Source organism: Vitis riparia, chromosome 3 (genome assembly GCF_004353265.1).
Source record: "Vitis riparia cultivar Riparia Gloire de Montpellier isolate 1030 chromosome 3, EGFV_Vit.rip_1.0, whole genome shotgun sequence".
NCBI lineage: Eukaryota > Viridiplantae > Streptophyta > Magnoliopsida > Vitales > Vitaceae > Vitis > Vitis riparia.
This window is the reverse complement of record NC_048433.1, coordinates 7,331,155-7,403,243: the sequence shown is the minus strand read 5'-3', so window position 1 is coordinate 7,403,243 and position 72,089 is coordinate 7,331,155. Positions and strand designations below refer to the sequence as shown.

At 32.0% G+C, this 72,089-nt stretch overlaps 3 protein-coding genes and 1 non-coding gene across 4 annotated transcripts; all 4 read left to right on the top strand.

Moving 5' to 3' along the window:
• Positions 1–10,239: 10,239 nt before the first annotated feature.
• LOC117911878 lies at positions 10,240–12,066 on the top strand. The gene is made up of 6 exons (XM_034826303.1): positions 10,240–10,332; positions 10,589–10,718; positions 10,799–10,968; positions 11,055–11,340; positions 11,453–11,634; positions 11,778–12,066. Exons 1-6 carry the CDS (start codon positions 10,311–10,313, stop codon positions 11,930–11,932), a joined length of 945 nt encoding a protein of 314 aa, XP_034682194.1. The 5' UTR covers positions 10,240–10,310; the 3' UTR covers positions 11,933–12,066.
• Positions 12,067–22,418: 10,352 nt separating this feature from the next.
• Positions 22,419–58,798, top strand: LOC117911658. The gene is made up of 14 exons (XM_034826063.1): positions 22,419–22,502; positions 22,589–22,636; positions 22,797–22,926; positions 23,008–23,177; positions 23,264–23,549; positions 23,657–23,838; positions 23,978–24,132; positions 27,981–28,089; positions 28,176–28,226; positions 28,389–28,518; positions 28,596–28,765; positions 28,851–29,136; positions 29,252–29,433; positions 58,462–58,798. Exons 1-14 carry the CDS (start codon positions 22,481–22,483, stop codon positions 58,617–58,619), a joined length of 2,079 nt encoding a protein of 692 aa, XP_034681954.1. The 5' UTR covers positions 22,419–22,480; the 3' UTR covers positions 58,620–58,798.
• TRNAC-GCA lies at positions 49,109–49,180 on the top strand. The gene has a single exon. It is a non-coding gene; the product is annotated as a tRNA-Cys (tRNA).
• Positions 58,799–60,840: 2,042 nt separating the features above from the next.
• Positions 60,841–61,879, top strand: LOC117911657 (ubiquitin carboxyl-terminal hydrolase 12-like). The gene is made up of 4 exons (XM_034826062.1): positions 60,841–60,859; positions 61,087–61,216; positions 61,296–61,465; positions 61,551–61,879. Exons 1-4 carry the CDS (start codon positions 60,841–60,843, stop codon positions 61,877–61,879), a joined length of 648 nt encoding a protein of 215 aa, XP_034681953.1.
• Positions 61,880–72,089: the final 10,210 nt, after the last annotated feature.

Below are 72,089 nucleotides of genomic sequence, written 5' to 3'. Positions count from 1 at the left end.
TTTTTTTTTTTAAATAATGTGTAACCATGTTTTGATCGGTTCACATCTTTCAAATAAAATTACAGTTTTGAATAAAACACGAATCAAAGCTTGTGGTCCCAAACAAATGGGATAATTCTAAGCTAAATTCGTGTATATCGATTGGGGAATTGGTGAAACCCCTACATAAGAAAATCTTTTCAAAATTTATTTTTGTTGCCACATTTGACACTTGTTGAAATCATGTCTATCTATTTTTTTAGGAATTATATATAAGATGTATGTGATAATTGATGATTCTGTATACTTTGATCACTTTTGTTATGCTAATTAGATAACGAGCATGCTAGGATTTCTATATTTTATTATTTGTTATCTAACCCCTTACAACTTGAGGAAGCACGTTACAAATTATCTATGCTATCCAGGTTTGTCCTCTATCACCTACTTTCTGAATTATGTGAATATGCTTGTCATTGTGAAATAATGCTTATATCTAATAACGCTTGAGTGTTCTGATATACATGTCTCATTGTTTGATTATTTCTAATAAAATGCATGTTGGATGATATATTGTTTAAATTAACCATCGATGTTTTATGATAGCGCTTGAGAAACGGTCCGGGTACGCATCCTAACCTTCCTTTATTATGATTTGATCTTGTTTGGCATGCTTTTTTTTGGAACCACCTAGCCTACTTAGGTATCCATAATTAAACCGATTAATTGCCACATTCCCCTTAACTTAGTTAGTAGAGACCTTTAGAGGGCTTAGAGGGGTGCTACCTTTTAAAGGTACCTTCCCAATAGGTAACCTGATCCCCAGACTTAGACTCGGGTTTTTCAAAGACATGCTTTTTTCAAAAATTATGGAGTCACATTTTAGGGTTTTTTTTTCTTGTTTTATTTTCCCTTTAAAATAAAAATAAAATAAGTGGCGACTCCAACTTTTTCCAAAAATTAATTTTTCACAAATAAAAAGCGAGTCTCGCTGATCGAGTGGGGGCGCACGTGAAAAATGCGGGTCCACAATGGGATAAACCAAGTTTACGACCTGTTCACATCTCCATAGGAGTCAAAGGTATCGATTTAGATGAAACTAGGTTAAGAAGATATCCTGCAATTTTCAAGGCATATCCCTAAAAGGATACAGGGAGTATAAAACTCAATAAAGATCTCACCATGTCCATAAGAGTTTGATTTCTTCTTTCTGCTACTCTATTTTATTGTAGAGTTCTAGTGGCACTTAATTGGGATACAATCCCATGCTCCTTCAGGAAAAAAAATCAAACTCACTTGACATGTACTCTACACATAGATCATATTGAAGCACCTTGAGCTATTTACCTAACTAGTTTTCTAATTCCACCTTAAATTCCTTGAATTTATCTAAAACACTAGATTTCTTATGCATAAGGTAAAACATAATCATGTTTATAGTAATCATTAGTGAAGTTGATAAAATACTCATACCCTTACATCTATGGACATTAAAAGGCCCACATACAATAGTATAAACTAACTCTAAACATTCTTTGGCTTTAACCCCTTAGTAGTAAAAGGCCTCTTCATCATTTTATTACTATACAAAATTCACAAATTATAAGATTTTATAGAATTGATGAGTTCAATGTTGTAGACTCAACTAGTCTTTGGATTCTATTTAAATTTATATGACTTAGGCATATATGTCATAAGTATCTTTGATTAGTGCTATGCATTTTCCTCTTTAATGAGATATGATAATTTTCAACACAAAGCAGGATAGAAATAGGAGTGATATGAAGTAGATTGTCAACTAATAAACCTAATAAAATAAATGAATCATTCTTTCTAATAAAAACACTTTTGTTGAAATAAATTGAATAATTCTATTTATTTAAATTAGAAACCAAAATAAGATTCTTTCTAGACTCTGGAACATAAAGATGATTCTTGAGTTCTAGATGACTATTACTCTCTAATACTAAGGTAACATCTCCCATGACTTGCATAGCTATCCTCACAACAGGTGCTAGAGTCAAGTACATCTCTCATTCATTCAATCTTCTCCTTAGTTGAAACCTTGGAAAGAATTACAGTGGCCTCATAATATATCCACCGTGAGTTGGTGGCATCCACCACTAACCAAGACTCAACTTAAAGTGAATGAATTGTACATTTCTTTTTCTTCAAGTAGTTAGGGCATTCCTTCTTCTAGTGACTCTTCTTTCCATAAAAGAAACACTTGCCTTTCCTTTGCTCTTACATTTTCCAACTCTAGACTTTCTATGCTTGGTATTCTTCAAATTGCTCTTTTTCTTTTGGGAAGAACTTGAAGAACCTTTTACTCCTTTATGAATACCTCTAAGATCCTTCAGAATCCTTTCAATTGTCTTAGAGTTCCCTTATCAATTTAGGAAAGCTCATCATTAACTTATTCATAGTATAATTGAGCTTAAACTGCTTGGAGGAATCTAAAAAGATCTCTAGGATCATATCTACTTGTCCCCATCAATTTTAGTTCTAAGGATCTCTATCTTATTAAAGAGTGCAATTACATGAATTGTATGATCTCTAACGAGAGTTCTCTTTATCATCTTAGTGCTCATGATGGACTTAAGGGTAACTAACCTAATTGGCCTACCCTTATCACCAAACATTTTTTATAGACTTAAGAAAATCTCATAGAGTAGTAATAATCAAGAAATCTAAGTATAATACTTTAGGCCTTCTCATCTATCCTTTGCTACTACGAGTGATCATCCTTATTTTCCTATGTGAAATATTTATTTGGTATCAATGGAGTTAACTCCTGAGTTTTTAGCTATTCCATTATGAGTACTATATCTAGTTTTCTTTTCCATTCAACATAATTAGGTTTAGTCAACTTGTTATTAGTGAGAATAACATTGATTAGGTTATAGGACATGATTCCTATAATAAATAAAATTCTTCATAAATTTGTAAAAGAAAGTTGAGCATTAAAGGCAAGTTGGTAAAATTTAGCAAAAATGTAATGTTCTCAAACTACATGTATCTATGCAAGGTATCCTATTATCATAAGGTTTAAGTTGAAGTTAGGTAGGTCATGATTCTTGTTTCTGGGTAGAGACCCTTTTTAATTAATCAACATGCCTTAAACTTTTAAAAGTTTAAGGCAACGATTATCTTACCCTTATGTTTAGCCTTAGGTCATGCAAGTGGGACCACTTTTGGCTATTCCACCACTTCATATCTAAGTTAAATGTATAACCAAAATCCTTGACATCAATGTTACCAAGTGAAGAGTCCCATCTTTAGGATTTGCCACTCCCATTATAAACATATATAGTTTTGTCCAACTAGGATAGTCCATATCCCTTGATTTCTTGGGTCACCCATCTTTGGGATGTTGACCAACCTAAAATCAAGATAGGCTTGATCTTGGAGGTTATGAGCTTACCTATGACCCTCTTCCACTTAACCTTTTAGAATAAGAGAATTAACTTGTAATTTTTGTAATCTTTATTAAAGTAAATTTTATATCATGACATTTTACAAATTCTTTATTTATTTTCTAAAATTAGAATGCTTGTGCTGAAAAGGAATGAATGGTTTTCACCATCCTTGAGCTTACTTTCTCATTAATTTTGTTTTTTGAAGTTTCCTTATCCATCATCATTGTTTTTTCTCTTATGTAGAAGAGTTTGAAGAACCTTTGGAGTTATTCTCCTTTTCTTAGGTAGAAGAGCTTAGACAACCACCTATTTTTTCCATTAGGATTGTTCAAAGGAATGATTAGCTCATCCTAAATCAATAACTTCCAATTTCAATAATTATTTAAAAAATAACTTCTCACAAAATGTATTTTTCATAAAAAAAATTTTTTCCAACATTACATTTTTTAATTATTTGATCCAAATAACACATATTTCCAAAAACATGTCATATATCAAATATGCATTGAAAAAGGAAATATAAAATATGGAAAAGATAAAACCCATAGCCTTAAGGATCCTATTGTATATTTAGTAATAAAATTTGGATAAAATCTAAATTACCCATAATTACCAAAATGGCCTTGCAAAAATAAAAAATAAAAAATTAGGGTTAGATAAAAACCAAAAACCTGATCTATTACACAATTCCTAAATATCAAAATTTCCCTTATTGCCACCTTAGTGTCACTTGTATCACTTGAGCATTGGAAGTGACCACTCAAATGCTCGATGGTTGCTCGAGTACTAATTTGAGTGCTTAAGCGCTACCACCTGCACATCAGTGTTGTGGTTGTCTCCTCCATGGATTTTCATTTTTCCAACGAAAAACTTATCTTTGCTTGTTGGTTTATCTACCATGGATGTGATTGACGTCTTAATTACCTCAATGTCTCTTGGGTTACAAAGATTAGAAAAATAAAATTTTTACATAAGAAAAACAAACCTAGGCTCCTTTAAACTGAAGCTTACAACCCATCTAATCAAAACGAAAAGCTTTTTACATTCAAAGGGAAATTCCTATGCTCCTAACAATGGAACTTACAACCCAATCTAAAAAGCAATCAATAACTATCAATTACAATAATAAACATCATATTTGATTTTGATTACATGATATCAATATAAATCAATACATCCATTCCTAAGGCCATGGGATGAATACCCTATAAAATAGAAGTAAGCACATCCTAGAAAGGTTCTAACATGCTTAACCTAGCCTAGGGCTTTGATACCAACTGCAGGGGATCTTGGATTACTCTGTTCCCTGGCCTTGAACCTGATTAGGTGCATGCAACTTTCCTTATGGCTACTAAATCTTAGCAATGAAAGCAAACTAGATATCAAGCCTTTATAGGATCTAGCATTTACATATTAAATGTGTTTACCAATGATCTAGATGTTCTAAGATCAATTCTTATTGGTGAAGATTGTTGCAAATTTGTAGATAGTCTTGAAAACTCAACAATCTTCGACTTGATGACTTACCCTTGAATCTTGGTACTTAGATGGTAGAATTCTAGGAGAGTGGATGCTATGACCCTCTTTTAAGAAAAAAAATGAATGGAAAAAGTTAAGTTCTAACCTTTAAAAGGTATTTATAGGCTTCCCATGGGCTGAAGTGACTTGAGCCCACTTTAGGCTTAGGTCACTTAATCTAGCCCAAAGAGGGTACTAATTGATTAATTAATTAACCTAATTGAGTTCAAATTATTCAATTATCCTAATCTAGAGATACTGTTAGCTAACACTTATGGAATCTTCGGTATTTACCAAAACGCCTTTATACACATAAGTGAACTAAGAATTGATCTAGCTTTTGTAAATCATATCATCAAGGAATATGAGCTTAAGTGGAGACTAATAAGACCCATAGAACAATAATAGCTCCTTCATAATAGAATTATGAAGTTAACTCAACATGCCACTATAGAGAGTTAACTGCACTCCAATATCTTATGTACATAACAATGAGACACAAGATGCTTAGGTCCATGACCTGCTATCCACTATATACAATCCTCCCATGAATTGGTGTCTATAATCTAATAAGGTGAATGTTATCAACCTCTCAAGATTTTCTCTATGATCCCTGAATTAAAGGTCATTTTATTATGTGATCAATTGACATAATTAATTCACAAGAGTATATCTCAAATTCCACTTAAATAATTATCGTGGCCAAATTTCATCATCACATGTCCTTAAGATCACCCAAGAGGATACATTGTCTCAATGAACATGAGATATCATGGTGCCTTTGTTGATAATATTGTTGGAACCAACTTCTATTAATAGTGACTCAATCCATAGGGAATATATGATCACCTTATGATCTTACCTGTAGGTCAAAGCTACTATAAACTTCAACATAAGCTCAATATTATCTCAAAGTTGAGAGCTAATATAATATAATAACTTTGTGAAGTCATGACTACCCAATAGCCTCACTATGGGAACCCCATCCCAATTGTCAAGATTAGTCATTCCTCGAATTAGGAGATAGTACACTACAACCTTAAATGGATTGCCCAAGTCCATGAACCGACTATGAACTAATCATCAACTTGTAAGGAAACCATGACTTAGATCTTCCATGCAACTCTTAATGCACCCAAGTTATATACAATGCAAGAGATGCTGGGCAAAAATAAGGATATAATGCATGTACGAAGGATAGATAAAAGTGAAATTGGAATATCCTATTAAATAAATAATAAATTTCAAATTTGTTACATCAAGACATGCTTTTAAGGGCTCTATCCTAATAGATGGTTAGATCATCTTTTACTAAAGTCATATTGCAATCACTAATCATTTTATAAAAAAATAAATGCAAACATATGTAAGCCTATCTACCCATCATGTGGATTATTCCATCATTTATGATCTTAATAGATGTCTCAACTAGGTGGTCACACATTTGTCTCTTTTCTACACATAACATTGCCCTTGCACTAGCTTCTTGTACAAATAATAATATTACGAGTATAATTTCTAGATTATTGAGACAATACACCTTGATAATGCTAACAAATTTACTTCTCAAACATTCATTTACATGTTAGTTAAGATTGATAATAAGCATCATTTTGCTCATACTTATACTTAGAATGGTTTGGCAGAATCCCTTATTCAACGCCTCCAATTAATTTCTCAACCATTATTAATGAAAATCAAATTATCTACTTCTATTTAAGGACATGCAATTATGCGTGTTGTAGCTTTAGTCTATATTCGAACTACAATTTACCATGAATATTCCCATTTAGAACTTGTACTTGGAAAACAACCAAATGTCTCTCACAACTTGTACCAATTGCACCTACACAACTCACTAAAATATGCACCTAACAAAAACTTAGGATTTATGTAGGTTTTGATTCTTCATTAATCATGAGATATCTTGAACCATTGATAGGTGATGTTTTTAAGTTCTCTAATGGCTAGGTGATCACTTGAAGTGAAAAAAGACTCATTTCACCCTCACAAGATGGCGAAAAATTACTTGGTCCTGAGTTGTCATATCTTTATATTATTGGTGCATTTATGTATCTTACCAATTGTAAACACCAAATATTTTTTTTCTATTAATTTAATAGCAAGATATAATACTTTTGATCCAACCTAAAGACATTAGAATGATTTAGAATACCTTTCAAACTCACATAAAGTTAGGTCATAACAGGATATGTGTTTAATTGTGATAATACTATTATTTCATGGAGATTTATCAAACAAACAATGATGAGCACATTGTCAAATCATTTCGAAATACTTATTACTCATGAAGCAAGTCATGAATGTATATGACTAAGATCTATGTTCCAACATATTCGAGAATCATATAAACTATCCTTTGCCAAAGGCAACCTAACAATATTGTATGAAGATAATGTTGCATGCATTGCATAGATAAAATGTGAATTATATTAAAGGAGATAGAACCAAACACATTTTACCAAAGTTATTTTATGCACATGAACTCCAGAAAAGTGGTGAAATTGATGTTCACCAAGTATAGCCAAGTGCTAATCTAGCAAATTAATTCATAAAGTCATTGCTAACTTTCACATTCAAGAGGTTAATACACAAGATTGGAATACACCAACTCAAGGATCTTTTATGAAAAATTAGTATGGGGATATAAGCATGAGGGAGAGAATGTTTATGCAAGGATATTAGTGTGTTGTACTTTTTTTTCCCCTTTGTCCAGGTTTTGTCTCATTGAATTTTACTAATAAGGTATTCAATGAGGTAGTCCTAATAAACTAAGAGCAACTAAAGAATAATAAGAATATTATTCTCTTTTTTCTTTGTTAGGTTTTCCCATAGGGTATTTTGTTAACAAGGTTTTAACAGGCTACCATGACTTGCTTAACTCTTTAAGCTTTGCCCTTCTTACACACCTTTGAGTTTATAGAAAAAACCCTTTCTTCTTCTTATAATAATAAGGTAAGCTTTGAAACTATAGCTTGTTGTTTTTTCCATCATCCAATCCACATCGAATGGAACCTAGCGAAAAAGAAGTGAACACTTTGCTAAGGTTTTGATTTGTGTTTGTTTTCTTCAAAACCCTATTCAACTCTTGATCACTGCTACTTAGTGGTTAGTAGAGCTCTAGGAAACATATTAAGTTATATGCCCTTTAGAGGCCTAACATACTAATTACTTTTTGTCCTCTTTCTCATTATTAGTAAGATAGAGCAAGTAACATAATTCTTAGTTTCAAAGACTACTTTATGATCCTACTATTTTGCATAATGGGTTTGGTGAGCATCTTATGTCTTTCACAATCCGAAAAAAGTAGATAGGATTGTGTTGATTGAAGCTCAAATTCATTTTCTTGTTTATCTTCAGGATAAGATCATAGAAATCCTTCTACACTTTGTCTACATCATAAAGAATGCATTGTGGGAGTTTGAAGCAAAAAATTAGGTCTTTTTGAATGGCTGCTATAACATACTTGTTTAGAGTCATTTTGCCTGCTAGGTAAAGAAGTTTATCTTTCCATCCTTACAATTTGATTTTCATTCACTCCACTATTGAAGCAAAGGTCTCTTTGTTAACTCTAGTTTTGATTGGTGGAGCTTCTAGAGAGGTCTCATCAAATGAAGTATTAATTAATGTGATTTTGTAATTCTATAAAAACGCATCTTGAGATCCGAATAGTTATACTTGAAAAGAAATTTTTTCTTTAGTTCCTTCAACTCTCCTTTATACAAAATTTCTAGTTTTATAACATAAAATATATTTTAATCATTTTTCATTCAAAAATAAGAAATTTACACATATCTTGTAAAAATATTTTGATCTTGCTACACTTTATCACAATTCTTCCTAAAATAAATTATAATCTTGCTTTAATTTTAGATAAATAATTTAAAATAAATGAAAAGAGTAAAATTGAAAGAAAAAAATTAAATTAAAAATTAATCCAACATTAAATTATAATATTATAAGCATTTGACAAATAGAGGCAATAGAGAAACGTAAAAAATCTTAAAATGTTAAAAGTATTTCAAAACTTAAAAAAACAAAACAAAAACAAAATCAAAGGCAAAACAACACAAACTCTTTTGTAAATTGGAGAGAAAAATTTTAGGGATTGTGAATAAAGTTAATTTAAGTGAGATAAAATATATACTAAATTCATTTGCATGGATAGCAAGGAGTTATATTAAAGTCATATCAGAGATTATTCTCATCTCATGCCTATTAGCATATGAATCGAAGTAATTGGTACATAATAGGATGGCCAAATTTCTTAGTTTTTCTATTTTCTCTTTATTTTATAATATAAAAAGAAAGTAAAAAAAAAAAATTGAAAAAGAAACTTGCATAGCTAAAAAAAGTATTTTTTTAATTAGATAAATATCTTCAAAAAAATACATAACAAATATCTAAATCCAAAATAAAAAATTTAAAATTATATCAAAGTTATGCATTTAACGTTTTCCAATAAAATAAATACAGAAGTAATAAAAGTCAAAAAAAAAAAAAAAACCTTAGCGAAAAACAAAAAAAAAAAAAATCCCTAAAGAAATTAAAAATTAATTAATGCAAACCAAAGTCCACAAAATCAGGGATTTTTTTTTTTTTTTTTTGCTTTGTTTATAAATGTAATAATTCTTTGATTAAACTTTGGGAAAATTGGGATAAGGTGTAACAGAATAAAAATATTTAAAAAAATGATATTAAACTTTTTACTTTTTCAACTAAAAATATATTCAAATGTATATTTTTTAGGGACAATTAGGTAGGTGACCTTTGACGTTTAAAAAATAATAAAGATAATCAAACTCATTTTATTCATTTTTTTCTCTTTCCTATAAATATTAAATAATTAACAATATATAAATTTATAATTAATTTTAATTATATTTGATATTCTTTCTTTAATACTATTTGGAAACCAAACCTAACTGAATGTAGATAATGTTTTTTTTTTCAATTTCCCTATTATTGAGCAAAAGAATAGTTCCATAAATTGACCAAAAAGAAAGAAGGTATGGTAATTAAAGATAAAAAAACAGATTAACAACTAAACATATTCATTAATTTTTTTTCAAATAATAAAATGAATTAGCACGATTTAAATAATAGAGGGGATTATTCAGTATTAAAATTTTATGGACAAAATTAACCTTTTTGGCTTTGCCATGCATAAATTGATGCCGCAATTTGCTGCCTTTGTAACCAGCCAAAGTCAAACACAATTTAGCTTAACCCAACACCAAAACACCCACAACCCTGCAGCCAAACACATGAACCAAGCCTTAAGTCTCCTTTAATAACCCCCTCCCTAGTTTTCCTCTCTTCTCTACCAAGTCCTCATTTCATATATTTTTTGGGGATCAGAGGTTTGCAGGCATGGCGGACGAAAAACTACAAGGTCAGTGTTGTTCTCCTTCCTCCTCTCAAGTCTAAACATCTTCACCCACATATATGGACAAGTTCTCAAACTTAATCTCCACTGTTGAACTACTTGTGGCTGTATGCTCTTTCTTCCTTTGCACTTGTTAGCCTTCAAGCTTGATGATATTCAAGCCTTATTACACTTTAAGATCACTTCTCATCGGCCATCACTTTACTATCCACAAGTGCACACTAATACTATGTTTTCACGCTTTTGAACATTTAATTTGCAGCAATATCAAGAACATTAAGATCTATCCAACCAGCCCATTACTTATTCAGGGTAGAGTCTATGTCAGTGCTTCTGGACACGAGCATTGAAAAATATGAATCAGGGTCATTCGAAGTGGGTGGCTACAAATGGTGGGTTATTTTGAATTCTCTTTTAGACCTTTTTTTTTTTCTTGCTTTTGCTCATAATTAAAGTACTTCCACATTCGCAGGAGATTGTGTCTCTACCCAAATGGGAATAAAAGAAGTGATGGGGACGGTCACATCTCCCTCTATTTAGTAATATCAGATACTCAAAATCTTCCTCTCGGGTGGGAGGTTACTGTAAGCTTCAAATTGTTTGTCTTTAATCATATACATGAAGAGTACTTAACTGTCCAAGGTAGTCTTTTCTATTGGATAATACACCTCTTTTACAGTTCTGTGGTCAAGGTTGCATGTACTAATGGTATCCACTCATTTACTTAGATACTGATGGGAAGGTAAGGCACTTCAATGTGATGAAGACTCAATGTGGGTTTGCTCAGTTTCTTCCACTGGATGTTCTCACGGATCCTTGTAATGGATACTTGATGGATGACTCCTGCATTTTCGGAGCAGAAGTTTTTGTTATTAAGTATAGTGGCAAAGGGGAGTGTCTTTCCATGATAAAGGAACCTGACGATGGTACTTTCACTTGGATGATTGAGAATTTCTCCAGACTGAAACAGGAAGCCATTTACTCTGAAATATTCACTGTTAAAGATTTCAAATGGCACGTTTTAATGCATTTCCCTCTCATTTCTCTTCTTTCTTGATTGCAGTGAAGTGGATTAAATTCTAAATGTGAGCTGTTTGTTTATTTCTTGGTCATGTAAATGAAGCAGGAAGTTGGCTCTCTACCCCAAAGGAAATTATAAGGCAAAGAACAAAAGCCTGTCCCTCTTTCTAGAGCTGGCTAATCGTGGAACACTTCATCATCAAAGGAAATTGTATACTCAATTCGAGTTGTTGGTAAAGGAGCAATGCGATGGTGGACATGTTAAACCATCGCATGTTAAATTAAATGGTACATTGCATATTTTATTTTGTTAAACAAATACTGTTGTTTTCCATGTATAATGTTTTATATATATATCTTGGTCAAACAAGAAGGAAGATTGATTTAGTTAACTCGAAAGCATAACCTACTTTTTATTTGTCTTTTTGCAGGTCAGACTTGGTTCTCTGACTCGATCAAAGATTGGGGTTTTTCTAATATGATCTCTCTGAGTGATCTCAAGGACAAATCCAACCACTTCATATTAAATGATACTTTGATAGTCGAAGCAAAGATTATGCTCATGATGCATTCGAAGAATATCTAATGATGCATTCAAAGGAGATCTCTACTTACAAAAGCATGATGCCCTTATTCTAAAATAAATTATGTTCATACCACTGCTTTAACTCCTGGCATGGTTGCCTTGTTTGGTTTAAGTTGAAAATTATATTTCACTTCTATTTCTCGAATTTCAATATGTTAATCTTTGATTCTTAGCTTAGGACACAACATTTATGGTCCGATTCCTTTCATTAAGTTACTTTTTTTATATGGTAAAACTCTTCAATGAAAGTGATGTTGGTTGTTTAAATGAATAAAAAATGTTAAAATATTTTACTTTTTCTATTTAATTAAAAATAACTTGTTTTTTTTTATTAAAGTAAAAGTAACTTGTCAATATCAATCAATATAACTAAATTGAATCGATTGTGAATGAATTATCTTTAACCGAATAGAAAAAATTAAATGTTTTGACTTTTTCTACTGAACTAAAAGACAAATACTTAGTCACCAATTAAGAATTACAACCATGGAAATGGAAGGGAATGTATGTGCACTAGGTTGTTTGAAGTGGATAATTATTTTAGTAAAAATTAAATTAATTTAACTTTTTTTTTGTGGTTAGAGATTTTAGAGGGTTTTTAAATTTTAAACGAGAACTTAAATTAGTTTTTTTTTTTCAATTGGTTCCAGATTTTAGGGGTGCTTTAAAATTTTAATTAATTTTTTTTTTCAGCTGGTTAGAGATTTTAGGGAAGCTTTTAAATTTTCAAAGAAGTGCTTATTTCCGATAATTAAATCATTGATTTTTATTGATTAATTTGTTTTAGAATGCACCGAGATTGATTTTTAATAAATAATATAACTTAATTCATATAGTTAAGTGTGTTACTACACTATGCCAATTACAAAGCATGTTGTTGTGGTTGAATACACACCTGTAAATGCATGGTGCGTACTTTTACGTGGGTGATAAGTGAATTCTAAGTGCTACAAGAGGATCTTATCCACTTTTATATACTACAAGAGGAGTATTCATATACTATTGGAAACCTCTTTATACATTTAGGATTTAGCTGATTTTGAAACCATTTATCCCCCTAGAAAATTGTATGCACAATGCAAACTGGGAGTAATTTCCCAAACAGATAGCAAATATAATCTTCCGGTTTTGGTCACAGATCATATTTAGAAGCCATAATTTTTTTTCTAAAATTATCTGTTGAATGGTCAACAAGTATGATGGTTATGTGTGTAAATATTTAATTGAGAAAAGTTTTAGAAAAAAATGGTCCAAAGGTTATAGTTTGAGTTTTTGCCACAGTAACTTTTGAGTGTGGGAATTTCAGAATTTGAGTTTAAATTTGGAAAGAAATTTAGTTATCAAATTATTTGAAATTTGATTTGAAAAAGTTAAATGCAAAAATATTATGCATAAAGTGTACCAACACTTAAGAAATCCACTAATCAAATGAAAGAGAAGGGACACAATGGTGAAGGATCTTACTCCTCTCAAGTACGACCACACTCTAATTTTTTTCTCTTTAAAACAAAACCCTAAATTATAAGACAATAAAAATACAATAGAGGCAAATACATCATTGAATAAAAAAAAAATTCCAGAAGGCACAATCCCCTTAAACCCTTGTAGCTCTAACCAAGTAGCTTGATCCTCACAAGCTCAATAGGGAGCTCGACCCTCGCCATCCCCAACGAAGTGCAACAAGATTGAAGTACAAGTAAACATTCTCCTTCAATGATTAGTTAGTATGATGCACTCAAACAACCTCTCTTCACTCTTGACCCACTAAAGCAGCACACCGCTCCACTTTCTTTGTTATCGTTGCTTTAATCAACATGTATGTTGGATTCTTACTTACCTTATATCTTCATAAGTGTTAACACCTCGTTTTAAAGAAAAGACTTGCTGAAGTGATAATGAAGTGCTATATGTTTAGCCTTTGAATGAAATGTTGAATTCTTAGCTAGATGTATTGCACTTTGGCTATCACTATGCAATATATTCATCACCCCGTTTGACTCCCAATTTTGCCAATGAGCCCTATAATGAAGTAATCTCTTTACTAGTTTATATCATTGTCACATATTCCACTTTAGTTGTAGATAAAGAAACAATCTTCTACAATTAAGAAATCTAACCGATAGCAATAGTACCCAAAGTGAACACATATCCTATAGTGCTCCTCCCACAATCTATCTCACCAAAAAAATCAACAACCACATATCTATGCAATTTCAACTTGCCCCTTTTATATACACTTTTCTGTAGTACCCTACAAGTACCTAAGTATCCATTTCACTACTTCCCAATACTACATGCTTAGATTTGACATAAATCTACTCATAGTTCCCACTACATAGGCAATGTGTGGTTTTGTGCACAGCATAGCATACGTCAAACTTCCAATAGTTGAGGCGTATGAGACCTTAGCCATGAAGTCTTTTTCTTCATCTATTGGGCAATGTTCCTTAGACGATCTAAAGTTATTAATTGTTAGAGGTGTTCTAATTGTCTTAGCATCACTTATGTTGAACCTCTCCAATACCTTACAAATGTCCTTAGCCTGAGATAACTATAAGGCTCTTATTTGTTTATCTCTACTAATCCTCATCTCAAGTATATGCTTTACTATACCCAAGTCCTTCAACTCAAACTAAGTAAACAATTGTTTCTTCACTTTGTTGATTTCGTCTAAATATGTGTCAGCTACTTACATGTCATCAACATAAAGTAGAAAAATGATATGGTTAGAACCAACCTTCCCGAAGTAATAACAATGGTTTGCATTGCACCTAAGATCGATTCTTATTCTTTTGCATGAAACCCTTAAACCTTTTATATCACTATCTAGGGGCCTGTTTTAAACCATAAAAGCTCTTTGTCAATTTACATACTAGATTCTCTTTACCCTTCACTACAAAGCCCTCTAGCTCCTACATATATATTTTCTCGTCCTAATCACCTTGGAAGAAGGTTGTCTTCACATCTAACTACTTAAGATGTAGACTCTCGGTTGCTACAGTATTAAAAAACAAATTGAATAGTTGTCAATTTCACAATTAGAGAGAAGATGTTTGTGTAGTCAAATCCTTCTTTTTGTTGAAACCCTTTGACCACAAATCTAGCCTCATATCTCTTGGAGCCATCATTCTCTTGCTTAATTAACTCGATACCCCTCTTATTATGAAGAGTTTTCTTACCTATTGGTAACTTGACTAGCTTCCAAATGTGGCTAGAAATAAAAGACTTCATTTCGTCTTTCATTGCAAGCTTTCACTTCCTATTATCTTCCACCTAACATGCCTCATCATAACATTCAAGTTCATCACCATCTATCATCAACAAATAATTTAAATATTTATTATTTAGTACATGTGGCCTACTAGATCTTCTTATTGTAGGATTGAATCTAGATCTTATGGTATATCAACATCTTATGTAGCGCTTTCCTAAACTTGATGATTCTAATCTGTCTTATCTACCATACTACTTTGTGGACATCATTTGGCTCAAAGAAAAGAGGCCCAAGTTTTACCAAATTAGTAGACTATGTTGTATCTCTATCCTTATAAAAAACTTTAATTCCCATTAAATATGACATCCCTACTTCTAATCACTTTCTTGTTATGATCATCCCAAAACTTGTAACCAAAATCATTAATATTGTAACCAATAAAAGTACATTTTAGTGATTTAGTATCAAGTTTGTTTCTAACATGATCATTAATATGTATATTTGAGACATATCTAAGTACCTTCAAATGAGAAAGCTTTACCTCTTTTCTAATCCATACTTCTTCTTGTATTTTGTGCTCCAATGGTGCTAGTAGATCCCGATTGATAAAGTAAGTTGTTGTGTTGATTGTTTCTGCTCAAAATTGCTTTAAAAACCTTGCCTATATAAGCATGCTTTTGGCTTTCTTAGTCAATGTCTTGTTCTTTCATTTTGTTATACCATTTTATGGAGGTGTCCTTGACAACCTTTTTAATTTAATTCTATTTTCATAACATAACTTCTTAAACTCAGAATCTTCATACTCCTCACCTTTATCATATCATAGCTTTTCTATTCTTATACCTTTATCATTCTTCACCATTGCTTTTCATCTCTAGAATACATCAAACACTTAATTCTGATTTATGCCTCATAAAGTATACTCATTCTTTCCTCAAATGATCATCAATGAAGGTCACAAATAAGACTTTCCACCAATTAATGAAATTGAAGTGGGTCCCTAAACATCTATGTGAACTAACTCAAGTTTTGCTTCTTTTGAAGTTCTTTTATCTCCCTTGAAGCTAGCTTTTCTCTATTTCCCAATTATGTAGCTTCTATACATGTTAAAGTGAATTGACTTCAAACCTAATAGCTTCTCATTCGAGTGCACAATTTTCAACCTCTTACTACACATGTGGTCAAGTCTTTAGTGCCACATATTCACATCTTCTTTGCTCTCAGCAATTGCAAGAGATCCATAATTGCCTATTATCATGTAAAGAGTGCTACTTTTCTTACCACAGGCAATAGTCATTGCTCCCCTTGAGATTTTTCATGTGTCACTTGCAAAAGTTGTTAAATAGCCATTTTTCACTAATTACCCAATAAAAATATTTTTTTTTCTTCAAGTTTGGAACATGTTTCACATTATCTAGATTCCATACAAACCCATTCAATTGGATTTGCACTTAGCTTTTGTCAATAACATTGCACCCTAATCATTACCAATATATAGTTTCCCCAAATTACATAAGACATAATTCTTAAATAATTCTCTACTTGCGGTAGCATGGAATAATGCCTTAGAATCTAACACTCAAGATTCTATTTTGCTCTCCAAAGATGATATAAGAGCATCATCTAATGCTTATGACACAATATTTGCACTAATCTTGTTGTCACTATCCTTATCTTTCTTGGCTACCTTACACTCATTCTGATAGTGTCTCATCTTTCCTTATTTTGAATAAGATGGGAGATGAGTAAAAATAATTGATGAAAAGGAAAGAGGGGACATTTGATGAAATTTCAAACTGATGGAGACTAGAGGTATTGAATTAAAACCTTAGGGAAGGTGAATGAAATTTACCCTATTGTATAATTGATGAGACAAATATCTTGCAATAAACCTATTAAATACTTAACATATATCTATATCTATCTATCTGTCTATATATATATATATATCTGTGTGTGTGTGTGCGTGCAATGGATAAATATGGCATATTCATGTATTAGAAAAAAGTAATTCATTTTTTTTTCAATAATATGGAATGTACAATTTCAAAAATTTCAAACACCATAACTAGCAAAGAGAATACTGTGAATACAATCAAATTTGATTCAAGCAAAATTAAGAATTTTAATAATTTGATTCAAAACAAAAATTCCAAATAATTCCTTCATAACTTCCGATTATTAAAATATATAAAACTCATATTGCTTCAGCTATGAGTTACACAATAATTTTGGTAATAATATTTAAAATAATAGCTTCAAGTTATGAAAATTTATTATATTTTTATTGTTCTTCATAGACACATATCATAGACACATACTAATAGAATTTCTATTATTATATGATTCCATATATATAGTTTAATCTAAATTATATATAAAGACTAAGAATTAAAATTATACTAAAATTTTATAATATTAACTAATTAATAATAATTAAACAATAAAAATATTCAAATAATTATATAGTTTCTTATTATGATAAATAACATTACCATAACTTCAAACTAGAGTATTATTTTTTTTTTATAACTTCTGATTCTGAACAATTATAATACTTACATAGCTTCTCGGTATGTCCAAGATTAATTTTTTTTTTCACATATATGACTTTATATTATAATTTTTCTGTATAAAATATTTTCCAAATATTCTCAAGTCATGAGAGATGACAAAATGAACCTTTACTCTACATAGCTTTGGATTATAAGAAAATATATAATATTAACATTTTCTCATCGCTTTCAACCATGAGAAAAAAATATAGAATACTTTTGTATATAACTTCAAACTATAATGACATATAAAATAATAATTTCTTTATAATCTCTATTTAGAGGAAACATATATTTGTTTTCACAGAAATTAAGTGTATATATATATTACATATAAGAATATGTAAAAAAAAAAATTGAATAGCTTCAAACTATATGAATGTTTAAATTAAATTTTCATATAGTTGCACGTTACAAAAAATAATTATTATATTATTTCTAATCATAAGAGTACATGGGAACATTTTTTTTGTTTTTCCCTTTACATAGGTTCTGGCTATGTAATATAATAAAATACATTTTCTATACATAGGTTCTAGCTATGAAAAATAATATTTTATATTATCATAAAATAAAATAATTAAAAATTATAGTAGATTAAGAAAACTAATATAATAATTAGAAAATATTAATTATATAATAAAAATTAAAGAATTATTTTATAATAACTTTTGACTATGAAAATTTTTATTGAAAAATCTAAAAATCTTCATATCTTTAGGTTCTTAAATAATCTTTGTATAGCTTCAGACTGTAAGATTGTATAAAATTGTTAATCTAATTTTCATATAATTATATAAAGAATAATTATTAAAGAAATTTAACTCCAATTAAATTGTTATGGTGCTTAACTTATTTTACCTAATGATAAGATTGCACACATCTTGGATAGGATTTTCATCGTTATCATTTATAATAACGGAAAATTCATAGTATGATTGAAATATAATCAAATATAATAGAAATTATATATATATATATATATATATATATATTCAAATTCTTTATTATTAAGCATATAAGGAGTAGAGAAGTCTCTTCAAATAATATATCATTTTATAAAATCAATATATCATCAAATATTTATATTTTTAAGTAATTGTCAATTTTAATTATATTATGATTATTCTAAAACCAATGAGAGACTAATAAATACCAATAAAGGATTATTTTTTCCATGTTTTAGAAAAAGATAAAAAAATCAAAGAAAAATTCAAATAATTAATCATACAATAATAAATAGATTCACCATTCTCAACTAGGAAAAAAGACATTGACATAATCTCTATGTAAAAAAAATATTAATATTCTCATTTTCATAACTTTTGGGTATGAATAATAATAATTACATAGCTTCTAATTATAGTTAATAATCCGATATTTTGTATATAATTTTTAATTTTTCATAACTTTTGGTTATAAATAATAATAATTACATAGCTTTTCATTATGCATAATTTTGATTTATAGTAAAATATTTTTCATATAGATTTTGCCTATGAGTTTTAATTTTTGTTTTATTTACTAACTTTTTCTACATAAATTCATGCTATAAATAATTAAATTAAGTGATGTTTTAATTTAAAACACAAAAAAGTGATAAATTATAATACTTTTAGATAAATAAAAATTATATCGTGATACTATAGAAGTATTTAAAGAATTGATTTTAAGTTACTGAACAAAAGATAGTTTTTTAGTATTTTATAAAAATAAAGTTGTTTCACAAGTTATTTTAAAAATAAAAAACAAAAAAATTTGTTTAGATAAGTTGTTTTTAATAATAATTTTCTATTTTGATTTTGTAAAAACATTGTAAATTTAATTTATATAATATTAATTAAATTTACTTCAAGTCTTAATGAAAATAATTTTATAATTACACATAAATTAAAAAAAAATATAGTTTTTAGGAAAGCATGAACAATAATATTATAATAAAATCATAATATTATTTTTTATAAAAATATATTATTCTAGTATATATTAGAAAAATATGGATATAACATCTTCGTAAAAGCATAAATGTTTTTTTTTTTTGGTTGAAAATGAATTATAATAATAATTGTTGATACTATTTTATTTAAAATGAATAACAAATAAAGTTTAAGTTTTTTAATAGGTAAATGAGATAAGTTTTTCATTATATGGACACATTTAATACTCAATTATGAACACAATATTTTAGAATACTTTGATTTAATATCAATTAAATGGATTGATTATCTGAATTCCAAATTATTCTTAAAAAATTAAAATATTAATTAAATAATTTAAATTATTAACTATGCCACATTTAATTTAGAATCTATTTACCTAGTAATAAAATTCAAAAAAATATAGTTGTGTATATAAGAGAAACAATAAAGTTGTGACTCATAAATTTTTGGCCATAAATTTTTGGCATTAATGGATTCACTAGTTGGGTTTTAAATTATTTTTAAAAATTACTAGACTTGTTAATAAATCATATGCATTAAGCTTATTTGATTTTTGGAGTTTTCTTGCCTAATGGAAAAAAATATATAATTTTATTTGACGAGAAATTTTATACCAATTTTTGTCCATAAATTTCTAGTATTAATTAGATTATTATATAAGTTTTAAGTTAATTTTAAAAATTAGTAGGTTGGTTAATCTAACACATTAAGTTTTACTTGATTTGAAGTTTATTTGCCTAGTAAAAAATTTGTCGAAGTATGATATATGTAAAGAAGAAACTAATCAAGTCATTTAAAATAAATTTTAGTTTAGGACTTTCTAATATTATTACATTTCATAACTTTGTGGTACTAATTAAATATGTTTTTGAGTTTTAAATTATTTTAAAAAATTAGTAAATTTTATGTATCAAGTATAGTTTAATTTAGAATTTATTTTCTTAATAAAAAATTTAGAGAAGTTAAAGAAATTTTGAAAAATATGTATAATTTATAAGAAGATCATATTTGAAGATTTGCGATATTGATATTGAATGGTTAAGAGAAACGAAAATGACATTATGTTTAATTTTATTTATTTTTATGATGTTTTGAATTTTCTTTATGTTTTTTTTTTTTTTAAAATTAGTGAAAATAACTTATATTTGTTCTCTTAAAGATGTTCTTTATTTCACTTTGTTTTAAAAAACAAAAGTAAAGAATAAACATATGTTTTTTAATCATAAGGCCAAACAAATTAAATTATTCAAAATAGAGTTTATGAAATCAAATAAGATTTCTTTTACTTTATCTGTGAATATATTATTATCCTTTGATGATATGCTAAAAAAAATTAAAAAAAAAAAAAGTTAAAGTGTAATAAGCATAATCCTATAAAGTTTTAAAAAGAATAAAAATATTTTTTAAGGAAATAACAACCATAACTAATCATTTAAGTAAAAAAATCATTGTAAGTTCATGACTTGAAAATAATAATAATATATTAAGAGGGAAAAAGTACGAAAATAAGCATATGGAACTTAGTTTTAACGAGCATGTTTCAAAAAAAAAAAAGCAAAAACAAAAAAAAAAAAAAAAGAGGAAAATTTGGAAATGTGGACAAAGTAATAAAGAAATGAAATTTCATTAAAATCTTAAAAAAAGAAAAAAAAATATTTATGCGAATAAGAAAAGATATAATTGAGATTGAAAGAATAAAAAATAAAAATTTAAGAGAGAGAGAGACCAAAATGGGGAAAAAAAAAATTAAAAATGTTTATGTGTGCAAGCTCCATAACATTGATATATGGAGATATAATAATTAAAGACAAAAGTAAAAACCAAGTTTACAATATTCGGATATATGATCGATATATCTTTGATATATCTAATATTTATAGACCCCAATACAAAATTCAGAAAGATATATTCATCAATTGATATTTTTTTTATATTTGACCTATATTTCAATTTTTTTCGTGTTTTAGCCGATATTTTCGAATATTTTATTGATATTTCACCATTTTTTTGGATTATTAAATAAATTTATTTTATTCTTACATTTGATTTAAAATAATTTTCTTAATATGTGTTTTTTATATAATCTATATATTTATTAAATATAAAAATAAGAATATTAAAAAAATTATACATATATTATTATTTATTTGATATTATTGAATGCATTTAAATTAAAATGAATCATAATTTTAATATTAAATATATTTTAAAATTAAACATGTTGTCATAATATTATTGTAAAATAAATATAATGCCACTTAATAAGTGTGCATTTATAAAATTTATATTTTTTTATACACAGAGGATATTATTATGATAAATTATATATATATATATATATATATCAATTTTAAAAAAATAACTTTAAAATATCTATTTTTACTTCTTACATAATTTTTTTAGATTTTTTTAATATTTTTATAATTTTAATTAGTTTTTATATTACGAAAATTTTGACAAAAATATTCGTCATATATTTATAAAATCGAAGTACTAATATATCCCTAAGTACAAATATTTCATCATCATAAAAAAAAAATAAAAAAAAAAAGATTAACAATTAAAGGTGATGATTTGGGTGGTTAAAATACTCGGTGGGATTATTAATAAAATAAAATCAAATCAAATAAAAAATTAATTTTTTGTTTATTGAAATAATAAAATGAATTATCATGATTTAAGCAATAAAGGGGACACCCACAATCCTGCAGCCAAACACACAAGAACCAAACCTTTAGTCTCCTTTAGTAAACCCCTTTTGCAAGTTTGCTTCTCTTCTAAGTCTTCTTTACCAAATCCTCATTTCATACGATCTTTTGGGGATCGGAGGTTTCCAGCCATGGCGGATGAAAAACCACCAGGTCAGTGTAGCTCTCCTTCCTCCTCTCAACATCTTGATACATACATATGAACAAGTTCTCAAACTTAATCTCCACTGTTGAACTAGTTGTGGCAGAGAAGACCTTGCATCCTACCTCTCTCTGTAAGACCACTTGTATGCTCTCTCTTCCTTCTTTTGACTTGATAGCCTTCAAGCTTGATGATATTCAAGCCTTATTATTACACTTTAAGATCACTTTTCATCAGCCATTACTTTACTATCCATAAGTGCATACTAATACCATGTTCTCATGTTTTGAAATTAAATATTGAAGCAATATCAAGAACATTAAGATCTATCCAGCCAGCCCATTACTTATTCAAGGTCGAATCTCTGTCAGTGCTTCTGAACACAGATATTGAAAAATATGAATCAGGTTCATTTGAAGTGGGTGGCTACAAATGGTGGGTTTATTTTGAATCCTCTTTTTTACCCTTTTTTTTTTCCTGCTTTTGCTCGTAATTGGAGTACTTCTATATTTGCAGGAGCTTGTGTATCTACCCAAATGGGAATAAAAAAAGTGACGGGGAAGGTCACATCTCCCTCTATTTAGAAATATCAGACGCTCAAAATCTTCCTCTTGGGTGGGAGGTTACTGTCAACTTCAAATTGTTTGTGTTTAATCGTATACATGAAAAGTACTTAACTGTCCAAGGTAGTCTTTTTCTTAGCTAATACACCTCTTTTACAGTTTTATGATGAAGACAGCATGTACTAATATTATGAACTCAATCTACTTAGATGCTGATGGGAAGGTAAGGCGCTTCAATGCGATGAAGACTCGATGTGGGTTTGCTCAGTTTCTTTCACTGGATGTTCTCAAGGACCCTTGTAATGGATACTTGATGGATGATTCTTGCATTTTTGGAGCAGAGGTTTTTGTTATTAAATATAGTGGCAAAGGGGAGAGTCTTTCCATGATAAAGGATCCTGTCGATGGTACTTTCACTTGGAAGATTGAGAATTTCTCCGCACTGAATCAGGAAGTCCTATACTCTGAAATATTCACCGTAAAAGATTTCAAATGGCATGTGTTAATGCATTTCCTTTATTTCTCTTCTTTCTTGATTCCAGAGAAGTGGATTAAAGTCTAAATGTGAACTGTTTGTTTATTTCTTGCTCATGTAAATGAAGCAGGAAGTTGGTTCTCTACCCCAAAGGAAATAATAAGGCAAAGAACAAAAGCCTGTCCCTCTTTCTAGAGCTGACTAATCGTGAAACACTTCATCAAAGGAAATTGTATACTGCATTCGAGTTGTTGATAAAGGATCAATGCACTGATGAAAATATTAAGCCATCGCATGATAAATCAAATGGTACATTGCATATTTTACTTTTCCATGTATTATGTTTAGATTTCTTTTGTCAAACAAATATTAATCCTTTCTTCTTCTGAAGATTGATTTGTTAACTAAGAGCGCTTAACCGTCTTTTTATTTGTCTGTCTATTTGCAGCTAAGGTTTGGTTCTGTGACACAATCGAAAATTGGGGTTTTCCTAATATGGTATCTCTGAGTGATCTCAATGACAAATCCAAAGACTTCTTATTAAATGATAGTTTGATAGTCGAAGCCAAGATTTCGCTCATGATGCATTCGAAGAATATCTCATGATGCATTCAAAGATCTCAAATTGCAAAAGTATGATGTCCTTATTCTAAAATACATTACGTTTATACCAAGGTATCTATTGCATTATAGAGAAGTGGAGAGATATTACCCTGCTTTAACTCATGGCATGGTTTGCCTTGTTTGGTTTAAGTTGAAATTATATTTCACTTCTATTTTGCCAGTTTCAATCTGTTAAAGTAAATCTTTGATTCTGAGCAAGGGACAATTCAATTTGGCTCTAGGACACACTATGTATAAGGATGGCAATGGGGGAAGGGTTGGGGGGTTTCGAGTACCTGTCCCTAATGAATGAGATGAATTTGAAGTTTAAATAAACGGATTAGGGGTGGGTTTGAGATTTTTTTTAAAACTTAACACGGATTCAAGCATTATCTTGTCTCGTCTCACCCCGCCCCATCTTGATTATATATAAAATTAATTTAATTTAATTTATATTTTCCTATAATATTAATAATAATAAATATTTTCAATAAAATAAATTATAAAAATTATAATATTTAAATTATTTATAAAATATATTTATTTTAATGTAATTTAAATTTAATTTTTTTTTTTCAAAAAAACATTAAACATGGCATAGCGAGATGGGTACGGGAATTTCCTATACCCACCCCATCTATTTAAATTTTTAAATGGATAGGGATGAGAATTATTTTAAATAAACAGGGCAGAGTTGGGACGAGGGTGACCCGCCTAAACCCATCCTATTCTCATCCCTAAATATGTATCTGTCAATTTCACACTTAATTACTCTTAATTTTTATATGGAAAAAATCTTCAATGAATTAGATTTATTATGAAAGGAAAAATCCCAGTGACTAAGCGCTACTTCAATAATGATCATTCATTCACTTTGGAAAGAAAAACTTTGAATCATTTTAGCAATGACATGTATTAGAGTTTCTGAATAGTTTATAAATATCAACTAAAATCATTGTAAATGCTCACCATATCTGAAAAAGCTATGTTTTTATTGAGGATATAGAATCAAAAGCTCTATTAATTTACACATTAGAGCATAACTAGGTTTTATCAATCATGTGTACATTTATAAATAAGATAGTTTATTATACAATATTACAGGTGATGAAAACATGAGTCCTTATATCCATACCCCCCTGAATCCCCCATTCTACACATGGCTATTCACCATGCATACTTCTCAATGCAAAGAATTAAAATTTTGAATTAGGTGAATTTGAAGCTTGTGGCCACAAATGGTGGGTTTGCTAAGAATATGGTTTTCTTAACTCCTGCTTCAAAGCATTTGCTCATCCAGTATCATTACATTCGCAGGAGAATAACGGAATTAAGAAAATCAATGAGAATGATTACTTAACCATGTTTGTGTTTAATCACATCCCCGATAAGTACTTAACCACGTTTAATGTTACCCACTCAAGTCGAACTCTTTAACTTTTAAGTAATCTTGCATCAACAGTTGGTTGAATGCAAGCAAATGAAATAAACAAATCTAAAAAATATTACCAAACTTAACTGCTAGCTGAAGACATAACTCCCTTCGGCATGCATTAAGTAAGAAGTGAGTCACAACAGAGAATACAATATGAAAAATGGGCTGAGTAAGCTAAGACGAGAAAGAGGTGTTGTGTCAATGCATTTCCTTCATTTCTCGTCTTTCTTGATTGCAGTGAAGTGGATTAAAGTCTAAATGTGAACTGTTTGTTTATTTCTTGCTCTACCTAAATGATTCAGGAAGTTGACTCTCTACCCAGAAGGTAATGGTAAGGCAAAGAACAAAAGCCTGTCCCTCTTTCTAGAGCTGACTAATCGTGAAACACTTCATCAAAGGAAATTGTATACTGCATTCGAGTTGTTGATAAAGGATCAATGCACTGATGAAAATATTAAGCCATCGCATGTTAAATCAAATGGTACATTGCATATTTTACTTTTCCATGTATTATGTTTAGATTTCTTTTGTCAAACAAATATTAATCCTTTCTTCTTCTGAAGATTGATTTGTTAACTAAGAGCGCTTAACCGTCTTTTTATTTGTCTGTCTATTTGCAGCTAAGGTTTGGTTCTGTGACACAATCGAAAATTGGGGTTTTCATAATATGGTATCTCTGAGTGATCTCAATGACAAATCCAAATACTTCTTATTAAGCAATCCCCCTTCGAAACATGTCCTCACCTGCAGAGAATATCAGCTGCCCTCAACAAACCACCAGAATATCCTCTTTTTGCCACGTGTTCTCATCTGAACCCCGAAGAACATCTTCTCCATAGCTCTTAACAGCCCCAGCTGGCCTTAAATAAAAATATAATATATATATATATATATATAAAAGCCTTCTTACCCGACCCAAAATGAGGGTTCTTAATTTTTTGAAATATGAATAAATAATTAAACCACAAACAATATAAATTCTCCTAGAGTAGATATCCTTAATTTTTTTAAAAACTATACACGATATTAATGCTTACGAATTTTCAGGAATTACTAAGGGAAAACAAATGCTAAAGTTACGTAAATCATAAATTTATTTCAATAATTTTTTAACCCTTCTAGTGGCAGCCCATGTACTGGTTTCATGGCTTTTTGACTCCCCCTTTTAACTTTTTCTTTCTTTTATCCTTTGTTTTCTGTGTAGCGCAGTGGTATTGTCAACAATATCGGCAAGTAGGGCCTCCATCATTTCGGTTCAAAGTCATTGCATTTTCTCAAATACCTTAAAGAAGGGGCTGGGCTATCAAAGTTTTTCTTTTTTATTCTTTTAATTAAATTTCAAAATGAGAAATTATATACACAATCCTTGGAAAAATAATTGTTCATATGATAAAATAAATAAATAATTTAATATATTTAATTATAAAAATTTTAATTTTTATAAAAATGAAACTAATTTTATTGAGAAAATAAATATAAGTTTGTATAAATAATTTTTTTGAACCCTTCTGGTGGCAGGCCATGTGCATGTATGCCACTTTTTCTACTCCTTTTTCCTTCTTTTACTTTGTGGGTCTACCACCTTCTCCAATAATTCATTCTAGCATTGGAATCCAAAGTTGCTTTTGGCCAAACCAGAACTGAGCCAGCTTCGCTCCCAAGAAATTATTGCATTTTCTTAATACAAAGAACAACGATTCACCTTTTAATCATAAGGCCAAACAATCTCTAAATAACTTAAAATAGACTTTATGAAATCAAATAACATTTCTTTTGCTTTATCCATGGACATATTATTATCCATTCATGATAAGCTAATTTTTTCTATTTTTTTAAAAAAAGTTAAAATATAATAAGGATAATCCTTTGAAGTTTTGAAAAAGAATAAAGATATTCTTTAAGGAAATAACGACCATAAGTAATCATTTAAGTAAAAAACTACTGTAAGTTCGGGGAAAAAAATATATATTATATTAAAAGGTAAAAAGTACAAAAACAAACATATGGAACTTAATTTTAATGAGCATGTTTCAAAGAAAAATTAGAAATGTGGAAAAAGTAAGAGGGAAATAAAATTTCATTTAAATTTTAAAAAATAAAAATACTTATGCCAATAAGGAAATATGAGAAATTGAGATTGTAAGAATAAAAAATAAAAATTTAAGAGAGACAAAAAAAAATTGTTTATGTGGTCAAGCTCCATAACATTGGTAGATGATGTTTCCTATTTTTTTCACTTTCTCTAGCTATTAACAAAAGAAGTTAAAAGACTCAGTGGGACTACAAAATAAAAAATTATTACTTTTTTTTTTTATTGAAATAATAAAATGAATCATCACGATTTAAGTCATTGAGGGTCCACCCACAATCCTGCAGCCAAACACACAAGAATAAAACCTTTAGTCTCCTTTAGTCAACCCCTTCTGCAGTTTTCTTCCCATCTAAGTCTACTTTACCAACTCATTTCATACAATCTTTTGGGGATCAGAGGTTTCCAGCCATGGCGGATGAAAAACCACCAGGTCAGTGTAGCTCTCCTTCCTCCTCTCAACATCTTGATACGTTTATACGGACAAGTTCTCAAACTTAATCTCCACTGTTGAACTAGTCGTGGCAGAGAAGACCTTGCATCCTACCTCTATCTTTAACAGTACCACTTGTATGCTCTATCTTCCTTCTTTTTGACTTGTTTGCCTTCAAGCTTGATGATATTCAAGCCTTATTATTACACTTGAAGATCACTTTTGGTCAGCCATTACTTTACTATCCACAAGTACATACTAATACTATGCTTTCATGCTTTTAAATATTTAATTTGCAGCAATATCAAGAACATTAAGATCTATCAAACCAGCCCATTACTTATTCAGGGTAGAATCTGTGTCAGTGCTTCTGAACACAGATATTGAAAAATATGAATCAGGTTCATTTAAAGTGGGTGGCTACAGATGGTGGGTTTATTTTGAATCCTAATTTACCTTCTTTTTTTTCTGCTTTTGGTCGTAATTGAAGTACTTTATATTTGCAGGAGATTGTGCCTCTACCCAAATGGGAATAAAAAAAGTGGTGGGAAAGATCACATCTCCCTCTATTTAGAAATATCAGATGCTCAAAAGCTTCCTGTTGGGTGGGAGGTTACTGTCAACTTCAAATTGTTTGTGTTTAATCATATACATGAGAAGTACTTAACTGTCCAAGGTAGTCTTTTTCTTGTCTAATACACCTCTTTTACGGTTCTATGGTCAAGATAGCATACACTAATAGAATGCACTCATCTACTTAGATGCTGATGGGAAGGTAAGGGACTTCAATGTGATGAAGTCTCGATGTGGGTTTGCTCAGTTTCTTTCACTGGATGTTCTCAAGGATCCTTGTAATGGATACTTGATGGATGATTCTTGCATTTTCGGAGCAGAGGTTTTTGTTATTAAATACAGTGGCAAAGGGGAGTGTCTTTCAATGATAAAGGATCCCGATGATGGTACTTTCACTTGGGTGATTGAGAATTTCTCCACACTGAATGAGGAAGTCCTATACTCTGAAACATTCACTATTAAAGAAATCAAATGGCATGTGTTAATGCATTTCCCTCATTTATCTTCTCTCCTGATTGCAGTGAAGTGGATTAAATTCTAAATGTGAGTTGTTTGTTTGTTTATTTCTTGCTCTACCTAAATGATTCAGGAAGTTGAGTCTCTACCCAAAAGGTAATGGTAAAGCAAAGAACAAAAGCCTGTGCCTCTTTCTAGAGCTGGCTGATTGTGAAACACTTCATCATCAAAGGAAATTGTATACGGAATTCGAGTTGTTGATAAAGGATCAATGCAATGATGAAAATGTTGAACCATCGCATGTTAAATCAAATGGTACATTACATATTTTATTTTCTTAAACAAATGCTATTGTTTTCCATGTATTATGTTTAGATATTTCTTTTGTCAAACAAATATTAATCCTTTTCCTTCTTTTTATTTGTCTGTCTATTTGCAGCTAAGGTTTGGTTCTGTGACTCAAACAAAGAATGGGGTTTTGCTGATATGGTCTCTCTGAGTGATCTCAATGACAAATCCAAAGATTTCCTATTAAATGATAGTTTGATAGTCGAAGCCAAGATTTTGCTCATGATGCATTCGAAGAATATCTAATGATGGATTCAAAGATCTAAAATTGCAAAAGTATGATGTCCTTATTCTAAATTACATTGTGTTTATACCAAGGTATGTATTACAGTAAGTTATAGAGAAGCGAAGAGATATTCCCCTGCTTTAACTCATGTCATGGTTTGGCTTGTTTGGTTTAAGTTGAAATTATATTTCACTTCTAGTTTGCTAGTTTCAATCTGTTAAAGTAAATCTTTGATTCTGAGCAGGGACAATTCAGTTCAGCTCTAGGACACAGTATGTATCTTTCAATTCCCCACTCAGCAATGAGGTGTACTAGTGTTTCTGAAGAGCGTAATGTGGTTCTATCAACCATGTCTACAGTTACGAATAAGAGAGTTTATTATACTATATTACAAATGATAAAAACATGAGTCCTTATATCGATCTATACCCGATCCTGAACCCCCCATTCTACACATAGCTATTCACCATGCATACTTTTCAATACAAAGAATGAAAATTTTGAATCTGGTGAATTTGAAGCTTGTGGCCACAAATGGTTGGTTTGCTAAGAATATGGTTTTCTTAACTCCTGCTTCAAAGCATTTGCTCATCCAGTATTGTTACATTCGCAAGAGAATATCGGAATCAAGAAAATCAATGAGAATGATTACTTAACCATGTTTGCGTTTAATCACATCCCCGATAAGTACTAAACCAAATTTAACTGCTAGTTGAAGACATAACTCCCTTCAGCATGCATTAAGTAAGAAGTGAGTCGCAACAGAGAATACAATATGAAAGATGGGTTGAGTAAGCTAAGACGGGAAAGAGGTGTTGTGTTTGGCTTGCCGAAAATACTTGTGAAAAAAAATGCTAAAAGAAATTATTTTTGTATATTGAGAACATGAAAAAATGGTAAAAGAAAAAAAATATATACTACGAAAAAAAGGTGTGGAAGAATTATTGTGCATGCAAAATTTTTCCTGTCTTTGGTTTTTTTTCCCCTCAAATTTTCTGACACTAAACAATAACCTAAAAAATGACAACAAAAGTGAAAAGCTAATTTGTTGTGCATGCAACCCTAATTAATAATGGGGACTGTTCCATTTAACGAAGTGGACTGTTGGAATTTGTTAGAGCAACAATCAGATATAGTTTGTTTTATTTGTATCATCCTTTAATCATGTAAGTAGTTAGCTGATTTTATGCTATTTCAAACTCTATAATTCAGCTATATAAAGTTGCTCTTGTATTCACTATCAACATAGCAATATAATACAAACATTCATTCTCATATTATCTTTACGTGGTATCAGAGCCCTCATTCTAATTTTCTGATCAATCATGACTTCTTCTCAAATGATCCCTTCAAATTCAATCTCTTCTTCTGCTCATCATACCTTCTCTGTCAGCTTACTCCAAGAAATTATCTTGCTTGGAAAACTCAATTTAATCCTCTTCTTAATTACCAAAATCTGACTGGGTTTGTTGATGGTTCAACTGTTGCTCCATTGAAAACAATTAAAGATTTTTCTACTCCTCCTGCTGAGATTCCAAATCCAGAATATGAAACATGGTATAAAAAGGATCAGATGCTTCATTCCTGGATCCTTTCTTCTCTTTCAGAAGAGATATTTCCTTATGTTATTGGGTTATCTTCATCTTATGAAGTATGGCAGGCTCTCTCTCAAGCCTTTGGTTCAGTTTCTCAAAAACAACAGCTGCAATTGCACATTGAACTCCAAGAATTGAAGAAAAACGATCTCTCTGTCTCAGCATATTTGCAACGTGCTAAAGCTCTAGCTGATGAGCTAAATGCGGCAGGTCATCCTCTTGCCCCAGCAGAATTTAATGCAATAATTTATCACAATATTGGCAGTGACTATCATGCCATTATCACTACCTTAAATCTTCGTTCTGAACCATGGGAACCTAGGGGACAATAGCCCATGATGAAGGTACAAAACTTTGATTGGAATGTTGTATCAAATGAACCAACTGATATGATACAATGGATATGGTTACTTAGCCACAACCAAACAAAACTTTACCCAGCATTAAAACACCCACACACCTGCAACAAAACAACCACAACCGTTGGTCTCTTCACTGTACCCTTTAAACTACCTCTCCCTTTGATTACTACTCAAAAAGTGTTATTTGATAGCTTGTAATAAACTCTTTTAAACACTTTTGAGTAGTAGTTATCACATTTTAACCCAATTAACATATTAAGGACCCTTGCAATCAATTCTAATCAAATTGTGTTAAGTTTTGGTGTTTTGATAGCTTTTTTATCACCAAAGCAATACATGATTGAGGAGAGTTCTTTGGAATCCATGGCAAAGCAATGGAAAGCTCAGAAACATGAAGAATCGAAGCTTTGAAGTCCTTTGACATAAGCAAATCCGGAATGCAAGGAGCAAAAGATGTCCGGACAGGGCGTCCGGACAGGATGGCGGCGGAACATGGTCTGTGGCAGGCTGTTCGAATGACGTAGCAAGGCTTGCTCACTTTAGTCAATGATCCGGACAACATATCCGGATAAGATATGCTATCGTCCGGGTGTGATGTTCATGAGTGTCGTGTGCTTCTCCCTGAGGGAGTTCGGATAAGGGAGCGCACCACATGTCCTCTTGGGGAATCTGGATGAAGTTGATCCGGATAGCCTTGCGCGCTCCGTGTCATTCGGGAGAGGGGTCCCTACACCTTGCACGCAGACGGTCCCCCTTGCGACATAGCTCCTTCCACCCAGGGGAATCCGGATGGAGTTGATCCGGATAGCCTTGCGGCACGGGATATCTCACATCCGGATGGGAGAGGAGGACGTTTCAACTTCTCCGATCAGACATATCCGGATCCTCTGATAGCGCTTACCCGGAGAGTTTTTCTCTCAGTATACAGTGTCATGGTGTTCTCCTGAAGCTTCCTGATATTTCCGACCGACATCTTGAGATATTTTGCTCTAGATATTTGTTGTGTAAATCCCCAAAGTCTCCTTGTAACCCACCTATCATAGGATTCCTTAGTCTTTAAGTAAGAACAAAGGGTGAATAACCTCATATATATAGTTTGTAATTTTCTTTACAAGGATTATTATGTAATCGGCGGAAGAAAGAAATATATTTTACAGAGCACTTGCTCTGTTTTTCCTTCATATAATTGTTTTCTCGATAGTTTTCTTACTAGCAAAACAAGCTTCGAGGAAGTTTCCTCAGAGAATGAGTGGCTAGACTTTTAGTTCCTTGGAGTTAAGGTTGCCGGGAAAGGTCCCAAGTGCAAGATTAGTAGCTTTGTGGTTTCAATCATTAATGAAGAGAAAGTGTGATCCTTTAATGATTTGTATGTTTTTAGTTAACTTAAAACACTTTCAATTCACTTGAGCCAACACTTGGTAAAGCAAGTGATCTCCGTCCATGGAGATGCACTAGTTTACCTCTTGCGAGCTTTTGGGAAGTGACTTGAAGGTAGCATTTTCTAGAATTGCCAACACTTGGTAAGCTTTTGGACTCCAAGGAGACATCCATTAGTTATCTCTTGCGAGCTTGAGAAGGGAAATCCAAAGTTAAAGATCACCTTGAATGGCAAATGTTAGGTGAGAGGCACGAGTCATTGCAAGTTGCATCAATGAGAGGGAATTAGAGCTGGAATCCATTTAAAGGATACATCTGTACAACACCAGTTAGAGAATTGACTATATGTTAATTCTCTAATGCAAGAAAACGAACCAAATGACCGGAGCTCTGTTTTTGTATAAGGAACCTCCTCTGTGAACCTAAACCTCCAAGGAATGTTTTTCTTCATAAGTAATTTCCATTACTTTCTTTTTAGTTAGCTTTAAACAAAACCTCATTTAACCAAAGTTTGTGTTTTATTTCTTAAGCTAACCTTGAAATGAAAAAGCACCAATTTAACTCTGAATTGGTATCGGTTGTGAGTTGAAAACCCTTCTCAGTGAACGATCCTAGAGCCACTATGCTATATTAGCTAAAGCTATCCTAATGCATGATGATATAGGTTATAAATTTTGTTGATCACTTCCTTAATCAGAGAACACCAGCTGGACATGAATCAGCTGAGCGAATCAAATGGTGCCATTGCCGGGGAAGGTGCCAACTTCATAGTGATATTATTTCAGGGTACTTGTGGTTTTCATCACAAGTTTGGTGAATTTTCCTTCATTTTTCTAACTCTTTTAGTTGTTTCTTTTACTCGTTTATATTTTAGCATAGCTTTTAATTTAGTTTTAGTTAATCGAACTCTTTTTGGTAGTTTTGTTTTTGTTTTCCTCTGTTTTTGTTTTTTTTTTCTTTGTTACAGTTGATACTAGTTGTGTATGCCAAAGTGGATACAAGATTGTGGAGGAAGGCTTGTTAAACTTGAAACACCTCATAACAAGGAGTTGGAAGTAATCTTGAACATCATGGAAACTACACCCGTGGATCAGCATAGTCATCATGATCATCAGGACAATCCCAATGAATTCAGATCAATGAGGGACCGTATGCATCCACCTCGTATGAGTGCACCATCATGTATAGTGCCCCCTATAGAGCAGCTAGTGATCAGACCCAATATTGTGCCACTTCTGCCAACTTTCCATGGAATGGAAAGTGAGAATCCTTATGCCCATATCAAGGAATTTGAAGATGTTTGTAATACATTCCGAGAGGGAGGAGCTTCTATCGACCTGATGAGGCTTAAATTATTTCCTTTTACTTTAAAGGATAAGGCCAAGATTTGGCTTAATTCTTTAAGGCCAAGGAGTATCCACACTCAGACTAATTTACAAGCTGAATTCCTCAAGAAGTTTTTTCCTACTCACAGAACAAATAGTTTGAAAAGGCAAATTTCTAACTTCTCAGCTAAAGAGAATGAGAAATTCTATGAGTGTTGGGAAAGATATATGGAAGTCATTAATGCTTGCCCTCACCATGGCTTTGATACATGGTTGTTGGTGAGTTATTTCTATGATGGGATGTCTTCCTCAATGAAGCAACTCCTCGAAACAATGTGTGGAGGGGATTTCATGAGTAAGAATCCTGAGGAAGCTATGGATTTCTTGAGTTATGTAACTGAAGTCTCAAGGGGATGGGATGAACTGCACAGAGGAGAAGTGGGAAAGATGAAGTCTCAACCAAATGCTCTTCATGCTAAGGCTGAGATGTACACCTTGAATGAAGATGTTGATATGAAAGCAAAATTTGCAGCTATGACAAGAAGAGTGGAGGAGCTAGAACTGAAAAAGATGCATGAAGTGCAAGCTATTGCTGAAACACCAGTGCAAGTAAAGCCATGTTCGATTTGTCAATCTTATGAACACTTGGTGGAGGAGTGCCCTACAATTCCAGTAGCTAGAGAAATGTTTGGAGAACAAGCAAATGTCATTGGACAATTCAAGCCCAATAGCAATGCTTCGTATGGCAATACTTACAACTCAAGTTGGAGGAATCATCCAAATTTTTCATGGAAGCCAAGAGCACCTCAGTACCAACAGTCGGCTCAACCACCTCAACCACCTCAACCATCTCAACCATCCCAACAAGCTTCAAGTCTTGAACAAGCAATAGTGAATCTCAGCAAGGTTGTGGGAGATTTTGTTGGAGAACAAAAATCCATCAATTCTCAACTCAGTCAAAGAATTGACAGTGTAGAGAATACTTTGAATAAAAGGAAGAATGGGATACAAAATGACTTATCTCAGAAGATAGATAATCTCCAATACTCAATCTCAAGGCTCACTAATTTGAACACAGTGCAAGAGAAGGGTAGATTTCCTTCTCAACCTCACCAAAACCCCAAGGGTACCCACGAAGTGGAAACTCATGAGGGAGAAGCTTCACAGGTGAGAGATGTTAAAGCCTTGATCACTCTAAGGAGTGGTAAAAAGGTTGAGTCACCAACACCCAAACTATATGTTGAAGAGAAGGAAGAAGAAGAGACAAAGAAGAGGGAGAAAATGAAAGGAAAGAAGAAAGATATCAGTGAAGGGAAGAAGGACCGTGATTCAACAGTGAATGCAAATCCGGAGAAAGAGCTTATTAAGGAAGAATTGATGAAGAAACGCACATCTCCACCTTTTCCTCAAGCTTTGCATGGTAAAAAGGGGATAAAAAATGCATCAGAAATCCTTGAAGTATTGAGGCAAGTGAAGGTCAACATTCCATTGTTGGACATGATTAAGTAAGTTCCATCATATGCAAAGTTCCTAAAGGACCGTGTACTATCAAAAGAGGGTTGAATGTGAATAAGAAAGCCTTCTTGACTGAACAAGTGAGTGTCATCATACAATGCAAATCTCCTTTGAAGTACAAAGATCCGGGATGTCCTACCATTTCAGTCATGATTGGAGGAAAGGTAGTGGAAAAAGCTTTGTTAGATTTGGGAGCAAGTATTAATTTGCTACCATACTCTGTTTATAAGCAATTGGGACTTGGTGAATTAAAGCCAACATCAATCACCCTGTCTTTAGTTGATAGGTCAGTGAAAATTCCAAGGGGGATAATTGAAGATGTATTAGTTCAAGTTGATAATTTCTACTATCCAGTAGATTTTTTTGTTCTTGATACTGATCCTTTAGTTAAGGAAGCTAATTATGTTCCTATCATCCTTGGAAGGTCATTTCTTGCTACTTCAAATGCAATCATAAATTGTAGGAATGGACTTATGCAACTCACTTTTGGCAACATGACACTTGAGCTTAATATCTTTCATATGTCAAAGAAGCTAATTACTCCGGAAGAAGAAGAAGGTCCAGAAGAGGTATGCAGTATTGACACTCTAGTGGAGGAGCATTGTGATCAGAATATACAAGACGAGTTGAATGAAAGTCTTGAGGATCTTGAAGAAGGGTTATCTGAACCGCTGATGTCCTTGCTACTCTACCAAGGTTGGAGGAGGAAAGAAGAGATCCTACCTTTATTCAATAAAGAGGAGGGACAAGATAATGTAACAGAAGAATTCCTGAAGCTCAATTTGAAACCTCTGCCCATGGAGTTAAAATATACATACCTGGAAGAAAATAACCAATGTCCTGCTGTTATATCTTCATCTCTTACCGGTCATCAGGAGATTTCTCTACTTAAAGTTCTTAAGAGGTGCAAGAAAGCAACAGGATGGCAAATATCTGACTTGAAAGGAATCAGTCCTTTGGTTTGTACACATCATATATATATGGAGGAAGAAGTTAAACCAATTTGTCAACCTCAAAGAAGATTGAATCCTCATTTACAAGAAGTGGTGAGAACTGAGGTACTGAAGCTACTCCAAGCGGGTATTATTTATCCCATATCTGATAGTCCTTGGGTGAGTCCTACTCAAGTGGTACCAAAGAAGTCAGGGATTACTGTGGTTCAGAATGAAAAAGGAGAAGAAATTGCTACATGCCTCACTTCAGGTTGGAGGGTGTGTATTGATTATAGGAAATTGAATGTTGTTACAAGGAAATATCATTTTCCACTCCCGTTTATTGATCAGGTGCTGCAGAGAGTCTCTGGCCATCCTTTCTATTGTTTCTTGGACAGGTACTTAGGGTATTTCCAAATTGAAATTGATGTTGAAGATCAGGAGAATACCACTTTCACATGTCCGTTTGGAACATACGCCTACAGAAGAATGCCTTTTGGTTTATGCAATGCACCTGCAACATTCCAAAGATGTATGCTTAGTATCTTCAGTGATATGGTGGAGCGAATTATGGAGGTTTTCATGGATGATATCACCATATATGGAGGTACATTTGAAGAATGCTTAGTAAATTTAGAAGCGGTTCTTAAAAGATGCATTGAAAAAGACTTGGTGCTCAACTGGGAGAAATGTCATTTTATGGTACGTCAAGGAATTGTCATTGGCCATATCATCTCCGAGAAAGACATTGAAGTTGATAAAGCAAAGGTGGAACTTATTGCCAAATTGCCATCCCCAACCACTGTAAAAGGAGTAAGGCAATTTCTTGGCCATGCAGGGTTCTACAGGAGGTTTATACAAGATTTCTCTATGCAGTCAAGGCCTCTTTGTGAACTTTTAGCTAAGGATGCTAAGTTTGTCTGGGATGAGAGATGTCAAAAGAGTTTTGATCAATTGAAGCAATTTTTGACAACCGCTCCAATAGTAAGGGCTCCTAACTGGCAATTACCCTTTGAAGTAATGTGTGATGCCAGTGACTTTGCTATAGGAGCTGTACTTGGCCAAAGAGAATATGGGAAGCCCTATGTGATCTACTATGCAAACAAAACATTGAACGAGGCTCAAAGAAACTACACAACTACAGAGAAAGAATTGTTAGCTGTGGTGTTTGCTTTAAACAAGTTTCGTGCTTATTTGGTAGGGTCTTTCATCATTGTTTTCACTGACCATTCAGCCTTGAAGTATTTATTAACAAAGCAAGATGCAAAAGCAAGGTTGATTAAATGGATTCTTTTGTTACAAGAGTTTGATCTCCAAATCAGAGACAAGAAAGGGGTGGAGAATGTGGTAGCTGACCACCTTTCAAGGTTGGCTATAGCACATAATTCCCATGTATTACCTATTAATGATGACTTTCCTGAGGAATCACTTATGTTGCTAGAGAAAGCTCCTTGGTATGCTCATATTGCTAACTATTTGGTTACTGGTGAAGTTCCAAGTGAGTGGAAAACGCAAGACAGGAAGCACTTCTTTACAAAGATTCATGCTTATTATTGGGAAGAGCTCTTCCTTTTCAAGTATTGTGTAGATCAAATCATAAGGAAGTGTGTCCCTGAAGAAGAGCAACAAGGGATCCTCAGCCACTGCCATGAGAATGCCTGTGGAGGCCACTTTGCCTCTCAGAAAACAGCCATGAAGGTCTTGCAATCAGGGTTTACTTGGCCATTGCTTTTCAAAGATTCCCACATCATGTGTAGGAGTTGTGATAGATGCCAAAGACTCGGGAAGCTTACAAAAAGAAACCAAATGCCCATGAACCCCATCCTTATAGTTGATCTTTTTTATGTTTGGGGTATTGACTTCATGGGACCTTTCCTAATGTCTTTTGGTAACTCCTATATATTGGTGGGGTGGACTATGTTTCCAAATGGGTGGAGGCAATCCCCTGTAAACATAATGATCACATGGTGGTTCTCAAATTTCTTAAGGAGAACATCTTCTTAAGATTTGGGGTGCCCAAGGCCATAATCAGTGATGGAGGTACTCATTTTTGCAACAAACCTTTTGAAACCCTATTAGCCAAGTATGGAGTGAAGCATAAGGTAGCTACACCTTATCATCCTCAAACTTCCAGGCAAGTGGAGCTAGCAAACAAGGAAATAAAAAATATACTGATGAAAGTGGTGATTACAAGCAGAAAAGATTGGTCTATTAAGCTGCATGATTCATTATGGGCATATAGAACAACTTATAAGACTATTCTTGGCATGTCTCCCTATTGTCTCGTCTATGGCAAAGCATGCCACCTCCCCATGGAAGTAGAATATAAGGCTTGGTAGGCAATCAAGAGGTTGAACATGGACTTGATCAGAGCTGGGGCAAAGAGGTGCTTAGACCGTAATGAGATGGAGAAATTAAGAAATGATGCTTAAATCAATTCCAAAGTTGCAAAACAGAGGATGAAGAAGTGGCATGATCAACTAATCTCCAACAAAGAATTGCGGAAAGGACAAAGAGTCCTACTCTATGACTCAAGGCTCCATATCTTTCCAAGGAAGCTCAAGTCAAGGTGGATAGGTCCTTTCATTATTCACCAAGTACATCTCAATGGCGTGGTGGAATTACTAAATTCCAATGGCATAGACACCTTTAGAGTCAATGGTCATCGCCTCAAGCCATTCATTAAGTCATTCAAGCCAGAAAAGGAGGAAATCAACCTCCTTGAACCACAAAAAGCCTGATCAGAGAAGGGTTAGATGGACTTGGTTTCACCAAAGTCCATAATTTTGTTAAATATGTTAATTTTTAAGTTTTGTAAATTATTTGATTGTAATTTTGGCCTTAAATTATGTTAATTGTAACTAACTTTTTGAATGATTAAAATCAGGAGGACTTGCAAGAAAATCGAAAGAAGCTGCTCCCAGCTCCTCAAAGCCATCACAGGCCCCTCCTTTTGTTGATCAGCCTATGCCTCATCAGGAGCCTCTTACAGGAGAGGCAGCTGAGCCATCACTTCCATAGCATCACTCCACGTCACTCAGGAGGTACCACTTCCTCCCTATTTTTCAATCGCTTTTATTACATTGAGGACAATGTTCAGCTTGGTTGGGGGGAGAGTTGAGGAAGGAAGTTTTTGTTATTAATGCTAAGTTATTTTGGTAATTTAGTTGCTTTTTACTTAATTTTAAATTTTTTTTAAAAGTTTTTATTCTACTCTCCATGGTTATTAAGGAAAAATTCTCAAAAATGAAATGAGAGAAATTGAATTTTTGTCTTTTTACTTGACTTAGAGTTTGTATTATGCTTACTAAAGTTGATGAATTGTTGAAACTTCTATTGAATTCAACCTTAGTTCTTCCACTTTAAGCTATTCACACACTGTGCACAATAGGTTCCGATTATAAGATGAAAAACTATTTCCCTCTTAACTTAGGAAAATTTTAGGCTTGGTACCTTTGACCTCAATTAATAGTGTTGGGACACCTTATAAAAGGCCAATGAGCCTTTGAAAAAAAAAAGAATAAAGAAAAAAAGAAAAAATGTTTGCTTGCCTTGAAACTCGAGCAAGGTCTGAGGGGTATATGGTGAAAATCTTTAAAACCTGGTGCCCTAAGCCTTCATTGGTTGGGATTCACCGACCTCAATGCTCGTTACAAGGGTGAATAGGTGGAGTTTAACATACTGTAGGTGCTTGGGTATTAAAATTTATTCTCAAAAGTCCGGGGTAAAATCCGAGGAGTTAATGGTTGAAAGATCCTTAAAGCTTGATGCCCTAAACCTTAATTGGTTGGGAGTCATCGATGGACCCCCATTACATGGACAATTTAGAAAAGAATACCTTTAAGCCTTGTACTCCTACAATGAAAAAAAAAATTGTGAACAAAGAGGTGAGTTCTTAACCTATTGGAGGTTGATTAGTTTTTTAAGCTGTGAAAAAGAACTAGGTTGGGGGGAGAGGTTAGTTCAACATACTATATTCGGAAACTAATAAATAACACTTAGATTTTTATGGAAGAGTAAGGTTTGACCCTTTGGGAGTGGAAACTCTTTTAATACTTAAATTTGCATAATGCCTTCACTTTAAAAATTGTGATTAGACAAGTTATTTGATAACTCTTGTTAAAGTTTGAGTTTTATTTCTTTAATGTTCCATGTGAGAGTTAGATCATCATGCCACTTGAAAATTGTTTTTTGATCAGCATGATGTTGTAAATTATAGTACTATTTATTTTTATTTTTCTCTCCTTCATTGCTAAGGGACTAGCAATATGTCGGTTGGAGGGAGTGATTACTATTCAAAAAGTGTTATTTGATAGCTTGTAATAAACTCTTTTAAACACTTTTGAGTAGTAGTTATCACCTTTTAACCCAATTAACATATTAAGGACCCTTGCAATCAATTCTAATCAAATTGTGTTAAGTTTTGGTGTTTTGATAGCTTTTTGATCACCAAAGCAATACGTGATTGAGGAGAGTTCTTTGGAATCCATGGCAAAGCAATGGAAAGCTCAGAAACATGAAGAACCGAAGCTTTGAAGTCCTTTGTCATAAGCAAATCCAGAATGCAAGGAGCAAAAGATGTCCGGACAGGGCGTCCGGACAGGATGGCGGCGGAACATGGTTTGTGGCAGGCTGTTCGAATGACGTAGCAAGGCTTGCTCACTTTAGTTAATGATCCGGACAACATATCCAGATAAGATATGCTATTGTCCGAGTGTGATGTTCATGAGTGCCGTGTGCTTCTCCCTGAGGGAGTTCGGATAGGGGAGCGCGCCACATGTCCTCTTGGGGAATCCGGATGAAGTTGATCCGGATAGCCTTGCGCGCTCCGTGTCATCCGGGAGAGGGGTCCCTACACCTTGCACGCAGACGGTCCCCCTTGCGACATAGCTCCTTCCACCCGGGGGAATCCGGATGGAGTTGATCTGGATAGCCTTGCGGCGCGAGATATCTCACATCCGGATAGGAGAGGAGGACGCTTCAACTTCTCCTGTCAGACATATCCGGATCCTTTGATAGCGCTTACCCGGAGAGTTTTTCTCTCAGTATACAGTGCCGCGGTGTTCTCCTAAAGCTTCCTGATATTTCCGACCGACATCTTGAGATATTTTGCTTTAGATATTTGTTGTGTAAATCCCCAAAGTCTCCTTGTAACCCACCTATCATAGGATTCCTTAGTCTTTAAGTAAGAACAAATGGTGAATAACCTCATATATATAGTTTGTAATTTTCTTTACAAGGATTATTATGTAATCGGCGGAAGAAAGAAATATATTTTACAAAGCACTTGCTCTGTTTTTCCTTCATATAATTATTTTCTCGATAGTTTTCTTACTAGCAAAACAAGCTCCGAGGAAGTTTCCTCAGAGAATGAGTGGCTAGACTTTTAGTTCCTTTGAGTTAAGGTTGCCGAGAAAGGTTCCAAGTGCAAGAATTAGTAGCTTTGTGGTTTCAGTCATTAATGAAGAGAAAGTGTGATCCTTTAATGATTTGTATGTTTTTAGTTAACTTAAAACACTTTCAATTCACTTGAGCCAACACTTGGTAAAGCAAGTGATCTTCGTCCATGGAGATGCACTAGTTTACCTCTTGCGAGCTTTTGGGAAGTGACTTGAAGGTGGCATTTTCTAGAATTGCCAACACTTGGTAAGCTTTTGGACTCCAAGGAGACATCCATTAGTTATCTCTTGCGAGCTTGGGAAGGGAAGTCCAAAGTTGAAGATCACCTTGAATGGCAAATGCTAGGTGAGAGGCACGAGCCATTGCGAGTTGCATCAGTGAGAGGGAATTAGAGTTGGAATCCATTTAAAGGATACATCTGTACAACACAGGTTAGAGAATTGACTATATGTTAATTCTCTAATGCAAGAAAACGAACCAAATGACCGAAGCTCTGTTTTTGCATAAGGAACCTCCCCTGTGAACCTAAACCTCCAAGGAATGTTTTTCTTCATAAGTAATTTCCATTACTTTCTTTTTAGTTAGCTTTAAACAAAACCTCATTTAACCAAAGTTTGTGTTTTATTTCTTAAGCTAACCTTGAAATGAAAAAGCACCAATTTAACTCTGAATTGGTATCGGTTATGAGTTGAAAACCCTTCTCAGTGAACGATCCTAGAGCCACTATGCTATATTAGCTAAAGCTATCCTAATGCATGGTGATATAGGTTATAAATTTTGTTGATCACTTCCTTAATCAGAGAACACCAGCTAGACATGAATCAGCTGAGACACCAATTGGGAATGAATCACCCTTCATTAACAAATCTTTATCTTTTACAATCTTTCGGATCAGAGAGGTTTCTAGCCATGGAGGAGGAATTACCTGGTCAGTTTTGTTTCTTCATCCTCTCAACGTCTTCACACACGTACACATTTACATGTGTGTGTATATATATTCTCAAAGCTAATATACAGTACAATTACTAATGGCAGAGAAGATCTTGAAATCAATCCTTATTACATTTCAACATTAGTTTTTACAAGCCATTACTTTACCATGCAGTAGTACACACTAATACGATGTTTACATGCTTGGAATATTTTGCAGAAGTTTCAAGAACATTAAGATCGATCCAACCAGCCCATTACTTATTCAGGGTAGAGTCTGTTTCTGTGCTTCTAAACACAAGCATTAAAAAACATGATTCAGGGGATTTTGAAGCGGGTGGCTACAAATGGTGGGTTTCTTTTGAATCCTCTTTTCCACTTTTCTTATTACTGTTTTTGCTCAAAATTAAAATACTTCTACATTTGCAGGAGATTGTGTCTTTACCAAATGGGAATGAAAAAAGTGCCGGGGAAGGTCACATCTCCCTCTACTTAGAAATATCAGAAATCGAAAAACTTCCTGTTGGGTGGGAGGTTACTGTCAACTTCAAATTGTTTGTGTATAATCATATACATGAAAAGTACTTGACTGTCCAAGGTAGAGTTTTTCTTAGCTAATACACCTCTTTTACAGTTCTATGGTCAAGATAGCATGTACTAATAGAATGCACTCATCCACTTAGATGCTGATGGGAAGGTAAGGCACTTCAATGTGATGAAGACTCGATGTGGTTTCACTCAGTTTCTTTCACTGGATGTTCTCAAGGATCCTTGTAATGATACTTAATGGATGATTCTTGCATTTTCGGAGCAGAAGTTTTTGTTATCAAATATAGTGGCAAAGGGGAGTGTCTTTCCATGATAAAGGATCATGTTGATGGTACTTTCACTTGGGTGATTGAGAATTTCTCCACACTGAAAGAGGAAGTCCTTCACTCTGAAATATTCAATGTTAAAGAATATAAATGGCATGTGCTATGTACTTCCCTTATTTCTCCTTCTTGATTACAGTACAGCAAATTTGAGCTGTTTGTTTGTTTCTTGCTCTACCTAAATGATTCAGGAAGTTGAGTCTCTACCCAGAAGGTATTGGTAAGGCAAAGAACAAAAGCCTATCCCTCTTTCTAGGGCTGGCTGAAGCACTTCATCATCCAACAAAATTTTATGCTGAATTCGAGTTGTTGATAAAGAATCAATGCGGTGGTAGTATTATTGTTAAACTAGTATTATTGTTTTCATTGTCTTGATTTTGTTACACAAAATATTAATCCTTAATTTCCTTCTTCTGAAGTTTGATTTGTTTAACTAAAAAGCAAGACTGTCTTTTTATTTCTCTATTTGCAGCTAAGATTTGGTTCTGTGACTCGATAAAAATTTGTGGATTTCTAGATATGGTCTCTCTGAGTGATCTCAATCACAACAAACTGAACGGCTACATATTAAAGGATACTTTGATAGTTGAAGTGAAGATTACACTCATGACGCATTTGAAGAATATCTAATGAGACATTTAAAGAAATCTCTAATTAAAAAAGTATGATGTCCTTATTCTAAATTACATTATGTTTAGGCCAAAGTATGTATCGCATTATAGAGAAGCTGAGAGTAACTCATGGCATGTTTTGCCTTGTTTGGTTCACCTTCTATTTTGCCAGTTTCAATCTGTTAAAGTAATTTGATTCTTAACAAAGGCGAGCATTTACTATGTGTTTATTCGTACTCACCGCTGACCGCATTTTTAGTCTCAATTTATATTCTTGCTGAAGTTATCTGGAAAAGGTGAAAAGCCTTTTTAAGGATACATCACTACACTACTTGTTACGTTTTGAAATAGAAATATACCTTAACATGATGCATGAATGTTCTAACTCCTGTTATGTTGAGAATAATATGAACACAGATTGAATAATATGAATCTGGTGAATTGGAAGCTTGTTATGTTGAGAATCATGGTTTTCTAACTCCTGCTTCAAAACAAGTTTGTTCATCCAATATTGTTACATTTACAGGAGCTTCTGCCTCTACTACCCAAATGGAAACAAGAAATGCGATGGGAAGGGTCGCACATCTGTCTCTAGTTGTCAATAGTGAATAGGGATTCTTTCCCTGGGCTGGAGGGCGAATGCCAACTTGAAGTTGATCGTGTTTAATCATATCCATGATAATTACTTAATCATCCAAGGTGGCTTTTAACTTATAGAACTTTAATTCATCTTAGTCTATTACTACACTAATATTTATCAATAAATCTCAGCTTTTTAGATGCCAATGGCAAAGTAAGGCACTTACATGCCCCTACTAATCAATGGCATTTTTCAAAACTGCTCTTGCTGGGTACATCAACAATGGTACCTTGTTGATGACTCATGCATGTTTGGAGCGGAAGTTTTTGTTTCTGAATCCACCGAGTGTTTGAACATGGTAATGGAATCTGTTAATTTTATGTACCTTTCTGTGGGTAATGAGTGAATTCTCAACTATACAAGAGGAGCTTATCCAGTCTTGTTCATTTACTTTTGGAAACTTCAATTGGTATATTTTATATCTTCTTAATTTAGCTAATATTCTATCCAATTTATTAGACTTGATTCTAGATCTAATCAATTAACTTTTGCTTTCCATGTTAATTCAATCATGAAGTTAATGCTCTATCACAAAGGTTCTTTCAGCAAAGAACAAAAGCATATCCCTCTAAAACCATTTCTCCTCATAAAAATTGTATGCAGAATGCAAACTGTGAGTACTTTCCCAAACCAACAGTAACCATTGTGGATATGAAAGTGAACTGCACAACTGTGATCAGAAAGGAAAAAAATAAACCCCAACCCCCTCCCCACTGCACCCGTCCCCCAAATTGATTGGGGATCACCCAAATTGGAGGTAAGGTTTTCTAATGCCTTTAATCTAGATGCTGGAATGTTAAAACTGCTATTTTTCACTTCCATTGCATAGGATATAGAGGCCTAGGGTAGTTATCATGTAGCTATTTGATTCAGGGAATGGGAACAGAGAAATGCAAGTTCCGAGAACCCATTGCACCCATGAGCTATTGATTTTTTAGAGCTTCATGGGCCAAGATTTGGTCTACGTTTTTGGATAGAAATCAGGATACAATATGGGCTTTAAACGGTAAAAAGTTGGTCAAAATTTTTTATTTTTTCCAAGGGTCGAAAAATTCTAGATTTGAAGTCTTCCTGTAGACGATTTTAAGAGATTTTTTTCTTGAATTTATCCATTGCAAATTGGTGTAATAAGTGTCAACTACTAGTTGGGCTCCTATTTGGAAAGTTTTGATCTACAAATGATTGCTAATTTAAGGCAAATTGGAAACCTATGGCCATGGGATCACCAATTATCTTGCTTCCTTATATTTTGTATATGGGATCACCAATCATCTTGCTTCCTTTTATTTTGCATATGACATCACCAATTATCTTGATTTTGTATCTCTTGCTACTTGTGTGCATGCGCATGTGTGGTCCTGCACAAACACTTCGATGCATGATAATTGAAACAAGTATATCCTTGATTGAAATAGAGTTATCATGGGTAATTTCATACTCATATTCCAATTAAGAATATCTATTAAATTGGAATATTGTAAGATAAGGAAATTTTAAAAAGAGAGTTTCTTGAATTCTTTAAAAGCCAAGTTTCCTTATCAAGCATTCTTGAAGTGTTTTATGATTATTTTTTCTAAGAAATGCCTTCTGCTTTTAAGAATTCAATTTTCTTTTGGATTTTCAAATTTTTAAAAGGGATTTTCTTTATTACACTAGGTCTCTAATTTAGGTAAATAGATATTGCCTTAAAATTAATCAAATTTTTCCTAGTTGATAAATTTATTAACAAGGATGGCTACTTTCAAAAGCTCTTAAATTTTAAAAGATTAAATGAGAGAAGGCCTTGGCAAGCCCATAGCCTTCATTTTCAAGTCCATTTTTATTTTGTTTTTTCACAAGACTAAAAATAGATTGAAAATGGAAATAGACTTTTATTTTGATTGAACTATACATGTTAATAATTGAAGTGGCTGATTCTTAAGATGAAATTCTTTATTTAGTAACAATGATGTCAAGGGTAATAGTTAGACAATTAACTTAGATATGCAAGTGAATTGCTTAAAGTGGTTTCACTTTCATAGTTAGGGATAAAATAAGAAAGTACATTAATCTTGTCTTATAAACTTTCTAATCTAAAACAATGAGATTAATTTGAGAGAGTTTCTATCTAGTAATAAAAATCATGACCTTACCTAAGTAAGTCTAATTCTTATAATACTAGGACACCTCACAAACATATAATGCAATAAATTTGACTCATTATTTTATCCTATTTGATAAATATATTTTGCTGCATGTGTATTTACCATTGTATCATGTGATGTTTAATCACAAGAAATTAAAGTAATAAATGAATATGATGTCTGAGATTACATGTATTCTATGATAAAAGACAAAACTTATAATAAATAAATAAATAAATAAATAAATAAATTGTTTTCTTATTTTTTACCTAAACATCTATATATATATATATATATATATATTGAAATTTTAACTTTCCTTTTCTTTCAATTACATAAGTACCATATTTTTCAAAATATTTCTTTACTTAAAAAATTTTAACTTTCCTTATATTTCAATTCACATAACTCCTACATTTTATCTTCGAATTAAAAAAAGAAGAAGTTAATATTCACTTACTAAAGATACATTTTTCATAATTAATGAAAAATTTTGTCATAAAAAATATGTATTTGTGTAATGAAATTGTATTATTTTTGTCACAAAAAAGAACTCTTTTACTAACAAAATGGTAGTAGCTAGTGACAAATTTTATTGTTTTCTATGATGATTTTTTTTTTTTTTTTTTTTTTGCAACATTAAATGTGATTATTCAATAATAATTCCAATTTTCTCTTCAATGTTTAAATTTTCATGATGAAAGAGAAGAATCGTAAATCATGATTTTTAGTGATAGACTTTTGTCTATAGATCTTGTGATAAAACTTTTTCATCACAGAACACTCATAATGATGAACTATTATTTATTTACAACAAACGCTTTTGTGGTAAAAGTGGATAATTGTTATACTGAATGTTTGCATACACATAAGAATTAATCATTCTATGAAGTTTATTTTGAGATCTTTAATTTTTTTTTTCAACTTTTAACTATTTTATTAATATAACTATGAAAAATAATCTTAATTTGAGATAGGTGTAGAGATAAGGGTAATATTAAATTTAATTAAAAGTTTAGTATATCTCTTTGCATATCAAATGCTTCATATAAGATATGACAAAACAAAATGATTATAAAGTGAAGGGTCATGAGTTTGAATCACAGGAGTTACAAGTCAATACCTTAATTATTAAAAGGATAAAATGTCTTCCTTATATACTTAAGATGGGCATCATGACTTTAGAAATGGAATCAAGCTCAAAAATATTACAAAAGGATGAAAAATAAATCATGATTATAAAATAGTACTAAAGATATATTTTTGGTGATGATAATTTTCATCATAAAAAATAGGTATTTTCTATCAAAATTGAATTATTTTTGTTACAATAATATCTCTTTAGTGATGAAATGACAATATCTAAAGACAAAAGTTTGTTATTTTTTATGAAGATTTCTTGCATCATAAAATGTGATCATTCAGTGATACTTCAAATTTTGCATACAATTGCTTAACTTTCTATGATAAAACAAGAGATTTGTATATCATGACAATTAGTAATTAATTTTTGTCTATAAACCTTATGATGAAAATTTTTCATCATAATACAGTAATCATAACAAATTGTTATTTATTTATAATGAACACTTTCATGGTAAAAATTTAGGATCATTGGATCAACTTGATTTCTTCTGGTTGTAAAGTAAAAAATGTTGGTTGCATCCTTATTGAGACCACATAGTTTTGAAATAAGAGTTAAGGTTATAAATATCTATTTGTTCAAGCCATCAAGGGTCCATAGCTCAGTGGTAGAGCATTTGACTGCAGATCAAGAGGTCACCGGTTCGAACCCGATTGGGCCCTCTTTATTTTGTTTTTTGTTTTTGTTTTTTTTTTCTTTCTTTTTCTAGATTGTGGATTATATATGAATTTCAATGAATATTTTCCTACTTATGAAGAATTAAATACGTACAATGTTGCTGGCAATAAAGCAAACATCTTTTATTTGTTTTATGAGAAATCAAATACAATGTTAGTGGCAATCAAACAAACATATATTATTGGAGAATCAAACAAGGGTCAATCTTAGAGACATGGGTGACCATAAATCTCTGTTATAAATAAAATGTTAAAACCTAAATACATGATAACTTTGACCAAGAAAAACTAGAGATAAAGTTACCACGACTTTATAGTATTTCACGTTGTCGTCCTTTGAGATCAATTTTAATATGTTTATTTGTTCTTAGATTCAAAAGATTAATTATTTGCTAAAGGTGTGTGTGTGTATGTATATATATATATATAATTCAAAAAAATCGGAATAAGATATAGATGAAAATTTTCTAAATAAACCTATTTAAATTATAAAATAATTTTTAATTTTTAATTCAATTAATCAAGATTGGGGGTCCACAATCCAACTTCGAGTATAAACCTTTAGGCGAAACAAGGGTATGTAATTTAATAGTCTTAGGGTAATCAAAATGCATGGTCTAACGAGATTAACCTGAGTTCCACACCTCAGAGTTGATCTGTATTCTAATTTTTAATATTTTATTCCATTAAATTACCTAATAGATAAATAGACGTGGAATCTAGGTTTAGGTCTAAGGTTTTTAAGCTTTTACCACTCTGTGTAGATTTGTCATAAGGTAGATAACAATGATAAAACCTTTGATAACTAGAGATCAAGAATTACTAAGAATCCCTAGTATCAAGGAATCTACGATTGTATCATTTCCTAAGTCAAACTAACTTTAGAAGGCATTTTGATCTCAATTCTAGCGCCTTAACCTTTCATCCATTCCATTATTAATTCAATTTCACCCATTGTTTCCTTTTGGATCTAACCCTAGGTTTTCATGTTTCACCCCAAGATGACTTTTTAGCCTCTTATGGGTATGTCCTCATATAATAGGCCATAAAAGAATAAGAAAGAACCATTCTTGAATTCAAAGAAACTAAAAACAATAATTTATTCAATAATAAAAAGAAGAAAGAAAAAAAAAACAAGAAAACCTTCAAGGTTTTCTTCTCTCCCCCCAAGAATCGTTGAGCCATCTCTCATCCTCAAAAAATCAAGAACTCCCTAGAAAATCTAAATATCGAGTTTTTATAGTTTCCACCAAAAAACCTAACACGTGGCATGTTCCTATTGGCCACTTATTTTACAAATAATTACCTAAAATGACTAAAAAATAATAAAATCGTGATTTCTAGTCATATGCATGAGGCCCACTTAGGGTGGATGAATTGCCCAAGATGCAATTCCCGAAGTAGATGAGGCTAAATATCAATGTGGTGGTGTGTGAATTCGAAATTAGGGTCATTTCAAATTGGATTTCGAATTCCTAAGTTAAATTTCAAAATGATTTTGAATGTTCTTTCAACTCTGCATAGTTATCTTCAAGCAGTCATAACCTCTTTTTTCAACTCTGATTTGCATATCATTTGAAATGTTAATTTGTGACTTCCAGAGCTTCAAAATGATATATAGCTTGCCTAAAATGGACTTCGAAAAGTATTCCAAATTTTACTTCAAAGTCAAAGTACATGTTGCCACTAGATTTTGCATTCCAAATTTCTATTCAACTTGATGAATTTGCTTCATACCTCTTTATCCATGTTCTCTTACCTTTCCTCATAGACCATGAGTCTTGATTCGCCCATTTCCTTATTTAAACCCTTTCTTGATCTTTCAAAATCTAAAGTAATTCAACTTGCTCCTTTTTCTTTCCTTAAACCTTAGATAAATCTCCCAAAGGCAAGTTAAACTCATGGCTAAGGCCTTAGCAACAATTTTGATCAAGTCGGATGATTTGAGTGTCTTATGGTGTAAAAATCATATTGAATATGTGTCATTAGAGTACACATTTTGGCTTCAATCAATGGGCTAAAAAAATAGTAGATTTTTTCCATCAAAACCAAAGAAATTAAAAAAGAAGAGAAAAGTGGGGGCTATCTATGATTGAACCACAATAATCGCAAGCTACTACATTTTTTGTATCAAATTATCCTAAAATTTGAATTGAGTTCTAGATCTTCTCCCATGAGTTTCATAAGGCAAGCCATATATAGATTTGAAACTTAAGAAGTAAAGTATCCAAAGCCTTATTCAATTTATAAATCAAAGTTAAAATAAAGAAGAAATGACCAATTTGCACCAAGAATAATACTGCATTCGAGATGGACACTTGCAATTTGTAATAGATTAGTTCTAGCCAATTTGAAAACCCCATTACATCCATGAGTTGCTTGTCTTTTAGAGCTTCATGGGCCAAGATTTTGTCTATGTTTTTAGATGGAAATCAAACTAAAATATAGGTTTTAAATGGTAAAATGTTAGGTTGAAATTGTTGATTTTTTTCAAGGGTTGAAAAATTCATGATTTGAAGTCTTCCTTTAGACAATTTTAATAGAGTTTTTTTCTTGAATATCTCCATTGTGAATTGGTGTAATAAGTGGCAATTACTAGTTGGGCTTCGACAAATGACTGCTAATTTAGGGCAAATTAGAAACCTTTGCCATAGGATCACCAATTATCTTACTTCCTTATATTTTGTATGTGGGATCACCAATCATCTTGTTTCATTTTATTTTGTTTATGGGATCACCAATTATCTTGTTTCCTGTTATTTTTTATCTATTGCTATGTGTGTGTGTGTGTGTGTGCACGTGTGCGCGCATGCGCACTTACACAAGCACTTGGATACCTGATAATTAAAATAAGTATATCCTTGATTGAAATAGAGTTATCATAGATAATTTGATACTTATATTCCAATTAAGAATATCTACTAAACCATAATACAGTAAGATAAGGAAATTTTAAAAACAAGAGTTTCTTGAATTCTTTCAAAGCCAAGTTTCCTCATATAAAGTACTCTTAAAGTGTTTTATGAATTGTTTTTTTCCAAGAAATGCCTTTGTTTTTAAGAATTTAGTTTTCTTTTGGATTTTCAAATTTTTAAAAGGGACTTTCTTTATTACACTAGGTCTCTAATTTAGGTAAATAGATATTGTCTTAGAATTAATCAAATTTTCCCTAGTTGATAAATTTACTAACAAGGATGGCTACTTTCAAAAGCTCTTAAAATTTTAAAGATTAAGTAGGAGAAGGCCTTGGGAAGCCCATAACCTCCATTTTCAAGTGCATTTTTATTATTATTTTTTTCACTGGGCTAAAAAATGAATTTAAAGAAGGAATTAATGATAATAGACTATCATTTTGATTGAACTATACATGTTAATAATTGAAGTGGCTAAATCTTAAAATGAAACTTCTTTTAGTAACTATGATGTCAAGGGTAATGGTTAGGCATTTAACTTAGATATGGAAGTGAATTGCCTAAAGTGGTTGCACTTTCATAGTCTAAGTGATAAAATAAGAAAGTATGTTAATCATGTCTTATAAACTTTCTAGTTTAAGACAAGGAGATTAATTTGAAGAGAGTTTCTACCTAGTAATAAAAATCATGATCTACCTAAGTAAGCTCGATTCTTATAATACTAAGATACCTCACAAGCATGTAATGTAATAAATTTGATTCGTTATTTTACATCATACTGATTATTTTATCCTATTTGCATTATCTATGTTGATATTCACTTGTTTGAGAATTTAAGCTTATATCACTTGTATTGTACATGACTTAAGTGCATTAGGAGTTGCATAAAAGATTCATATCATAGTTTCCTTATAAAATGATAAGTTGTTCACGGATGGTTCTTGGACTTTAGCTATCCATTAAAAATCATACTGCACTACCTCCAAAGTACTAGGATTATTGGTCTTAGTCATTGAGATGAGTTTCCCATGGTATGCATACTAGTATATATGGTTGGTTATACATTGAACATGACCTATAGAGAGGCATGACTAAATGGTTATTAGGTTGACATGACTTCTTCAAGCTGCTATGTTGTATAGGTTCTTTAACTTAAGAGAATATTGCATTAGTGCTTGTTGACTTTGTCTTTATATGTGAGGTCCTAATGTAATGATATATTCCCTATGGATAAGGTGACTAGTGGTTTAAATAGGTAGTAATAGATATTCTCAATAGAATAACTATAACATATCACGGATTTAAGATACTACGCCACCTTAAGTAATCCTAAATATCTATGATCATTAAATCTACAATCATAGTAATTCCTTTCTTAGAATCTAACATCTATACTTGGTGGATAAGAGTATGTTGATTAATCATAATATAGGTGGATCTAAGACTAAAGAATGGGAGTGATATCTTAGAAGATTGATAGCTACTACCTTGACAAATCATGGACATCAATTTATAGAAAACTTGTGTGCAATAACTAGTAGGTCGGGACTTAAGTAATTAATTAATTAAATTTATCTCAATTTAATTAGTATACTAAAGTGCAATTAACTCTATTTAGTGGAATGATAAGTCAATTTTAGAATTACAATTTTGAGCAAGTCAACATTTTCCTACAAGTCCTAGTAATCCTCACTTAAGTTCATATTCTTGATGGAACTTATTATTAATGAAATTATATTTTAATTCAATCAATTATATTATGTGAATTAGGGAGCACTAAGTTGCATAAGGTTGCACTAGAGTGTAAAATAAATTGCATCATGGGTTTTATTTGGGTTATTTAATTCAATAGTGTCCACCTTATAGGTTAATTAATTAAATAGGACTCAATGGGCTAGATTAAATGACCTCAGTCAATGTCTTGGGCCCTAGTCAAAGCTCATCTCTAGTTTATATAAATCTTTTTAGGGTTTAGGGTTACACTAACTTTTACTCTTACACCTTTTGGAAAAAAAAAACTTAGTCTATGTCTTCCTTATGAGAGAAGACCACTCTTTTCTAAGTGCCAAGATTCAAGTTGGAGTGATAGGATGGAAGACACAAGGTCTTTGAGAGGATCACCAAATTGGAAAAATAAGATTTAGGAATATCCAAACCTAAGGGTATATGGTTTTTAAACCTTAAAGATTCAGTTTTTGAATTGTTATGACTCTCATTGTGTCAAACCTAAGATGTCCATATTGTTTGCATAAGAGAAGTAAGTATGATATCCCACGTTAGTTAGGCGAAGAAGTTCCTAGCATCATATATGTTGTAAGCTCCTATTAATCATATAGACTCATTTTAAAGCTATGAGGGCCATTGGGCCTATAGATATAATATCTACATAGAAGGGAACTATTACATGAAGTGATCTACTAAAGAGTATGAGGGTATGTTGCATTTAGACTTGAAGATTACGTATAGGTGTTAGTCAGTATAAGACTTGTAGAAAGAAGCTTCAAAGCTAAGTAAAACTACGTACAATTTTTTTCATATTTAGTTGTGGTCGATAGATTCATGGTTTTTTACATCTACAAAGATTAAGGAAATATTTGTAAATGGTTTTCCACCCATATTAGATATTTTGTATGCAATTGAATATATTTTAGATTATTAAGACATAAATTCACACAAAGCTAATCTAAACTATATAACTAAATCATAGTAATCACAAAGAATGATACTAAAATAATTTCATAAATTTGACATAAGCCTAAAAGTTCTTAAGTTAAGAGATTCCATTTGAATGTAAAAATTATAAATATTCACTTCCCTCTAGGTAGTTTCTTGATCAAGAATATGAATTTATATAATAAAATATTGTAATAAAGAATACAAATTCAAAGGCTATATACAACAACAAAGTATTGAATACACATAATTGTACATTTGAAGGTTCATTGAATTTCTCAGGTCAATGTTAGTTGATTCAATGTTAATGATTAAAAATATTAATTAAGTTTTTCATTACAGGAATATTTTTAAACTTCTATTACACAGTGCAAGATACTATCAGGTATCTCTATTATACAATGTTAGCATGATGACATGGTGTAACCTATCAATGAAATCATGACATATGTATGCCTTTTAGTCCAATGTTTAAAAGTAAAAAATTAATTGAAATTTATATTAAAGGATAACTTAAAAAAATAAATATTCCTAAATTCCAATCATTTCTCTTTAGCTTTTTTTTTTTTCTTTTGGTTTCTTATTTTTACAATTTTCTTATAAGGTAAATCCTTTTAAAAATATCCTTGTTGATAAACACTAATTAGACAAGTTTGTAGTGTTTTTGAAGTTGATTTCTTATAGCAGAAGTTTTTATCAAATTCATCTTCATTTTGCCTTCTATATATTCATATTTCTTGTTATATAATTTTGATTATTGATCACTTTCAACTATTGGATTGTATTTTATTTAAAAAAAAAAAACTTGGAGACATTATCTTTATTAGAGAAGAATTGTTGGAAGCTTAGTTTAGCTATTTTAAAATTATTTTTGTATTATTATAATTAAAAACTTTAAAGTGGTAGTGTATAGTAGGTATTGGCAGCCAATAATTAAGAATGATAGTTTCGTGGGTTAAACAAGTTATCTACCCGACTATGGCTATATTTGTTAATTGGGTCCATTTTTAATTGCTAAAATTTATTGGACTAATTTGAAACTTGAATAATTATTTTGGATTCTACATATTTTTGGATATTTACATTTGTGCAATTTTTGTTTTTGCATGGACCCATTCTGCAATCTTGTTAGCTTAGTACGAATTTATGACACGTGGAGCTTGTTATAAGTTTATTTGGGTATATATTTTATTTTCCACTTTTATTTGGTTGTATTCTTTTTAGTTCTTGTAAATATTCGTTTATATATATTATTGAGTGTGTACAAAATTGAACATCGAACAAATTAGAAATTTTGTTTAAATGAGAGGAAGAATTCAATAAATGTGTTTTGATAAAACAATAATTTTAAAATATTATTTTTAATAAAAGAAAGTTTTTTTATTTATAAAAATTCAGAAAAATGCATTTAGAAAAATCCAAAAGAATTGTTTTTAATAGAATTCGAAAAATTGTTTTTAACAACATTGTCCAAAAATTTCTTTGTTTGATTTCCAAAACTATTTTTTTTAAAATGGATTATTTTTCCTTAATTAAAATGGGATTAAAAGTGTTTTTTTAGAAATAGAGGATTTAAATCTTTGTTTTTCTTTTTAATTAAAATTTCTTTTGCAAATAAAGTTATGTCGTTTTAAATAATTTGTAAAAATCAATTTTTTTAACTGAAAATGAATCAAAATACTTTTGTAAATAAAATTGTAAAAATTCATTATTTTCTAAAAAAAGCAAGTAAAATATTTTTTGTTGCCAAATTAAAATTTTGTAATAATTTTTTTTTGATACAATAAGTACAAATAACTTTTTTTGAAAATTAAATACAAATGAAATTGAATCAAATCATTAATTGAAAATAAATTGAAACTTCTTTTTTGTAAATAAATAAATTAAAATCATTAATTCGAAATCATTCTTTATAAAATCATTTGAAATTTCTTGAAAACTATTTTTTTTTTTTTTTAGTTCAATAAATCATTTTGCATAATTCCTCATCATTTATTTTGTATACTCTTGTAATTAGATTTCATCATTATTTTGTATATATTAATTTTCACCATGACTTGTACATTGATTATTTTTCTTGGTATCTATAATTAGTTAATTAACTGTCACAATTCCCTCAATTCGTTTAATAGAGGTTGTACGTATACAGGCTTAGAGGGGTGCTACGACTCATCACCGTACCTTCCCAATAAGTAACCTGACCCCCGGACCCAGACTCGGTTTTTCACAGACCTATTTTTTTTTTTTTCTTCAGGAGTCACACTTAGGGTTTTTATTTTTTATTTTGTTTTTCCCTTAAAAAATAAAACAAAAATAAGTGACGACTTCAAGTCTTTTCAAAAAAATCTAATTTTCATCAAATAAAATAAAAAGTGAGTCACATCATCGAGTGGGAACGCACGTGAAATTGCAGGGTCCACAAACTGATATTTGTTCTCTTAAAGATGTTCTTTATTTCACTTTGTTTTTAAAAACTGAAAGTAAAGAATCACGATATGTTTTTTAATCATAAGGGCAAATAAACTAAATTATTCATAATAGAGTTTATGAAATCAAATAAGATTTCTTTTACTTTATCTGTGAATATATTATTATGCTTTGATGATATGCTAAAAATAAAATAAAAAAAGTTAAAGTGTAATAAGGATAATCCTATAAAGTTAAAAAAAAAAGAATAAAAATATTATTTAAGGAAATAACAACCATAACTAATCATTTAAGTAAAAAAATCATTGCTAGTTCATGACTTGAAAAAAATAATAATATTATATTAAGAGGTAAAAAGTAGAAAAATAAACATATGGAACTTAATTTTAACAAGCATGTTTCAAAAAAAAACAAAAAAACAAAATAGGAAAATTTGGATATGTGGACAAAGTAATAAAGAAATGAAATTTCAATAAAATCTTTTTTTAAAAAAGAAATACTTATGCGAATAAGAAAAGATGTAATTGAGATTGAAAGAATAAAAAATAAAAATTTAAGAGAGAGACCAAAATGGGGAAAAGAATTAAAATTAAAATTGTTTATGTGTGCAAGCTCCATAACATTGGTAGATGATATTTTCTTTTCTTTGTCAATTTTTCCACTTTCTCTAGCTTTTAGCTAAAGAACACCATAACTTCATTAGGAAGAAAGAGATATAATAATTAAATACAAAAGTAAAAACCAAGTTTGAAATATTCGGATATATGGCCGATATATCTTTGATATATCCAATATTTATAGACCTCGATACTAAATTTGAAAAGATATATTCATCAATCGATATTTCTTGATATTTTATCTATATTTCAATATTTTTTTTCGTGTTTCAACCGATATTTTTGGATATTTTATCTATATTTCACCATTTTTTATATTTTTGGATTATTAAATGATTTAATTTTAATTATTTTATTTTTACATTTGATTTAATTTATTATATAAAAATATCATTTTCTGTTTTTTTTATATAATCTATATATTTATTAAATGTAAAAAATAAGAATATTAAAAAAATTATACATGTATTATTATTTATTTGATATCATTGAATACATTTAAATTAAAATGGACCATAATTTTAATATTAAATATATTTCAAAATTAGACATGTTGTCATAATATTATTGTAAAATAAATATAATGCAACTTAATAAATGTACACTTATAATTTTATATTTGTCTGTCTATTTGCAGCTAAGGTTTGGTTCCGTGACACAATCGAAAATTGGGGTTTTCATAATATGGTATCTCTAAGTGATCTCAATGACAAATCCAAATACTTCTTATTAAATGATAGTTTGATAGTCGAAGCCAAGATTTCGCTCATGATGCATTCGAAGAATATCTCATGATGCATTCAAAGATCTCAAATTGCAAAAGTATGATGTCCTTATTCTAAAATACATTATGTTTATACCAAGGTATGTATCGCATTATAGAGAAGCGGAGAGATATTACCCTGCTTTAACTCATGGCATGGTTTGCCTTGTTTGGTTTAAGTTGAAATTATATTTCACTTCTATTTTGCCAATTTCAATCTGTTAAAGTAAATCTTTGATTCTAAGCAAGGGACAATTCAATTTGGCTCTAGGACACAGTATGTATAAGGATGGCAATGGGGGAAGGGTTGGGGGGTTTCGAGTACCTATCCCTAATGAGATGAATTTGAAGTTTAAATAAACGGGTTAGGGGTGGGTTTGAGATTTTTTTAAAACTTTACACAGATTCAAGCATTATCTTGTCTTGTCTCACCCCACCCCGTCCTGATTATATATAAAATTAATTTAATTTAATTTTTATTTTCTTATAATATTAATAATAATAAATATTTTCAATAAAATAAATTATAATATTTTAATTATTCATTTTAATGTAATTTAAAATTTTTAATTTTTTTTTTCAAAAAAACATTAAACATGGGAGCGAGATGGGTATGGGAATTTCCTATACTCACCCCCACCCCACCTATTTAAATTTTTAAATGGATAGGGATGATAATTATTTTAAATAATCAGGGTAGAGTTGGGATGGGGTGACCCGCCTAAACCCATCCTATTCTCATCCCTAAATATGTATCTTTCAATTTAACACTTAATTACTCTTAATTTTTATATGGAAAAAATCTTCAATGAATTAGATTTATTATGAAAGGAAAAATCTTTAGTGACTAAGCGCTACTTCAATAATGATCATTCATTCATTTTGGAAAGAAAAACTTTGAATCATTTTAGCAATGACATGTATTAGAGTTTCTGAAGAGTTTATAAATATCAACTAAAATCATTGTAAATGCTCACCTACTTCCAAAGATATCGGAAAAAACTATGTTTTTATTGAGAAGCATGGAAGGAAATCAAATTTGAATTCCCAACAATGGATACTTTGTAATCCAGTAGAATCAAAAGCTCTATTAATTTACACATTTATAAATAGGTTTTATACAGCATAATTAGGTTTTATCAATCATGTGTACATTTATAAATAAGATAGTTTATTATACTATATTACAAGTGATGAAAACATGAGTCCTTATATCCATACCCCCCTGAATCCCCCATTCTACACATGGCTATTCACCGTGCATACTTCTCAATGCAAAGAATGAAAATTTTGAATCAGGTGAATTTGAAGCTTGTGGCCACAAATGGTGGGTTTGCTAAGAATATGGTTTTCTTAACTCCTGCTTCAAAGCATTTGCTCATCCGGTATCATTACATTCGCAGGAGAATAACGGAATTAAGAAAATCAATGAGAATGATTACTTAACCATGTTTGTGTTTAATCACATCCCCGATAAGTACTTAACCATGGTTAATGTTACCCACTCAAGTCGAACTCTTTAACTTTTAAGTAATCTTGCATCAACAGTTGGTTGAATGCAAGCAAATGAAATAAACAAATCTAAAAAATATTACCAAACTTAACTGCTAGCTGAAGACATAACTCCCTTCAGCATGCATTAAGAAGTGAGTCGCAACAGAGAATACAATATGAAAGATGGGCGGAGTAAGCTAAGACGGGAAAGAGGTGTTGTGTTTGGCTTGCTGAAAATACTTGTGAAAAGAAATGCTAAAAGAAATTATTTTTGTATATTGAGAACATGAAAAAATGGTAAAAGAAAAAAAATATATACTATGGAAAAAAGGTGTGGAAGAATTATTGAGCATGCAAAATTTTTCCTGTCTTTGGTTTTTTTCCCCTCAAATTAATTTTCTGAAACTAAAAAGTGAAAAGCTAATTTATTGTGCATGCAACCCTAATTAATAATGGGGACTGTTCCATTTAACGAAGTGGACTGATGGAATTCCATGGGAACCTAAGGCACAATAGCCCATGATGAAGGTACAAAACTTTGATTGGAATGTTGTATCAAATGAACCAACTGACATGATACAATGGATATGGTTACTTAGCCACAACCAAACCAAACTTTACCCAGCAGTAAAACACCCACACACCTGCAGCCAAACAACCACAACCGTTGGTCTCTTCACTGTACCCTTTAAACTACCTCTCCCTTCATTAACAAATCTTTATCTTTTACAACCTTTCGGATCAGAGAGGTTTCTAGCCATGGAGGAGGAATCACCTGGTCAGTTTTGTTTCTTCATCCTCTCAACGTCTTCACACACGTACACATTTACATGTGTGTGTGTGTGTATTCTCAAAGCTAATATACAGTGTTCAATTACTAATGGCAGAGAAGATCTTGAAATCAATCCGTATCACATTTCAACATTAGTTTTTACAAGCCATTACTTTACCATGCAGAAGATCTTGAAACTAATACGATGTTTACATGCTTGGAATATTTTGCAGAAGTTTCAAGAACATTAAGATCGATCCAACCCGCCCATTACTTATTCAGGGTAGACTCTGTTTCTGTGCTTCTAAACACATGCATTAAAAAATATAATTCAGGGGATTTTGAAGCGGGTGGCTACAAATGGTGAGTTTCTTTTGAATCCTCTTTTCCACTTTTCTTATTACTGTTTTTGCTCAAAATTAAAATACTTCTACATTTTCAGGAGATTGTGTCTGTACCCAAATGGGAATGAAAAAAGTGTCGGGGAAGGTCACATCTCCCTCTACTTAGAAATATCAGAAATCGAAAAACTTCCTGTTGGGTGGGAGGTTACTGTCAACTTCAAATTGTTTGTGTTTAATCATATACATGAAAAGTACTTGACCGTCCAAGGTAGAGTTTTTCTTAGCTAATACACCTCTTTTACAGTTCTATGGTCAAGATAGCATGTACTAATAGAATGCACTGATCCACTTAGATGCTGATGGGAAGGTAAGGCACTTCAATGTGATGAAGACTCGATGTGGTTTCACTCAGTTTCTTTCACTGGATGTTCTCAAGGATCCTTGTAATGGATACTTGATGGATGATTCTTGCATTTTCGGAGCAGAAGTTTTTGTTATCAAATATAGTGGCAAAGGGGAGTGTCTTTCCATGATAAAGGATCCTGTTGATGGTACTTTCACTTGGACGATTGAGAATTTCTCCACACTGAATGAGGAAGTCCTATACTCTGAAATATTCACTGTTAAAGAATTCCAATGGCATGTGTTAATGCATTTCCCTCTCATTTCTCTTCTTTCTTGATTGCAGTGAAGTGGATTAAATTCTAAATGTGAGCTGTTTGTTTATTTCTTGCTCATGTAAATGAATCAGGAAGTTGATGCTCTACCCCAAAGGACATTATAAGGAAAAGAACAAAAGCCTGTCCCTCTTTCTAGAAACACTTCATCATCAAGGGAAATTGTTTACTGAATTCGAGTTGGTGATAAAGGATCAATGCGATGGTGGACATTTAAAACCATCCCATGTTAAATCAAATGGTACATTGCATAGTTTATTTTGTTAAACCAATACTATTGTTTTCCATGTATGATGTTTAGATTTTTTTTTAGTCAAACAAGAAGGAATATTGATTTATTTAACTAAAAAGCATAACCTACTTTTTATTTGTCTATTTGCAGGTCGAATATAATTTTGTTTTTCTGATATGATCTCTCTGAGTTATCTCAACCACAAATCCAACCACTTCATATTAAATGATACTTTGATAGTCGAAGCAAAGATTACGCTCATTATGCATTCGAAGAATTTCTAATGATGCATTCAAAGGAGATCTCTACGTGCAAAAAGCAAGATGCCCTTATTCTAAAATAAATTATGCTTATACCAAATTGTATTCCACTGCTTAAACTCCTGGCATGGTTGCCTTGTTTGGCTTAAGTTGAAAATTATATTTCACTTCTATTTCTCTGAGTTTCAATCTGTTAATCTTTGATTCTTAGCTTTAGGACACAGCATTTATCGTCCAATTCCTTTCATTAAGTTAGCTAATTAATATTTAAAATTAACTGATGTTCTAAAACATACATAAAACAATTGACAAATTATAATACTTGTAGAAGAATAAAAATTATATTGTGATATACCTTCTTGTGAAATTTGATGTAAAAGTATTTAAAGAACTTATTTTAAGTTAATGAACAAAAGAATAGTTTTTTAATATTTTATAAAAATAAAGGTGTTTGGTAAGTTAGTTGTAAAAATAAAAAACAAAAAAAAAAATTGTTTGGATAAGTTGCTAAGTTGCTTTGAATAATAATTTTTCTATTTTGATTTTGTAGAAACATTGTAAATTTAATTTATATAATATTAATTAAATTTAATTCAAGTCTTATTAAAAATGAAAATTGCTTTTTAATTACATATAAATTAAAAAAATAGTTTTTATAAAAACATGAATAGTAATGTTATAATAAAATCATAATATTATCTTTTTTATACCAAAAAAAAATACTATTCTAGTATATGCTAGAAAAATATGAATATGACATCTTTAAATGGTTTTTTTAATAATAATAATAATAATAATAATTGTTAATAACATTTTTATTTAAAATGAATACTGAAATAAAGTTTAATGTTTTTAGTAGGAAAATGAGATAAGTTTTTTTATTACATCACACAAACATTTAGTATTCAATTATGAACACAATATTTTGGAATGCTTTGATTTAATATGCAATTAAATGAATTGATTTTCAAATTTTCAAATTATTCTTAAAAAATGAAAATATTTATTAAAGAATTTAAATTATTAATTATGTCACACTTAATTTAGAATATATTTACCTAGTGATAAAAATAAAATAAAAAATAGTTGTATACATAAGAGAAATTGTAAACTCGGTCATGACTTAATTTTTTTTAGTGTTTATCTATTATTTTTTGTAGTAATTATATCTATTTTTTGAATTCCATTTTTTTTAAATATTTTAAACACATTAGTAAAGTCAATACAAATTTTTGTTCAAATTAAAGTTTATTTCTCCAGTGAGAAAATTTATAAAAATACAATTATGTGTAGAAAAAAAATAATAGAGTCATTGTGAACCCCTTTTTAGCTATAAATGTATGGTATTAATGTTTACTATTTGGGTTTCAAATTATTTTTAAAAATTACTAAATTTGTTAATGAATCTAATACATTCAGTCTTATTTGATTTAAAGTTTTCTTGCCTAATGAATATATATATATATATATATTATATATATATATATATGCATGCATGAAAAATAATAATAGTTCGAGACCAAATTTTCTCTATAAATTTCTAGTATTAATTGGATGACTATTTGAGTTTTAAGTTATTTTTAAAAATTATTAGACTCGTTAATGAATTCAATGTATTAAGTTTTACTTGATTTAAAGCTTATTTTCCTAGTGAAAAATTTGTAAAAAAAAATGATATATATGTAAAGAACACACTAACCAAGTCATTTAAAATAAATTTTGGTCTAAGACTTTCTAATATTATTGAATTTCATGACTTTGTAGTACTAATTAAATTAGTTTTTGAGTTTTATATTATTTTTGAAAATTAAATTTTACGTATCAAGTATAGTTTGATTTGGAATTTATTTGTTTAATAAAAAAATTTAAAGAAGTTAAAAGAAATATGTGTAATTTACAAAAGATCGTATTTAACGATTTTCGATATCAATATTGAATAGTTGAGAGAAAAGAAGAGTGATATAATGTTTAATTTAATTTAATTTTTATGATGTTTTTAATTTTCTTTATGTTTTTCTTTTGTTTTTAAAAATTAGTAAAAACAACTTTTATTTATTCTCTAAAAACTACTGTGAACCCTGCATTTCTTCACATGTGTTTCCACTCGAATGGCAAGACTTGCTTTTTTATTTCGAAAAATGATTTTTGAAAAGTTTTTTGGAGTTGCCACTTATTTTTGTTTTATTTTTAAAGGGAAAAACAAAATAAGAAAGAAAAAAATCCAAATGTGACTCCTAAAGGAAAAACAAGTTTGCGAAAAACTAAATATGAGTCCGGGGCCAGGTTACCTATTGGAAAGGTACGATGATAAGCTATAGCACCCCTCTAAGCCCCTAAAAATGGGTCTCTACTAATTAAGGTAAATATGACAATTAATCAATTAAACATGGATAACAAGTAGTAATCAAAGTATACTATGACTAAAGTATGCAATAGAAAGTGATCAAACAAATGAGGGGAAGATAGGATGCATACCTAAGTAGCAAATCAATAATGCGCTATCATGAAACAGGGTTAGCTTAAGTATAAAATAATTGCATGCATGTTATAGAGCATGGAATAAATCAATCAAGCATAGCAATCAATCAACAAACCCGAAAATCCCATGTGTTGGGCCTCACCAAAGCCCAATTGATTTTGCATGAATTAATCTTATAAATTCCATGATTTTGGAATTACAAAATTGTATTCATGCTTATTAAAAATGTGAAAAATAAAAAAATAATATTGAAAATCAAAGAAAATTTGTGAAATGAGTTTGCTGGGAAGAAAAAGGCAACAACTTTATTAAAATTGGGATTTTTTTTTTTTTTTTTTTTTGTGATTTAAAACCCTAAGGAAGAATGAAAAGTTATGGAATTAAAATTATTTGAAATCTAGAGTTTTGAAGATTAATGTTTGGAAGCACGGATGAGGAGTTAAGAAAATGAGAACATGGATTTTAAAAAAACTGACCCACAAAAAGGTGGCCATGCATGCCATGCAAGAGTGGGTCCCCTGGTTTATGAGGTGGCAATAACACGACCATAAGAGCAATTTCAAGGTTCTGACTAATTGAAAGTCATGTTTTGGAGAAGTTGAAGAATCTACAAGTTTGATTCGTTCCCAATTGGTGTCTCAGGTGATTCATGTCCAGCTGGTGCTCTTTGATTGAGAGAGTAATCAATAAAATTTATAACCTATATCACCATGCATTAGGATAGCTTAGCTAATATAGCATAGTGGCTCTAGGATCGTTCACTGGGAAGGGTTTTCAACTCACAACTGATACCAATTCAAAGTAAATTGGTGCTTTTTCATTTCAAGGTTAGCTTAAGAAATAAAACACAAACTTTGTTTAAATGAGGTTTTGTTTAAAGCTAACTAAAAAGAAAGTAATGGAAATTTCTTATGAATAAAAACATTCCTTGGAGGTTTGGGTTCACAGGGGAGGTTCCTAATGCAAAAATAGAGCTCTGGTCATTTGGTTCATTTCCTCGCATTAGAGAATTAACATATAGTCAATTCTCTAACCGGTGCTGTACAGATGTATCCTTTAAATGGATTTCAGCTCTAATTCTCTCTCACTGATGCAACTTGCAATGGCTCGTGCCTCTCACCTAGCATTTTCCATTCAAGGTGATCTTTAACTTTGGACTTCCCTTCTCAAGCTCACAAAAGATAACTAATGGATGTCTCCTTGGAGTCCAAAAGCTTACCAAGTGTTGGCAATTCCAGAAAATCCTACCTCCACGTCACTTCCCAAAAGCTCGCAAGAGATAAACAAGTGCATCTCCATGGACGGAGATCACGTGCCTTACCAAGTGTTGGCTCAAGTGAATTGAAGGTGTTTTAAGTTAACTAAAAACATAGAAATCATTAAAGGATCACACTTTCTTTTCATTAATGGTTGAAACCACAAAGCTATTAATTCTTGCACTTGGAACCTTTCCCGGCAACCTTAACTCCAAGGAACTAAAAGTCTAGCCACTCATTCTCTGAGGAAACTTCCTCAGAGCTTGTTTGGCTAGTAAGAAAACTAACTAGAAAACAATTATATGAAGGAAAAACAGAGCAAGCTCTCTAAAATATATTTCTTTCTTCCACTGATTACATAATATATATCTTTGTAAAGAAAATTACAAACTATATATATGAGGTTATTCACCCTTTTTACTTACTTAAAGACTAAGGAATCCTATGATAGGTGGGTTACAAGGAGACTTTGGGGATTTAGACAACAAATATCTAAAGCAAAATATCTCAGGATGCCGGTCGGAAATATCAGGAAGCTTCAAGAAAACACTGTGGCACTGTATACTGAGAGAAAAACTCTCCTAGTAAGCGCTATCAGAGGATCCGGATAAGTCTGACCAGAGAAGTTGAAACGTCCTCCTCTCCCATCCTGCTGTGAGATATCCGGATGTAAAATGTCGGCGCACGGAATTCCGGATGTGAAATGTCCGGAGAAGGTGGAAAGTCGGCCGGATAGAATTCCTCCCCGGGTGGAATAAGCTATGCTGCGCAAGGGGGACCGTCTGCGTGTGCAAGGTGTAAGGACCCCTCTCCCGGATGACACGGAGCACACAAGGCTATCCGAATCAACTCCATCCGGATTCCCCAAGAGGACATGTGGCGTGCTCCCCCTATCCGGACTCCCTCAGGGAGAGGCACACGGCACTCGTGAACATCACACCTGGACGATAGCATATCCTATCCGGATATGTTGTCCGGATCATTGTTCCGCCGCCATCCGATGGTGTGTCCGGAATCCCTGTCCGAACATCTTTTGCTCTTTGCATTCCGGATTTGCTTATGGCAAAGGACTTCAAAGCTTCGGTTCTACACGTTTCTGAGCTTTCCATTGCTTTTCCAAGGATTCCAAAGAACTCTCCTCAATCTCTGATTGCTTTGGTGATAAAAAAGCTATCAAAACACCAAAACTTAACACAATTTGATTAGAATTGATTGCAAGGGTCCTTAATATGTTAATTGGGTTAAAAGGTGATAACTACTACTCAAAAGTATTTATAAGAGTTAATTACAAGCTATCAAATAGCACTTTTTAAGTAGTAATCAAAGTTGTCCCTCAAGTTAAGAAATGTGAAATGGCATATTAGGTGTAATTCCAGCAAAGTGACATGCAGATAATGATCCATGGTAATCCCTCGAGCTAGATAAAATATATAGAATAGAATTACTTCTCTTCTTTGCGGCATTACTCATGAAATATCCATAAAGCAAGCGATTATTGAGCTACTCTTGATTCCCCTGCTTTGAACTCTTCAATTTTCCCATTAAGACCAATTACATTTATGGCTCTTTCAATATTCTTACAATCTCCTCGTTCACCTTGGAACATTTTCTACCAAATCTGGAGATGGAAAGGGGAAGGTAAGGAGATGGGCCCAGAAATGTTTCAATTTCCTCTAATTGCAAGCCATCTCCCTCATGAAGCATCTCTTCCCCACTTTCGAATTGTAACTCTACTCCAAAATGACCCCATCAATACTGTTGATTATTCAGATGCCATTAAGAGAACTAGAAATTAGGAGTTCTTATCAATAGATACAACCAGATGCTGAATGAACTCAAAATATTCATTGAAAGTTCTCATATAGTCTCCGGAAAGGCTACCCCGATTCAGATTTCCTTATCTACACGCCTAACAACTACACACTTAAAATCACCTAGCCATGACAAGTATTATCACCTTCATATCCAGATATTCGCCAAATGCTCTCATAGCCTTCTCAGTATGCTATAACAATCTAGTGACATTCTTTCACCTCCTCTTCCATTAATATCTTCGCCCTCTTTGCAACTTCTTTACGGAGTTCAATACCTGAATCTTGATTAAACTTATTTCCAAATATTACCTGATTGAGACCAGTTGAACCTCCCAACCCAGGCCAAGCTGGACATATGAACCTCATGAAGAAGTTTGGCTACCCAAGAAATAAGACAGCATTAATAAAGATTGCACGACTAAGATCAAATTGTTGTTGAAACTGCATTCCATTCGGTACAGACATTTGAAAAGGATGCGGGTGATGGGTGATAAGATAGTGATGGTGGGATTAGACCAGAATTGTCATCTGGGTTTTCTTTGAGGTGAACTGGATGGAGAAGAGGGTAGTCATGTGGCCATGCATGATAAATTCTCATGCACATGGGAGGAAAAGTGGCATGGTGCTAATGGGTAGGTTAGGTCGTAGAGTGATCGGGAATTGGGTGGAAGATAATGGTAGTGTTGGGAGACTGAAGCTGGGTGGTGTTCGAGGGCCCATATTGGGTGGAAAAGATGGAGTTATGTTGGGTAGGAATGAGGAGTGTTTGATGGGCATGATGACATGGGTTAGGTTGATGGTGGTGAGTATGGAATAGGGAATGAGCTGAAGGTGGGGGGTATGGTGATGAGCTTAGTGGATATGAAGGTTGGAGAGGTTGGAGGTAATGGGTTTTCAAACTCAAGTGGGATTTCTGGAGGTAAATGTTGGGATTTATTTTTCTATTAAGGTTTGGCTTTGTCAAAGTTCTGTTAATAAGTTCCTATTAGTTAGGAACCAGTAGATAGGTTTTGACTCTTCCAATAACTAATACCATGTCTTTAGGTATAAGACGTGGGCTGCAATGTTTTTCTAATTCCTTATCTTGTAAGGCTATATAAGCCACCAGTAAGTGTTCAATAAAACTGGGGATGTTATTCCAGATTTGTATGAGTTCATAGCTTTATAGTTCTTGCTTTCAACAATCTGGTATCAGAGCTCCGCTAAGGGGCCTGATTAATGAAAGTAAGAAACTGCAGATTTATTACAGAGTGTGAGAAGAGAGAATAGAGAAGAAAGGAAGGTGGAGTGGGTGAACATGGCGACAGAAAACTTTGCTCAGCCGACAATTCCAAGGTTTTATGGTTATTATGACCATTAGGCCATGTTAATGGAGAATTTTCTCTGTTCAAAAGAGTACTGGAGCATAGTAGAGAATGGAATTCCTTTAATAGCCGAAGGATCAACGCCTACTCAAGCACAAAGAAAGAAAATTGAAAAGGCGAGGTTAAAGGATATGAAGATCAAGAACTACCTGTTTCAATCGATTGACAAGACCATTATGGAGACAATTCTTGATAAGAACACAACAAAGAGTATATGGGATTCAATGAGGCAGAAGTATCAAGGCTCCACCAGAGTTAAACGAGCCCAACTACAAGCCCTTAGAAAAGAGTTTGAGATCCTGCAGATGAAAGAGGGTGAGAAGGTTGATGAGTACTTTGCCATAGCTTTGACTATTGCAAACAAGATGAAAGCACATGAAGAAAGAATGGGGCAGAATGTGATTGTGGAGAAAATCTTGAAATCGATGACTCCCAGGTTTGACTATGTGGTATGCTCAATAGAAGAGTCTAATAATGTGGACATGATGACCATTGACAAGCTTCAAAGCAGCCTTTTGGTTCATGAATAGAGAATGAATTGTCATAGTGGAAATGCAAGGGATGAACAAGCTTTAAAGGTTTCATATGGAGAAAGGTATGAAGGAAGAGGTAGAGGTTGAAGTTTTGTTCGAGGCCACGGGAGAGGTAGAGGAAGGTACTTTGCAAACAAGGCCACAGTGGAGTGTTTTAAATGCCACAAACTAGGGCACTTCCAATACGAATGCCCTAGTTATGAGAAGAGTGCAAACTATGTTGAGTTCGATGAAGAAGAAGAGATGTTCCTCATGTCTTATGTTGAAGTCAAAAACTCGAAACGAGAAGATGTGTGGTTCCTCGACTAGAGTTACAGCAATCACATGTGAGGGAACAGGCAGTGGTTCTCTAACATTGATGAGGCTTCAAGACACTCAGTGAAGCTCGACAATAATACAAGGATGGGAGTGATGGGCAAAGGCAACATTCGACTCGAGATTAATGGCTCAACTCAGGTAGTCACCGATGTTTACTATGTTCCTGCTTTGAAGAATAATTTGCTAAGTATAGGCCAACTTCAAGAAAGGGGTTTAGCTATAATTATACAAAATGGGGAATGCAAGTTATACCATCCTAGAAGAGGATTGATTATGCAGACAAAGATGAGAACAAATCAGATGTTTGTGTTATTGGCTAATGTGGTGCTTGAGACCTCGACATACCTGCAAACAGTCACAGAAGATAATTCAAAGTTGTGGCACCGTAGGTTTAGGCATTTAAGATTCAAAGTGTTGAGGCCTTTGCAATACAAAGAAATGGTGAAGGGTCTTCCACTTCTCAGAGCGTCAACTATAGCTTGCAATGAATGCTTTATGGGAAAGCAACACAGAAATGCTATTCCAAAGAAGAGTTAGTGGAGAGCTTCCCAAAAATTGCAGCTCGTTCATGCTGATATTTGCAGGCCTATTACTTCTGAATCCAATAGTAACAAAAGGTATATTATAACCTTTATCGATGATTTTAGTAGAAAGGTGTGGATATATTTTTTGGTTGCAAAGTCTGAAGCATTTACAACTTTCAAAAACTATAAGAGCTTGGTTGACAAGGAGTCGGGTGCACTTATCTGTTGTTTACGCATTGATAGAGGAAGAGAATTCACCTCCAATGAGTTTAATGAGTTTTGTAGAATCAATGGTATAAGCAGATAACTAACAACATCTTATACCCCACAACAAAATGGGGTAGTTGAACGCATATATCGAACCATCATGAATATGGTTCAGTGCATGCTTTGTGACAAACAAGTGCCAAAACCATTCTGGCCAGAAGCTGCAAAATGGACAGTGCATGTTCTCAACAGGAGTCCGACATTGGTAGTGAAAGGCAAAACCCCAGAAGAGATGTGGAGTGGAGTTAAACCCAAAGTAGACCACTTTAGGGTTTTTGGGTGCCTAACTCATGTACATGTGCCAATCAGAAGAGAACAAAGCTGGACGATAAAAGTCTTCAGTGCGTCTTAAAGCTTATCAATTGTTTGATCCAGCTACTAGAAGAATTATAGTGAGCAGAGATGTGAGTTTCGAAGAGGATAAAGACTGAAATTGGGGGAGGACAGCTAAAGAAGTGAAGCGTGGTATACTATTCTGGGAAGATAGTGTTGAAGGTGAAGATGCTTTCTCTAATAGTGAATAAGAAGATGTGGAAGCTATTGAAGTAGTGGTTATAGATCAAAAGGCAGAAGCAACAACTCCAACATCGATTGAATCATCCAATGAAGTTGCATCAGTTCAAGCTGAAAAAAGGATTCGAAGAGCACCTCCTTACTTGCAGGACTACGTAACGGGTGAAGGACTATCAGAAGATGTAGATGTGAATAATCTTGCAATGTTTATCTCTCATGAAGATCCGGGCTCTTTTGAAGAAGCTAAGAGGGATGTGAAATGAAGAAGGGCTATGAACTTGCAAATTGAAGCAATTGAGAAGAATGAAACCTGACAGCTTACTACTTTGCCTAAGGGTGCCAAGAAGATTGGTGTGAAGTGGGTCTTTAAGACCAAATTGAATGAAAAGTGTGAGGTTGATAAGTGCAAAGCTCGGTTGGTAGCTAAAGGTTATGCTCAGCGACAAGGAATTGATTATAATGAAGTCTTTGCTCCAGTAGCAAGGTGGGACACAATTTGGATGGTTCTAGTCCTAGCAGCACAAAAAAGATGGAATGTGTATCAATTAGACGTGAAAAGTGCGTTTCTTCATGGTGAATTGAAAGAAGATGTGTATGTGGAGCAGCCACTAGGTTATATTCGAAAAGGTGAAAAAGAAAAGGTCTACAAGCTTAA

Excerpts from the sequence above, each read along its gene's own strand:
- LOC117911878 (XM_034826303.1), top strand. The coding sequence starts at position 10,311 with ATGGCGGACGAAAAACTACAAG. Across the intron at positions 10,333-10,588 it reads GGCGGACGAAAAACTACAAG|CAATATCAAGAACATTAAGA; the intron begins GTCAGTGTTGTT and ends TTTAATTTGCAG. Across the intron at positions 10,719-10,798 it reads GAAGTGGGTGGCTACAAATG|GAGATTGTGTCTCTACCCAA; the intron begins GTGGGTTATTTT and ends CCACATTCGCAG.
- LOC117911657 (XM_034826062.1), top strand. Across the intron at positions 61,217-61,295 it reads GAAGCGGGTGGCTACAAATG|GAGATTGTGTCTGTACCCAA; the intron begins GTGAGTTTCTTT and ends CTACATTTTCAG. Across the intron at positions 61,466-61,550 it reads AAAGTACTTGACCGTCCAAG|ATGCTGATGGGAAGGTAAGG; the intron begins GTAGAGTTTTTC and ends TGATCCACTTAG.
- LOC117911658 (XM_034826063.1), top strand. The coding sequence starts at position 22,481 with ATGGCGGATGAAAAACCACCAG. Across the intron at positions 22,503-22,588 it reads GGCGGATGAAAAACCACCAG|TTGTGGCAGAGAAGACCTTG; the intron begins GTCAGTGTAGCT and ends CTGTTGAACTAG. Across the intron at positions 28,519-28,595 it reads AAAGTGGGTGGCTACAGATG|GAGATTGTGCCTCTACCCAA; the intron begins GTGGGTTTATTT and ends TTATATTTGCAG.